This window comes from Momordica charantia (assembly GCF_013281855.1).
Source record: "Momordica charantia cultivar OHB3-1 chromosome 5 unlocalized genomic scaffold, Mcharantia_2.0 BLBB01000005.1, whole genome shotgun sequence".
Taxonomy (NCBI): domain Eukaryota; kingdom Viridiplantae; phylum Streptophyta; class Magnoliopsida; order Cucurbitales; family Cucurbitaceae; genus Momordica; species Momordica charantia.
The window spans coordinates 22050619-22120912 of record NW_028275163.1 but is presented as its reverse complement, the minus strand read 5'-3'; the positions used below and the strand labels follow the sequence as shown (position 1 = coordinate 22120912).

At 32.5% G+C, this 70294-nt stretch overlaps 9 protein-coding genes across 11 annotated transcripts; 6 read left to right on the top strand and 3 right to left on the bottom strand.

Annotated features, from left to right (window-relative positions):
• Positions 1-1225: 1225 nt before the first annotated feature.
• Positions 1226-2186, bottom strand: LOC148211542 (transcription repressor OFP6-like). The gene has a single exon (XM_088124315.1). It carries the CDS (start codon positions 2033-2035, stop codon positions 1511-1513), a length of 525 nt encoding a protein of 174 aa, XP_087980441.1. The 5' UTR covers positions 2036-2186; the 3' UTR covers positions 1226-1510.
• Positions 2187-11623: 9437 nt separating this feature from the next.
• On the top strand, positions 11624-13405 carry LOC111014354 (HVA22-like protein j). The gene is made up of 4 exons (XM_022289044.2): positions 11624-11797; positions 11894-12049; positions 12143-12206; positions 13079-13405. The coding sequence occupies exons 1-4, from the start codon at positions 11766-11768 to the stop codon at positions 13289-13291; spliced, it is 465 nt and encodes a 154-aa protein (XP_022144736.1). The 5' UTR covers positions 11624-11765; the 3' UTR covers positions 13292-13405.
• Positions 13406-16079: 2674 nt separating this feature from the next.
• On the top strand, positions 16080-18899 carry LOC111014306 (putative HVA22-like protein g). Its single transcript, XM_022288985.2, has 7 exons — positions 16080-16455; positions 16563-16635; positions 16707-16805; positions 17189-17245; positions 17364-17427; positions 18125-18343; positions 18539-18899. Exons 2-7 carry the CDS (start codon positions 16604-16606, stop codon positions 18845-18847), a joined length of 780 nt encoding a protein of 259 aa, XP_022144677.1. The 5' UTR covers positions 16080-16455; positions 16563-16603; the 3' UTR covers positions 18848-18899.
• LOC111014307 (uncharacterized) lies at positions 18896-19804 on the bottom strand. Its single transcript, XM_022288987.2, has one exon. It carries the CDS (start codon positions 19609-19611, stop codon positions 19105-19107), a length of 507 nt encoding a protein of 168 aa, XP_022144679.1. The 5' UTR covers positions 19612-19804; the 3' UTR covers positions 18896-19104.
• A 5358-nt stretch (positions 19805-25162) lies between these two features.
• LOC111014305 (2-Cys peroxiredoxin BAS1, chloroplastic) lies at positions 25163-27985 on the top strand. Its single transcript, XM_022288984.2, has 7 exons — positions 25163-25532; positions 25717-25791; positions 26046-26127; positions 26221-26300; positions 26449-26574; positions 27271-27384; positions 27473-27985. The coding sequence occupies exons 1-7, from the start codon at positions 25314-25316 to the stop codon at positions 27590-27592; spliced, it is 816 nt and encodes a 271-aa protein (XP_022144676.1). The 5' UTR covers positions 25163-25313; the 3' UTR covers positions 27593-27985.
• Positions 27986-28232: 247 nt separating this feature from the next.
• Positions 28233-31148, top strand: LOC111014231 (uncharacterized). Of its 3 annotated transcripts, XR_015790666.1 has the most exons (4): positions 28233-28687; positions 28768-28889; positions 29087-29176; positions 29362-29544. XR_015790666.1 is itself a non-coding variant. In XM_088123556.1 (3 exons), exons 1-3 carry the CDS (start codon positions 28384-28386, stop codon positions 30940-30942), a joined length of 444 nt encoding a protein of 147 aa, XP_087979682.1. In that variant the 5' UTR covers positions 28234-28383; the 3' UTR covers positions 30943-31148. The 3 variants fall into 3 exon arrangements, 2 of the variants coding, with proteins under 2 accessions (XP_087979682.1, XP_087979683.1); XM_088123556.1 differs by lacking the exons at positions 29087-29176; positions 29362-29544 and adding an exon at positions 30925-31148 and having other exon boundaries at positions 28234-28687; XM_088123557.1 differs by lacking the exon at positions 29087-29176 and having other exon boundaries at positions 28260-28687.
• On the bottom strand, positions 30416-33907 carry LOG7 (Putative lysine decarboxylase family protein). The gene is made up of 7 exons (XM_022288887.2): positions 33658-33907; positions 32816-32913; positions 32052-32082; positions 31877-31976; positions 31701-31771; positions 30896-31039; positions 30416-30612 (listed from the first exon to the last, which is right to left on the bottom strand). The coding sequence occupies exons 1-7, from the start codon at positions 33763-33765 to the stop codon at positions 30517-30519; spliced, it is 648 nt and encodes a 215-aa protein (XP_022144579.1). The 5' UTR covers positions 33766-33907; the 3' UTR covers positions 30416-30516.
• Positions 33908-46189: 12282 nt separating this feature from the next.
• On the top strand, positions 46190-47887 carry LOC148211541 (Eukaryotic aspartyl protease family protein). Its single transcript, XM_088124634.1, has one exon. It carries the CDS (start codon positions 46244-46246, stop codon positions 47627-47629), a length of 1386 nt encoding a protein of 461 aa, XP_087980760.1. The 5' UTR covers positions 46190-46243; the 3' UTR covers positions 47630-47887.
• Positions 47888-60315: 12428 nt separating this feature from the next.
• On the top strand, positions 60316-65156 carry LOC111014223 (Double Clp-N motif-containing P-loop nucleoside triphosphate hydrolases superfamily protein). The gene is made up of 4 exons (XM_022288877.2): positions 60316-61914; positions 62187-62448; positions 63095-63632; positions 64380-65156. Exons 1-4 carry the CDS (start codon positions 60701-60703, stop codon positions 64988-64990), a joined length of 2625 nt encoding a protein of 874 aa, XP_022144569.1. The 5' UTR covers positions 60316-60700; the 3' UTR covers positions 64991-65156.
• The last annotated feature ends 5138 nt before the right edge of the window (positions 65157-70294 follow it).

The following is a 70294-nucleotide window of genomic DNA, read 5'->3' as shown; positions in this document are numbered from 1 at the left end:
GAAAAAAGTACTGAAGAAATTTGAAGGTTTGCAGAAACATATCTTGAAAGAAAAAAAGATCATCATCTAAAACAGCATTCATTCCTTTGGCTGACACTTCTCAGCCTTTTCTTTTCTTCCTTCTACCATTGTCCTCTTCTTCACTCAACTTTGTCTTCACCTTTTTTCCTTTTTCCAATAATCACCGATGCAATTTTATGCATTTATATGTCACCAATCCAACCATTTTTCATTGTCTTTGATTAATTTAATGACCTCACAAATTTTATTTTCAGTGAAACGATGTTCTAAATCCAACTTTATCGTTCCTTTAGTGATTAAAAATTAACGTTGTGCAACGAAGTGAAATGGCAAGAAGATAACTAAAATACTATTATGGTCTTTGTACTTTCAATTTTTTGTTCGTTTTTGTATATGTATACTTAAAATGTCTATTTTAGTTAATGAACTTTTAAAAATATATCATTTTGGTCTCTTCACGTAGTTTTTTGTCTCATTTTTTCCTATCACAATTACAACATAATACTTCTTTAGTATATTTGTTGAAAAGTAATCATAAGTTTCATAAATTTTTATTGTATAGAAAATTTATGTTAAATTTTTATAAACATGAACGAAAAAACAACTACTTTTTTAAAGTACAAAAACCAAAACAAATGTTTTGAAAATACAACGACTAAATATACCAAAATTAAAATTACATGACAAAAAGGTAGAAGGACGAAAATGAACAAAATCTGAAAATACATGTACCAAAATAATATTTTAACCAATAAAGAAATACATATGCATCAGTTAGCATCAGATTTTTTAATTAATAAATTTAGATTGGTTTAACTAAATATTAATTATTTTTAAAAATAGACATAAACCAACCCAATTCATAATGAGATTCCAACTTTTTTTTTTTTTAATACAAGTTTAAAATTCAACCAATTCAACCCATCTGAGTTAGAATTCATCAATTTTTTTTAGTTATCAAATTTAATTATTGAAATTTATGTGGCTTTTACTTCGAGTAATTTTAATTTAACTCTTTTCTTTAGTTTCCACTTTCTATACCGTCTACCGATTAGCCGCTAAAAAAACATACACAAACTTGGGAATGTAATTTCCTTCATTTTACTTTATTGCTAGTATCAATATTTTGATTTTGATTTTGATTTTTTTTTTTTTTTGTGCAAAGAAGCCTATGGATGCTATACTACCAAAAATAATAAGAAAATAAAAATAAAAAAGATACCATCATGTATTTGACAATTGGCTAAAAAACAGTTAACAATAATTACATCTTCCCACTTCACCAAGATCCCAAAAATGAACCTATCTTGGAAAAAAAGTAAAAGAAAAAAAAAATAGAAAAAGAAAAGAAAAAAAAAGAAGAGAGAGAAAGAGAGTAGAGAGAGAGAGAGAGAGAGAGAGAGAGAGAGAGAGAGCCAACTGATTCTGAAGAAACTGAAAGCAAAAAGCTAAACTGATCGTGAATTCACGCAAAAGGCATGCGCGGCGGTTAGAAGGCGCGTGATCTGACAGCGCGTCTCCGTTTAACAGGCGCCACCGTAGCAGCCGCCGCGGCTGCCGCCGTCGATCTCCCACAGAACACGCCGTCCCAGATCTCGGCAAAGGCTCGAATTATAATCCCATGGTTGCACGGCGAATTCAGTTGAAGGAAACAGCTCAGAAGCTCCCGAAGCCCTTCCTGAGTGTAAATTTCGTTCTCCAGAATCATCTGCAGCATCGACTGCCGGAAATCAACGTACGGATCGCTCGAATCCTTCTCCACCGCCACGCTCACGCCGCCGATCTTCCACAGCCCGTCGCCGGCGTCCACGTCTCTCAACTTGCTCTCGGAAAAGCTCGACGGAGATCGGTACAGGCGGCGGTCGTCGGCGTCGCCGGCGGGTTTCCGGGAGGTCCGGGCCCTGGATTTGGGACAGAAAATCTGAGAAAGTAAGGTTTTGGGCTTTCTGCAACTGCCGCAGCCAATGTCGACGGAGACGGTGTTGAGGAGAAGCTTTTTCCGGACGGCGGCCATTGTCGGCGGATGAGAAGGTGGCGATCGGATCTTATGGTGGAGCGGAAAATGGGGGAAGGGGAAGGGCTTGAGCTCTATAAATCCTGCACGTGAGCTACGACTGACCCTACGTGATATGATGACTTTGTCTGAGTTTTTTAAATAATCCAAAAATTATTATTATTTATTTTTTTCTTTTTTCTAATTAAGATACGAATACAAGTTGTTGTTACTACTCTTACTCTTAATTAATAATTGGTGGGTTCGATCAATAAATTAAACATTAAATTCGATCTATTCAATTTTTAGGGAAAAAAAACTAAGAAAGTTAAGATGAGAACGAAGTATCATGCTAAGTAAGTAGGCACACTCCACTCCGACTTGGAGAAGATATTAATTTACACGAAACTCATTTAATAATTCAAAGGAACGGTGATTTGTGTGAAAAAGATTTATTTCAATTTCCTGCAAAAGAAAAAGAAAATCTGTTGAATGACAAATACTATGATTGCAGGACTTGATTCCAACTTTCTCCTTTGTATGAAGGACGGAGTTTCACCTTCACGCAATCTCTTGTACTAAAATTTATTTTCAGACCACTTGTGCTTTCATTTATTTAATTAATTAGGGAGGTGTTTAAATATATATCCTGCAAACTTAATTAATATTTAGCATTGGGAAGGCACAAAGTCATGGTTTAGAAGTTAGGAAAATGATATTTAAATGAATTTTTAAAGGAATACAAGCTTCCAATTCAGAATTAATTCAAGTTTCAAACTTCCATGTGAAGAACCCTTATTTCAGACCAATAATAATATTTGATTCTTTTTATATTTTCAAAGCAATTAATAGATTTTTCACTCGAGACCTTCAAAGGCGTTGAATCTAATTATGACTCGTGGTCCATGTTAAACATTATTGATATGATTTTGTCACAACATAAGCCTACTAGTAATTATATTACAAGCTCCAACTCAACTTTCATGTAGACTAAAGTTAAGGGTTTTATTATTTGACCAATTATTTTGTGGAATATATATTTTTATTTTATTTTATAAAAGTACAAGGTAAACAAAAAAAAAAGCAATTTTTTAGCAATTTTTTTTTCAATTTTTTTTGTTCTTAAAAATTATAGTTCTGGTTGATATGATGCAGGGTTCTAGATGATATGACCTATTGGCTTCATATTTGAAGTGAGTGTCCTGTCAACTGAGGTAAGCTTGCATCGATTTCGTCTCCAACTACATACACTTGGAGGCTTAAGTTAGTACTTAATCCAAATTGTTGTAAGAATCCAGCTTAATTAAGTTTGTGTAGAAATTGCGTACCTTTAAAAGTACTGCACTCCACGTTTTAAGGAGAACTTTAAGAAACAATGGTTTTACCTGCATTGTTCAGGTTGGTACTCAATTGTGCTTTTGCTAGTCTGTTCAGAGGTGATTCTGTTTGTCCTATCTCGTCTTCGACCTTCCAAGCTGAGACTCGAATACATGTTTATAGACGAGTTGTCATCCACGTGGCTGGTTCTGATTCAATCTATAATACTTCTATATGTGTTTTTTTCTCCCATCTTGTGATCTACTCTCATAAATGGTCTCAGAATTCTAGTCAGCCTAAGGAAGCACATACTAAGGAAGGTCATGACACAATGGAAAATTTAAAATATAAGGAAATAAGTTAATATATAGTGTTTTAATAAATTATTACATGCTGAAGTATGCATGTATGCATAGTAGCCACATATGTTGATATGCTGATGTGAATATTATGTAAATAGATATCGAATAATAAATAATTAAATAATTAAATTTTTTTTTATTAGAATAATCTAAAGTATTGAGGAAAAAGGGATTCAGATAGTAATTAAATGAAATATTAATTAAGTCATGCATCCTATAGTAGAGTCTAAATTAATAACTTACCATTATTATTTTGTTCAGGTACATGCACCACGAGAATTTTTCACACGTATTCTTTATATTCTTTATGTCCATGTTGGATGTCAAATTTGGCAGATTGCATAGACAAAACTTTATTGTATTGGTCGAAATTTGATTCAGAATATAATGTGACGGAAAATAATGTTTGGTTGGATCTGTACGTTTGATAAAATAATTTTTTTAAAAGAATTAATATTTGTGGATATCAGAAATTAAAAAAAAAAAGGAAAAAATAAATATTATTGGCCCAAAGTTGTATGGTCCGTGAGGTTGTTTATTTATTTATTTATTAAATCCACGGCTGCAATCATTGTTAAACAAAGTCACGAGAGCGCCCCCCAATGTTTCACAAAATCCCAAAACCACACCTTAATTTCCACTATTTACATTATCCACTCCCTACTTTTAACGGTTTCTTAAACTTCATTGTTTTGTTACGTCTTGTATTAAAATAATTTCAATACTTCTGATCTTGTTTTTTTGCATAATTCCTATTAATTTTTTCTTTTTTTTTTTTTTGAAAAATAAGTTTGGTTCCTATTCTACGAGACATGTTTCATACATCATATATTCATAAAATTTTAGTATCATGTTTACAATAAATTTTGAACTTTCAGTTATTTATTTTATAGGTTCATAAATTCTAACAATATCTTATAAATTAAATTAGAAATGTGTTAAACATAAAATTGAAAATTCTTAAATATTTAATTTTTGGACTACGTAATAAGTTTTAAATTTTAGAAACTATTAGACACACTATGGAAAGGTTACAAATTTATTAAAGTTACTTTTGAAAAATAACTTATTGAAGTTTAAAATTTTATTTGGACTTTATTTTTAATGGGTTAGTTTCGTTATTCCATAAATATTTAAAATTCATCCATTTATATACTTATATAATTATATCATATTTAAAATCACAAAATCATTTTGCACTCTCATAATTTAAAGAGGGTAAATAAATTTTCTACTTGAATTAGAAACATGTTGAGAAAATGCATCAATAAAAAATTTTCTTTCTTAGCTCAATTTTTTCTTGTAATTATAAAATTGTTACATCTGTTAATTAAGATGTTTTTATGTTGAGCCACCATTAATTTTATGTTTTAGGTTTAATAATTATATATATAGTTTTGTATACAAGATGAAATTATTCTAGGAATGAAAATATCTCATCTTTTATGAAAGTATATGTATATTTAACTCTTTTAGACTTTCTAAACTTCTCCAAGTTTGATAAAGAACACATTTACAGCAATCCCTCATCTATTGAATTTATCACTCTTTTGTAGGTTTATTGTTTGATTTTTATTCTAAATGGCAGTATGATTTCATTTGTTAAACTATAAAAGAAATTAACAATTTTTTTTTCCAGAAATACGAGATGGATAGGAATGGCAAGGGGTGGGGCGAGACCGAGGGCCTATCTCCATCCACGCTCCGTTGGGGATTTTTTCACTATCCCTACCCCGTCCCTGAAATTTTGGAGACGGGAACGGGGCGAGGATTCCCGGGGAACCTATCCCCGTTAAAATATATATATTTTTTATTTTTTATTTTTTAAATTTTTAAATTTTTAGTTAAGAAAAAAATAGAAAAATTAAATTAAATATTAAATGGAATGAGGATGGGGTGTCACACCCCCTCCTTGTCGGGGACCCCGATTAGGATCCTCGATTTAACCGCATCCCCTCGGATCGAGTTCCTGCAGGAATCGAGTCTCGCGGGTTTTTTTTGCCATCCGTAGAGGTGGCTCAAATTTTTTTTTTTATCTTTTTATTGATTGAACTCCAAGCTATGGTTTAATGGGATGGACAAAATGGAAGAAATAAATACAAATATTATAAAGAATTGAAAGAGTATTTAAGAGTGATCGTGCATTAATAAACTATTGGATTGAACAGATAGTTAATTTGACCAAAACGAAAACCAAGCGGCTGCTTAACCTATTCCTCATACAGTTTTTACACACGTGACAGGCAACACCGATGTTCTCTTTAAAAAACCATAATCCTTTTTTTTTTTTTAAGAAAAATTTATAGGATTTTTGTCTTTTTGTTTATCTTTTAATTGGATATGATCAGTATTGTTTTCTTTTTTAAGGGAAAAAAATAGGATTTATTATCCGATACATATTTATATTTTATATTTTTCATAAAATTGGGCCATTAAATAAGCAATAAAAAGTAAAAGAAGCTGATCTAGAAGTTATCTTAGGTTTAAAAATAAATTTAGTTTCTGAATTTGAATATTTATGTAGCTAGTCGAAAGATTTAATTACTCTCCAAATATTTGTGATTAGATTAATAAGTGAGGATTTAGCACTAGGTTGGCCAACTACATAAAATAATGACAAATAAATAAATTTGATGGAAGCATGCTTGTGTAGTACATTTTTTTTTAATTTTGACAATTGTGTTGATGTGTGGATTTCGACCCTTCGATTCTCCTTCTCGCACACACCTAACTCGAACTTGATGATAAGAGAATTGATACCTGCAAAACCAAATCGATCTAAATCAGTGTGACCTTAGTCACACAGACCCCGATGCCTAAATTAGCAAGGAGAGTTGAGAAATAGTGAGTTTCTGGTATCTTACTTGCCTTTTTAGGATTAGGCTGCTATTTATAACTGTGAGGATGGTTCCAGAGTCTTCTTGTAGTTGAATCCTAATTCTTAGTTGCAAGGCCCAATGATTGTTAATCAACAGAAGAGGGTGGATGTTGGGTTCGGCCCCGAACAGGGGTGTTTAACCTCTTGACGTTAGATCCGAACGAAGGAAGTCGTGTTGTACCTTGGTCCAAAGGCCAAGGTGAGAAACCGACGCCTCGGTGCCGAGGAGGTCTCAGTGCTGAGGTGGGGTCGGCACCTCGACATCGGGTCGTCTTTTGGCATGGGTCGACCTTTTATGTCATGGGCCAATCTCCCCTTATCGATGATCTCGGGTTTCGATCTCTTGTCTCGTTTCGAGTCGTTTTTGTTCTCATAACAAATCGTGTAATACATTCTGACATAGTAGATAATAAATAAAAGTCATACGGCTTTTACATTAACATTCAAGAAATGAAGTTAATGATAATAATTAAATAGGCATAAAGGTAAATGTTTCCGGATTAAATTTGTAATTTAATAGTGAATTATCAAAAAAATCAACCTGACACTTGACATAATTCAACGGGTTAAGATATATATTCTCATCCGTGATTGGAATCGGGTTGAACTTAAAAAAAATCATAATAATAAAACTTTCAACCTATATTTGTAAAATCTCTTAAAATTTTAATTATTAATATTTTGGTCTATTTATGAACAAATCGTAAACTAACCCTTAAATTTGCCGGCCCAACTGGCTACAGAATTGGGCTCTTGGCCCATGGGAGCCAAGGGCTAGTTTAGTTACACAAATAATACTTTTTTCAAGCAAACTAATTTTACTTGTATATTTTTAATAGTTTAGAATTTTGATTTAGAGCATAGTTTACTGAAAGGTATTAATTTATTTATATATTTATAATAGTTATGGTGAAAATTTAAGAAGAAAAATAATGTATTTGTTCTGTAAAGATAACTATTTAAACGAAATAAAAATCGACATAATTCACATTATTATTTTTAGTCCATGGTTCATGATTGAATTCTTTTGTTTTGGTTATAAAATATACCGGGCTTAATTTAATTAAACAAGAGTTTAATCAAGATTTATTCAAAAGTAACAGTTTCATATTTCTCATTTAAAAAAATATAAGACCTGTTTAGTATGCAATAGTGTTAGAACGTAATTTGACATGGTTGGTTGAACTGGGTGGTCAGAATTGGACCTGATGTGTTGTGAATAGAAGAAAGACGGATTCTTGACTTAAACAGCTAAATCTAAGAGGATATGCACCAAGAAAAAGGTGAGCTAACGCCAGCGTAGTGCCGGCATACACTCCGATGCTTAAGTTAATATGAAAACTGAAGAAAGAGACTGCTTGAGAAGAAAAATTGAGTATAGTGAGAGCAGAGTGATTTCGAATACAAATTCTATATTTTTTTTAGATTTACAAAATCAAATAAATTATATTGGGTAGATTTTTTTTTTATTGTTTTCGAATTTTGTGATCCAAATATTGAAAATTATGAAAACAACATTTTTATGTTTTCAGATTTTCAATTTGAAACTTTAATTATTAACTACACTTAGTTCACAAATATGTTACTGGACATTTTAAATAGTTTTTTAAATTGAAGTTCAATTTTAGATCTGTCGTCAAACACATATCCGAAAACACTATAAACATAAAACAACTATGTTTTTATTGAATCTTTTTAGGTTTCTGTTTATCACTAACAAAACGCATCCTAAACAATTTGAAAATAATTTTAAAAATGAAAAAGTACATGGTAATTATCCAAATTATATTTCTAAACAATTAGAAAGAATAACAAAATTTTGTTATTAAACACAATGCCTTACGTTTGGAATCCAAATTTCTCTATCTTCTACTACTTTTACCAAATGTAAAAGAATGAAATGAAGAGACGTAGATTTGAATATTATAAATTTAAATTAATAGTTTCAAATCTATATTTTATTTATATTCATTCATTTTTTTCAATGCATAATTTTGGCTCATGTTATTATCATCAACGATGCAATTATGCTAAATTCAACTAATTTTTTAGGCATAAAAAGAAAGAATTAGAGAAAAAAAAAAAACAAGAAAGAAGTTTTGATTGAATACTCTTTAGTTTATGGTAGGCCAAATTAATTGCATTTAAATGTGGCTGGCCACGTCGTCTCTCTAGCTCTCTGACCGAATTTCTACTATTTTTGCAAACTTAGCATAATTCAACTATTATAACATATATCATCATTAAAAAAAAATTGAAGTTTCGAATCTGGATGTAAATGTTTAGCTAAAAAAGCTCTGAATAACATTTTCTCTTTTTCACTAAGAAAAACCATTTTCTCTTTTGAAAATTATAAATTTGTTTTTTGAATTTTACGATTTGCCTAATTACAAGTTTTAATTATTAATTAAGTTTATAAACTACATTTGAATTTTTTTTTATAAACTATAAATTTACCTGACATATTTTAGTTGGACAAGTTAATAATAAAGTACATTTATTTGCGACTCATTTTATCTAAATTTTTTGAGAATTCAGATCATTAAAATTTATAAAGTTTAGATATTAAAATAAAATCTTGAACTTATAAGTTCAAAAACAAGCTTGGAATTTGGATTACGTGAAACGGAGAGAGAGGATACTTGGAAGTTAGGTCCATCAGACAACGGTTTTTTGTTTCTTTAAAAATTATGAATTTCTTTAATATATTTTTCATAATTTTTATGAACACCCACGGATTCGTTGCTAAATTTAAAAAAACAAAAAGTAAATATTTAAAAATTAATATTTTTTTTTTAGTTTTTTAAATTTGTAAACGTTTTAAAATTTGAGTTCGAAGCTATATGTACAGTAATATATGTCTATTTAATAAATATAGTTGCTTTATTATGTACTATTCAATGTTCAATTGGGTGAAACTAAACTTAAATCATATGCTAAAGTTTCCATTATACATAACATTCATGTTTGAAAGAGGACAGGTAAATTGTGAGATAATAATTCTTTTATCAATATTTAAAGAAAAGTTTGCTAAAAAAAAAAAAGAACATTATCTTTTTATTTCTAAAATTTATATTCAAATTTAGGAACTTTTTAAACCATGAAAAAACAAAGGAAAAAGAGTAGAACAACTATAAAAGGAATGTATTTCTAAAAAAATATAAAAGAATTATCACGCAATGTCAAATTTCTATTGTTTAGAAAATTTTTATTAGAAGATCATTTGTTAACAAAAACTAAAGACAAAGTAAAAAGCTAGAAATTTGATGTATTTTAGTTTTAGTATTAAAAAACATCCTAATTGCTTGCATTATTTCAACGGTTAATAAATTTGTACCTCAATGTTATAATTGTTTTCACGAACAAAAAAATGTGGAAATGAGAGATTGAACGTCCAACCTCAAGAGAAAGAACAATATGCCTTATCTGTTAGAATTATATTAATATGTTGCCCTCTATGTTATAATTAAGTTGCGGAAGACTGGGAAAAGATGGTCAACTTAATGTGACTATTTTTTAATTTAGACAAATTATTTGGTTTGGACTATGAGTTCAAGTCTTTTAATATTCTCATTTACTTTTCTTTTTGGTCCCACTTTAAGTCTCTATGAACTATACGATAAATCAATTTATTTCATGTTAGTGATGGGCATACATATTGAAATTTAAAATAAACTCGTATGACTAATTCAATTTTCTTATGTGGGGATATTGGAAAAAATAATTACAAATTGTTGTTTGATATTAATTTTTTTTCATGCTTATTTTATTTTCTTAGTCATTATTCAATGGATTATTAAGATGAAAGAGGGATACATCAAAAGTGACAATAAAATTGGCCAAATTTTTCAATAACAGAATTGGAAGAATTGAACACAAAGTTCAATTGGTCAACTATCAGTGTTGAATATTCTCCATCATATTTGTAAGGTAATATTTTAAATAAGAAGAATAATAACAATAATAATAGGTAGGAGTGAAAATTACATATAAGCGAAACCAAACCAGGTCAATATTTATATATATTTTTTAATATCATTAATGGGTTGAGAAAAAAAAATGTTATTATTATTTTTATATACAACTTGAAGGGCTGAGATGTACAAAATGACCAAATACTCCTCCCGGTAACTCCCACATATGAACAAAACTACTTCCGAAGAATTCCAAGAAAATCCCCTCATTAATGAGGTTATTGGATATGGTTGAAACCACACTTATAACTATCCTTCGACATTTACGTCGACATTTCAATCTTTTCATAAGTTTGACATCGATATTAGAAATAAATCGACATTTCTGTCATAAAAATATGAAAAATATCAATAAAATACCACTAATTTATACATAATATTAATATTAATTAATTTTTAACTTATTTAAAAAGTATGAAAATATTTATTTGTTAATTTAAATATTTTTTACAATTTTTTAATTTCTATAACTTTTACCTGAAATATCCATTGACATCGACATTTTATCAATATTTTCATGAAATTGAGACTTTGACATTTAAAACCTAGGTTGAAACAACATATTTGAAAATTTTACACCATTAAATTTAGATTTAAATATTATTTTAGTCGTTGGTACTCTCAATTTTTATTTATTTAATGTTGTATTCTCAAATGGTACTTTCAAAATGTATAAAACCCTTATACAAAACTATGACTACATTAAAAAAGAATTACTGAGTGTGTATATATATATATATATATATATATATATATATATATTTTTCTTTTTTGAAAATTAAAATGACTGAATAAAATAAAAAACTGAAATGTCACCTTTTAGAAGGAGTAGTTATATACGGGTGGACCAAACTTTGAGATAATTCAGAATTACCAACTAAATAACAAATAAACTAACTATTCCATTATATACATATAATAAAATTAACGTTGTTTTGAAAATATAGAGACTAAAATAAATAAAATTTAAAATTATAAGATCAAAATGATATTTAACTTTGAATTTACAGAAGGTAAATAAAAAATGTATATATGAAGTGTACCTAACTTATTAAGAATAGTCACCTCTAGACAGCTCCATTTAAATTAATAATATTTTCCTCGGCCAGAGAAGGAAGACGAAGTCGCTGCTGCAAGAAAAAAACGCTCTTTTCTAAACTTCTTTCTTCAGCTGATCGATCTGTTAGAACAATTGTGTTTCTTCAAGCGAAGATTCAAAAATGTTGGGAGACTTGATGGCTAGATTCCTCCTGTAATTCAAATTCCTTCTGTATCTGGGTTTTTTTTTTCGTTTTTTGTGGGTGTGAGTTTTGTAATGAATTTGAATATGGTGACTTATTGGGTGCAGGTTGGTGATTGGGTATGCATATCCAGCGTTTCAGTGCTACAAATCGGTGGTGAAGACCCAAATTGAGGTTCAAGAGCTTCAATATTGGTGTAAATTTTGGATCATTGTGGCTATTTTGACAGTGTTTGAGAGGATTGCTGACACTTTTATAGGATGGTAAATAGTAATAATATATATCTCTACCTTTCTTTCTTCCTATTTCATCATCATTTTCACCTAATTTATGCTCAAAATTCTGTTGCCAATTAGGGTGCCCATGTATGGAGAATTGAAGCTGGCTCTCTTTATCGCCTTATGGTATCCACAGGACAAGGTAACAAAATCACACATAATTCATCTCATAATTTGAACCTTAATTACTCAGGTATTATATTGAAACTTGAAACACTCTACGGTTATCCAAGTGATCTGCGTTTGGATTAATTTTCTAAGTGACTTTGGAGGGTCATAGTATTTTTTTTTTCCAGAATCTGGAGTGTTTGACCACAAATGAAAATCATTTTTCAAATAATCAAATTGGGTTATAATCATTCCTTCCAGAATTACTTTTAGGCTGATTATCAAAGTCAAGTGCGATTGATTCGGTAATCACTAATTTAGTCACTTTTTGATAATTTAACTTTTGTAAATGTATGAATCACCCTTGGATATAGTACAATCAAACAAACTAGTAATTAAAATTACCTTTAAAAAGAACGTAACCAACACATAATATTTTAATCAAGAAAAATGTTTTGCGAAAAAATATATGTATAAAAAGGGGTTTAAATGAGAAAGTAGGTCAAATTCACTCTAAATATGCTAGATTTTAAAATCAGAAACTAAATAGGAATCCAATTCAAATTTGAGGATAAAAAGGTAGTTTGACTAAAATTATATGGGTAAGACTTGGGCCCATAAAATGAGCAATAAAATAAGTTAAGTGCAAGTTTTATGTGAAATAATTAATGTCCCTTAAAAAAAACTTTTAAACATGAGGGTTATCGGGATAAGATAATAGAAATTTAATAATCATTTTATTTTTTTCCCCTACTTTTTTTTTTTAAATCTAAAAGCTAAATTTTAAAAATCAAAAAGAAAAATTAGTTTCTAAAGTTTACTTAAAAGATTCAAATGTGTGGTTCCAGGCAATTAGAATTCTAAAATCAGAGAATTGAAAACTTAAATCGTTATGAAACAATTCAGGGATCAGAGTATGTGTTCGAGGTGTTGTTGCGGCCATTGGTAGATGGGCATGAAAAAGATATAGAACAGATGCTGGTGGACTTGAGAGCCAAGGCCTGGGATTTGGCCATTTTCTATTGGAACAATTGTACTGAGTTGAGCCAATCTGCAGCACTCCGACTCTTTAACTACGTTGCTGCTTCTCGATTATCTTCTAAATCGAAACATACTTAGATGTTTATTGGTCATCACATTGTCATTAAATTTGTGATAGGTAGGAAAAGGTAAATGGATAAAACGAGATATATTTTATATAATTTGAAGAAATAAAGAGCTGTCAAATTTTTAGTGGTGGTCACAATAGGAAGATGGGTGATAATCGCACCTTGGTATTGTTTCTCTAGGTTTACACTCCCACACACAAACAAGAATAGATAGTATTATTATATGCATGTATGTATGTTTTAGTAGCTTTTATGTTTGGGTGTTTTGTCTATTTAATCCCCGTTGTTTAAAGAGTTTTAATTTAGTGTTTTGTGTGTCAACTTTTCTTTTTATTATATATATCGTTTTTTTTAACGTTGAAATTGATTAATGATAAACTTACACGATACCAAGAAATTAGGCCACTTTAAAAGAAGAAAGTACATAAATTCTCTTATAAATACTTGGAGGGAGAACTATAAACTTTTATTTTCCTTTTTTTAATCATTGTAACATTAAAGTTTAGTGGGTAACAATTTAGATCTTAGCATAAAAAATTTCATCAAAATAAAGTGCTACTTTTTATTATGTAATGATTTAATCTTTGTTAATACATTTGTTTTTCAATGGCTTTGTTAAATACATTTGATCTTTAATAAATTTATTGATATGCACGTGTAAACAACTCCATTAAATCTTCACAAACATTTTACAAAATAAGAACAGATTGTCTAATTAAAATATATAGAGACTAAATCGTTACAAACTAAAATTTAATGATTAAGGCCCACTTGATAATCATTTTATTTTTTTGTTTGTTTTGGAAATTAAACTTATAAACACATTTTCACTATGGTATCTTTTGTACTCTACTTTTAAAATCTAAGCTAATGAGTAAGTTTTTCAAATTTTGTTTTTATTTTTGGAATTTGACTAAAAAATTCAAGTGTATTTTTAATATGTAAAAACATAACAAAAAAATTGAGATATAATTTTCAAGAAATAAAATAGTACAGAAACTATTATTTTAAGGTGGTTAGTTAAGGAAAACGAAAGATAGGGTCAAAACTCAAAAGCAAGAAATTTGATTGTCGCTGTCGAGTATTGATGGAAGTTTGGGGTTACTTTTCAGTAATAAAAAAACTTTCAACTGCTAATTTGTAATAATTGGAAGATTAGGGGAAAGTGGGAAGAAGATGGTCAACTAACTACAACAATTTCTTAAAAATAATTTAAAAAAAAAAAAAGAAATTTAAGCGTTATTTCCTAGGTGTTATTTAATTTCGAGTCTCCCAAGCTAGGGGCATGTTTGGAATTTGGAGATTGAGGTCTTTTTTTTATTTTCTTTTTGAACTCATCTTGCGTATCTCTAAATTTTATATGATAAATTCAATTTCTTCCTGGTTACGTTATGATGTTTTCAAATTTAAATTAAATACCCACAATGACTAATTCAAATAACTTACGCGTGAAAATTACAAAAAATAAAAATAAAGAATAATATATATATATACAAATACAAATTTTTATTTGACATGAGTCTATTTCCCACGTTATATTGTTTTTTTAGTAGCTTTATTTAAATAGATTATAAAGAAGAAATGACAAAAGTTTGTGAGGAGTGAAAACAATAAAGCAAAATTTTGTCAAATATGAATTAAGAATCAATATCAAAATTGTGAAAAGCTGAAGTGATTAGCCATCGATACTTCTCTTCCTAAATTATAAGTCTGAATTACTCTCTCACATATTCTAAAATAAAATAAAAAAATGTTGAAGTCACGTTAAGAAACGATCCATTTAAAGTTATATTACAAATTCAACGTAGATGCTGCTTGAAGACTAACATTTTCAGAACGGGTATTGGTGTGATTGGCATAAATGAAAGAGGCTAAATTTTCGCAACGGTGGCTTGGAGAGTTGATGATAGTGTCGTTTATGTATTTTTCAAAACTTAGACATTGACGATAACACAACTATCTATTTAGTAGATTAATGTGACTTACTCCAAACATAAGTGATTATACATGCGAAAAAATGATATATGAGGAAATGAATTGTAAATATTTTAAAATAGAAAATGTATGAAGCGTAGTATGATCCATTGAGCATTGAAACTCTTGCTCTACTAGAAGGCCTTCGAACAACAACCAGATTAAATCTTCAGTCTGTGTAATTTGAGTCTGATTCCCGTCAATTGATCAATCTTCTCCATAAGGAGTTTAGAACTTGTTGTGATTCTAGTGTTTGGGCAGAGGACTGCCAAAAGTTGGCCAGGAATTTCACTAACATTCAGTTCGTCCATGTGTTCGATGGTGTTCAAACAAAGCAACTCATAAAGTTGCTTCTTTTGCTTTTTGTTCAAATTATTTTATGGTGTGGCATTCCAATTTTGAACTTTAGATCCTATTTTACTTAGCTTCTACCGCCAATTCTATTAATACGACTTTAGAGTGCTCAATTGATTTGATTTTTAGTTTAAAATTCATCATAACTTCTCTTTTAATCTTGTTGACGCAATTGATAATCAAATAAAATTAATGAATGTTTTTCTATAATTTCTATTTGGCTCTAATATTTTTGATTCAGGTTAGTTCTAATTCAAACTTTAGAACATCAATTGAGATATAATCACATTTTAATAACAATAAATATTAAAAATGATAAAAGAAAAAGATAACAAAAAATAATATTTGGAAAAAAAAAAGGAAAAAGAATGAAAAGAGAGAAATTAATCCAATAAATGGAATGCCACAAGCAAAGCAAGGTCTGTCTTTTCCATATTCGAGAGCAGGGGAGAGCGAAATGACCAAATTAGCCTCCCAATAACTGCCGGAAGAAGAACCAAACTGCTTTTAAAGAATTCCAAAAAATCCCCTCCGCTCGCTCTGACTGAATCGCGTGCAAGAGAACGACGAAGGCGTCCGCCGCAAGAAACCCCTCTTTTAAAAACTCTCCTCTCTTTCTCTCTCTCCTCTTACTTTCTCTCTCTAACAACTCCATAACCATATTTCATCTCCCAAGCTTCTCCTTCTCTTCCTCTCCATCATTCATTTCTTCCACGCCATCTCAAATCCTTCAAACTCCATTCCCCCCGCTCTTCTTTCTTGTTCTTTCACAGTTCTGGACTCTGCCGCCGTTTCTGATGGGATAATACTCGCTGAATCGACTGGCCGTGTTTCTTCTCCGATAAGGTGAATTCATTTCTGTTGTGTTGTGCCTTCGGGACTATCCTGACTCGCTCTCCGCTTCATTCAGTTTTTGAATATGCTCTGTGCTTTGTTCTTCAACTCTGTTTCAGGTCCAATTTGGCGGAAATTGATTCTGTTCCAGCGATTCGCAATGTTGGGAGATCTTATGGTTCGATGCCTTCTGTAAGTTCTTCGAAAACAGATTCTCTGGTTTTTCTAATTCTATTTATATAAATGCTTGATGATCAATGCAGGATGCTGTTTGGCTACGCATATCCGGCGTTTCAGTGCTACAAAACGGTGGTGAAGAGCCGGATTGAGGTCCAGGAGCTTCGATTCTGGTGTCAATTTTGGTGAGAACGCATCCATTAATTTCCGCACTTCGATTTGATGGAATTGTTGGTAGTTCGTGCCCTAATCTGTAGCTGTTGACCCGATTATTTTATTGTTTCTCTTAATAAACAAGCGTTTGTTTATCGAATTACCTTATAGTCCTTCTGATTGTCACTTATTTACATGTGCAAGTTTGATGAATGATGGTGATCACCTTAGATTTTTGTATTTGGGAATAACAGTGGAAAGGGTTTTCTTGAAACTCTTTATTGCTTTGGCTTTGGCCTTTGCCTTTGTCTGCTTTGAACATGGATTTGAGTAGCTTTCACTCCACTTTGTTTTTTATTGCATTACTTTTTATTTTTGAATTGAATGCCTATTTATTTAATTTAATTTCTTGCAGGATCATTGTGGCCATTCTAACAGTAGTTGAGAGGATTGCTGACACTTTAGTCGCATGGTATGTGAAGCATTCTTTTCTCCTTTTTTTTTTTTTCTCGCTAAGGAATTTGTGTTGTGTTTGCATCTTTCATCATTTCACCTGTGCTTAAAATTTTATGGTCCGAAACTTTTGCAAGGTTGCCCATGTACGGAGAATTGAAGCTGGCTCTTTTTATCTACTTGTGGTATCCAAAGACCAAGGTAAGAAACTGATATAATGTAATATAATTGAACTTAACACGCTCTATGCTTTTTGATGATCTTGTAGAAATGGGAAATAAAATATACATGTTATCCAATTCTTAAATCACTACTTAACTGTCTTATGTCAAATTTTCTGGTAGGTTAATTAACGACTATTTACAATCATTTCCTTAACAATTTTGGGAACTAAAGTATTGATTTTGACATTCTGGAGATTTAATAGTAACTAAGTCCAAATTTTAAGGACAAAAGATATATTGTCATAACATCTTTTTGTTAGGCCAACAACAAAACAAATAAGGACTATTTATAATTATAATCACTTTCTCAACTACAACAACTAAAATGTTGATTTTAAAACTTGACTAAACATGAACTATGTGCAAGCGGAGGACTATTTGTAATTGATGGGATTTGAGGTTCCTATTTGAGATGAGCACTAAAAAAATTGACTTCAATTTCCTAAGAACATTTTTTGTTTTTTAGTATATAAAACTTGTTGGATAATGAATACTCAACAAGTTTTTGGTTGAATTCTTATGACACTAGTTTAAGAACAAGAAGAAATAAAACAGGACATATGTATTGCACAAAATCTATGAATAGTACGTAACAGTTTTCATTCAGAACACAACTTACATTCAGAGCACAACTGGTCCTGATCTGTTTGTTAATGGGGGATAAAATAATGCAGGGATCAGGCTATGTGTTCGAAATGTTGCTACGGCCATTTGTAGATAAGCATGAAACAGATATTGAACAGAAGCTGGTGGATTGGAGAGTCAAGGCCTGGGATTTGGCCATCTTCTACTGGAAAAACTGTACTGAGCTGAGCCAATCTGCATTCCTCCAAGTTATAAACTACATGGCTTCTCAGTCCTCTAGGCCTGCAGCCGCCGCCCCACAAGCCAGGGTAGCCTTCTAATACTTCTTTCTGAAGGGTTTGGGAATCATCCCCATTTAGTTTTAGTAGCAAATAAGAACCAAAAACACTTATTTTCCATTGCCTTGAGACCATTTACAGAAACCTTTACTAGGACTACAAGTCTAGAACCTAGTTATAGCATTGATTATCCATTTAATTAGAGATAAAATTGACATTTTGCAGAGGAACGAGCATCATCCACGTCCAAGCGCGCCCCCACAGCCGCCTCCGCCGCCGCCACCGCCGCCGCCTAATGACCTTCCCTCGTTCTTCCACAAGCCTCCAAGGCAGACCAGAGACTCGAGCAAGAGTAAGGCCAAGAAGTGGTTTCTTCCAAGTGCCCCTGCTCTGCTCGGCTCCAGCAATAGGCGTTCCTCAACCACGGCGGAGGAATTCGATGCGCAATTTCCCCTCCATGACCAAACGAACTATATTTATGAAGGTCAAAACCACAACCAAGCTCGATTCAGAGGATCGAAACAAAACCACTAGAAGTTGCTAAAGAAACTGTACAAAAAAAAAAAAAAATCCCCAACCAAAGGAAGAAACAAAAAGGATAGATTTCTTTTTGGAAAATTTCTTCAAACATTTACATCCCAATTTTTTTGTTTGTTTCTTCTCCTTCTTTGACTCTGCTCATAGGGGTTGTATATAATTTATTAATACACAGAATAGAATAGAAAACAGATGATTTCATTCAGTCAAAGAGAAGCTGATCAGTTGTGTTCCTTCCAGTTCCGACCACCATTTTAACTGACAAAACTGACTCCAACAACGTGAAATATCCGATCAAAAGCGTGGGTTATGTTGGAAATGATCCGCAGATTGAGGAAGCTGAGACAGGCGGAGAATCGGAGCCAGAGACGGCGGAGGAGGTGGGGTCCTGAGGAGCCCGGAGAGGAGGACATGGGCTGAAGATAGGCCCACGCCGCCTGCTTCACGAGGCGGTTGCGGATCGAGATCTCGTAGCCGGAATTTGCTGCAGAGGCGGCGGTGGGCGAGTTGATGGCGGTGGCGGAGGGCAAAATGTCTCTCAGAGAAGTGTAGACAAGGGAAGGATAGGAGGAGGATTTGAGGGGGACGAGCTCGAAAGCCAGCGGTAACGGCGGCGAATGCGTTGATTTCGTGCCGGCGGCGGCGGCGAAAAGGTTCAGTTTAGATGGCACGACGACGGGCACCGTGATGGAGTTTCTACGGCGGGGATTTGACGACGGCGGCGGCGGGGGGTCTGGGTTTAGACCGGAGCTCTCGTCCATGGCGGCAGAGAGACAGAGAGTTAGAGAGAGAAAATTGGCGAGGAGAGGAGAGAGAGTGGGGGAGTTCAGCTAAAAAATGAAACGAAGAGAAGAGAACAAAAACAAAACCAAAACGGCGCCGTATGTGGGTGGCACGTAATCGCATTATAAAAGCAATTATTGCACTAAAAAAATAGTCTCCATTGGCGCTCCCAACTTTTTCTTTTAAATGTCAAAAAAGGGCAAATAGAAATTGATAAACTAATATTATTATTCAAATTCCGAAGAAACTTTGAATATTTAATTGTTTTCTTCCACTACAGAAAATTGTATTTTTATCTTTAGGTGCTCGAAGCATATTTTCTTCCTGTTCGAAGATACGATTTAAAATATGATTACCAAATTTAATTAATCTTGGTAATGACCAACAAGGAGCTCTTCTTGATTTAATTTTACAGTCTGGTCTCTTTCAACATTGAATCAAATAAATGTTGTTTTCAAGGAAATATTTTTGTGGTTCAACTTGATTGTGTTATAATATATGGTGACATGAAGGCTGAAGACATATATCATATTAAATGCAATATTTGATTAAAAAAAAAGTTTTGTGACTTGGTAAAATTATATATATGATCTAACAAACCCATTTAATTGCATGGTTGAATGTTCGGTTTAAGAATTATTTGCAATTATTTTTTATTCACAGTGATTTCCAAATACTGGAACAAATATGATCTAATTTCTAAAGTTTCATATCAACCAAACTACAAGAAAGAAAAATCAATATCGATGATCAATTTTTAGGAAGAGAATTTCTTGGTAAGAGTGAGTTTGATAATGTGACAATTCATGTGATGTCATGATATGATTTTGTTGTCGTCAGTGTTTGGATTTTGGTCTTCTCGATCCTCTCCAAAATGTGCACTAAACTCGATAATCAAGAGATTGAATACCTACAAAATCGAGTAACACTAAACCGGCGTGACTATTGTCACGGATTCCGATACCTAAGTCAGCTATGGTTGAATAATCAAGCAAGTAAGAGTACTTGGCGTGTGTGTTTGCTTACCTTCAATGGGTGGCTCCCCTCTTATTTATGGTGGATCCTCCCCCTAGGGTTTCACGAATTCCCAACTCTAGGTTATCTCACGATCGTCAGACTCACTGGGTTATGATACGTGTGGGCCTACGGGCTGGAACGTATCCAACAACAGAGAGGGCTTGACGCTGAGCAGGGATCGGAATCGAGCCCTGCTCGGCCTAGCTTGGCCTTCGCGGATGTCCCCTTGATTTTGTTTCATCCTTTATCTGTCATTTCCTATCTCATAACAGTTGTTATTAGATTTTTTGTCTCTAGCTTTTTAAGACATTAAAATTATTTTTTCTATTATTTTTTCCTCAATTTAACAATTGACCACAGAAAAAGGAAACGGCTGGAATTTGATGGGTTTAAAGAAAAAAGAAATTAAAAAACAACTTTAAAACTTAAAGATAATTTAAGTGTAATTACTCACATATCCAATTTACATACATATATGACTTTTTGAAATTTACATTTGAAAAATTCAAATACCGCTGAAAATATCACTAATATACCAAAATATTCTGCTAATATTACCTTTTGGTTGTACAGTAAAAGTATGAAAAGATCAATTATTAATACTCGAAAGTTGAAACTAGTATTTTTAAGACAAAAGAGATAGACTGACAATTTATTTATTTCAATTAATATGATTTATCTTCCTATATATGCAACTTTTTTTAAAAAAATTATCCTTTTTCTGTTAGAATTTATGGTGGTAGTATGGTAAAAACTATGTGCTCAGAAATGCTCCATGGGCTGGTCTTACTGTCTCATGACTTGGGGTAGGCAAAAAGTCTATGGAAAATAATATTAAGAGGGAGGATGGGCCATGAAAATAATACAAGTAATGTGACCTCTCGATTGATTGTGAAACAATTATCAAGTTGAGCTCTAAAATGGAGAGGCAACCAAATATAATAGAGATCACAAAACGAAAAATTTAATTAAAGTCAATTCTAGACATAACTCATCGCCATCTCTCGAATGAAATTGATAGTCAAATGTGACAACTCAAAATTGAATTTTTAAGAATCTGTTTGGTAACATTTCTATTTTTTATTTCTGGTTTTTCACTTTTTGTTTTTTATTTCTGGTTTCAGCTTTTTCCATCAAGAAAAAAACATTTCTTCTTTTGTTCTTTTGTTTTTATTGAAAAAAATATAAACATGTTTGATAATCATTTTTTGTCAAAGTTTTATATGAAATTTAAATTTTCAATATTTTTATGTTATATTTATTTTTTGATTCTATTATGCATTTTAAAAATAAAAATGTTAAAATAATGTTTTTATCTATATATTTTGGAAAAAAAAAATCTTGAAACATGAACAAGAAACAAAAAATTTGTTTTTGTTTTTTCTAAAATTTTACACGAGGTTAGAAACGTTTCTTAAAAATGAGGAACGGTTTTTAAGAAACGAGAAACAAAAACAATGTTTCTCAAAAATTAAAAACGAAAAACAATAAACAATAAACTAAGAAAAATATACTTGCCTCCTAGTCCTCAACTATGAGGAGGAACTTTGTTCTCTTCACCGTTACATATTTGACAACTAAGAGAGAGAAATGTGGTTAACAACGTCACATGATGAAAAAGAAAACCAAACGTGGTTGGTGTGGAGAAAATAAGCGGGTTGGCAATTGGCAATGTGTCACTGTGGAATCAAAGCCAAAGGCATTTTATCATTCATCATCAATCTCTATCTATGCCCATCCATTTTCCACCTGCTTTCTTTAATTTTGGGGTTCTTTTGTTTGTGGCTTTAAGAATGCCACATAATGCAATGCTTCCTTCTCTTACTCATCCTTCCAATCCAATTGCCCATTCCCATCCCCAATAATACTTTTAGTGATGAAATTATTTCATTGTGGAAAGATAAAATAAACCATAATCGTTCTTGAAAGCATGTCGCTGAAACTCTTTTGCGACGAAGTACGACTTTTCGTCAATAGCGTGCGTCGAATAATATTTTAAACACGACTTTCAGACTCGAATCTCATTTGAGTTTATGCAACGTATATGTTTAGATGAGTAAGAAAATCTTAAGTTTGTATAACATATCGAAAAATAATTATTTAGATACTTTGAATCACCACATTGTGAGTCAAGTAGCAGTGAGAAGAAATTGGAATTGAAAATGAGCAGGGCTGTGACCCTACGAACATGAGAAATTTCGTTGTGATTCAACGCTATGAGTAGCAGCATCTCAATAAATACGAAGGACACACTCCGTCTATTAGGGTAGAGGCGGTCTATACACTTGACGACGTATGAGTAAAAAATTATTGGTTTTGCAAAGGAAAAAAAAAGTAGGGTTAATGTTTGCACATGGGCTAAAAGAATGGAAGATATTACTTATGGTTGAGGCGAGTTTGAAATACAAGCCTGAGAGATTTATGCTCTGTTTGATTTCTCGGATTTTGAAGGAATTTAAAATCCGGATAGATTTCAAATGAATTCGATTGTTTGCGACTTTGAAATACAAGCCAGAGAGATTTATGCTCGGTTTAATTCCTCGGATTTTAAAGGAATTAAAAATCCGGATAGATTTCAAATGAATTCGATTGTTTGGTACCACATGATTTTGAATTATTTGAAATCTTACTCGACTTCAAATCCTATTTCTAGTTAAAAAAATTTCCAGATTAAAATGGTAGGATTTTTTTTGGATTTGATAGACTTCTCAAGTAAATTACCTATTCAACATTGTCATATTTTAATTTCTAATTAATAAATTTAGACTAATTAGTAAAAATTGTATTTTCTTTTCATTTTCAGTGAATATCCAAACAAAGAAATCTAATTTGGGTCTTTTCAAATCATTCTCGTTCAAAATAAGATAAACAATTTTAAATCATTTCTTGAATTTCAAATCACAAACACAGGTTAAGCTTAACAACATTTTCTAAGTTCCTGTTAAGTATCAATGATTTTTTACAAACCACTTTCAAGCTCAAAACTTATTTGAAAAGTATTTGTAAATTGTAGCTAGCTAAACATAAATATTTTAGGTAAGATGTTTTTTTAACACGATTTTTTTAAAAATGGTCAAAAGTTAAAAGAAAATGGAAATAGTAAAAATTAAAAGATGAAAATAACAACAAATTGAAGGACTACCAACGATTCTCCTTTGTTCTATTTCTTTATTCTCTGAGTTTTGTCCATCTTCTTTATTCTCTTTGTTCGTCTTATTATTTAGTATTATTATTCCCAACATACTTATCCTCCTTTTTCTTGCACTTCTTGATGTTTGTTATTTTAGACACCAACATTTGTTCAAGCTTTTAACTCCGACAGAGTACTACTTCCATCGTTTTGTTTTTTGTAAAACATTTAGAGCCCGTTTGGTAACGTTCCCGTTTCCAATTTTTTAAAGAAATCTAAACATTTTGCAACTAATTTTGTTTCTTGTTTCTTCGTATTTTGAAACATTATCACAATTGTATAGAAATTTTGGAAACAACTCAAACAAGTTTCTTCTCTCTGGTTCTAATTTCCAATTTGTTCCAAAACATAAATAAAAATTTTGGTTCATCATACTTGAATTCATAAATGTTAGAGTCATGTAATTAGTTTTTCTTCATTAAAAAATGAAGAAACAAAAACAAGAAATAGGAATATTACCAAACCGATCATTCACTTCAATTTTCTTTATTTAATAAATTTTCAATGTATCTTTTCTCATCTTGGATTATTACTCTCTTACCTAAAAAATTCAGCCTAACCAAATATTGTATATACACTTAACCAACATGTAAATATTTAAAGTGAAAGTGAAATAAGAAAAAATCATAATTAAAAAAAAATCCATTATTTAGTATAATATTTATAATATCTCAAGAAAAATTCTTGCGGCTACCATCTTAGGATCCTCCATACATGAAGAGAAAATTGAGTAGATTCCACCACTGCACTTGTAAATAATAAATAATAGGCGCACAAAGTAGCAAATATTTTATATCAAAATGTATTTTAAAGTCTTTGGAATATTTATTAAATAGTTTGGGTTTTACTGATTCACGTTTTTTTTTTTATTTCTGAAGATATATTTTTATTTTTATGTAAGCGACGTTCAGAATAAAAAGAAAAAAGTTTGAATTTTATTTTGGTGTTCTTATATTTTTAATACTACCCCATTTTTGTTTTTTTGAATTTTAACAATATTTGTCAAAGCGGATTGTGAGTTGGATCTTCTATCTCCACATGTCGTACTAAAAAAACTTTAACAAAACATTTAATTGAAATGAATATACTAATAAAAATAGATTAAAATTATATAGTTTTTCAAATTACAAAAAAATATTTGCAAAAACAGAAAATAGTTGGAGACGTGGAGTAGTGAAATGGATGGCACTGAAGAAATGGGCCATCGGCCCGAGATCTACCAACTTGTCAATGGGCTAAGCCCAAATGCAGACGAGAAATTACTATACTACCCCTCGTGTTCCGTTTTCTGTAAAAGGTAGAAAAATGGATATTCCCAGCGATTGCCCTCGAAAGTGTGTGAGTGGAGGGTAGCGCGAGGCAGTTATCCAGTCTGCAAACCAAGCGCTTCCCTCTCTCTACTTATCCTCTCGTCGCCATTTCTGCGCCTCAGACTTCTGCTGCAGAATCCAGATTCCAGCTTCTTCCTCTCCTATGGCTTGCTCCGCCGCCTCCACCGCTCTCATCTCCTCCAACCCCTCCGCTTTCCCCGCCAAGTCCACCCCTCCCATTGCTTCCGCTCCCTTCTCTCGAACCCTAGCGCTCCCCAAATCCTTCGTCGGCCTCCGCAGCTCCTTCCTCCCTTCTGCTCCTCGTTCCCTCTCCTCCTCCCGTGGAACTCCTCCCAGACGGAGCTTTGCCGTCCGCGCTTCTGTAAGTGATTCTGCTCACTTCGATTCTTTTACTCCACTCTACTTTGAGGCTGTGAGATAATGCGATGAATTCGTTGTATAAGTTATCAATATTTGAATATTTGCGGGAGAGGAACAATTAGGGCGTTGATTTGTGAAGTTCTTATTCGAGGATTCCACTTCTTACAGTCTCTTCACTTGTACAGAGCGAACTTCCTTTGGTTGGAAATCAAGCACCTGATTTTGAGGCCGAGGCAGTTTTTGACCAGGAATTTATCAAGGTAGTTCATGATGAATTTGTTTTGCATATTGAGGAATCTGAAAGGAATGTGTACTTAAATGGATAATCTACAACCTGGCAGCCGCACTTCTCATCTATTTTGTCAAGTTTCTAAGGCGGTAGTTGATTTATCGATCAAAAAGCCAATAAAGCATTTTCTTCCGAGATGCAATGCTTTTGTTCAGGAGTTATATTGTTCCATGTTTACTTGCTGCCCTGCATCTTCACAAATTATCTAATGTGCCATGGTTTCAGGTTAAACTTTCCGAGTACATTGGGAAGAAATATGTGATTCTCTTTTTCTACCCGTTGGACTTTACATTTGTTTGTCCCACAGGTTTGTTGGCACTAAACTACTCCAAATCGAAGTTCAGCAAATAGTGATTAGAATTGCTTTGAACTTAAGTTTCTTATATCTCTTATTTTGTAGAAATTACTGCCTTCAGTGACCGGTATGAAGAGTTTAAGCAGCTTAACACTGAAGTTTTGGGTGTGTCTATTGATAGTGTTGTAAGTTGGCTACTTGCGACTCATTTTCAATAATGAGATCCTTTTGCAAAGAAGTTTTGTTTGGGTGGAATTCTGCTTCTATTACTTAAAATTAGATGGTTTGCTTCAGTTGTGAATTGTGGTGATATTAATGGAATCCTTTTTGCAGTTCTCACATCTTGCTTGGGTCCAAACTGATAGAAAGTCTGGTGGCCTTGGTGATCTTCAGTATCCACTGGTTTCTGATGTCACCAAGTCTATTTCAAAATCTTATGGTGTGCTGATCCCGGATCAGGTATGAAAATGTCCTAATGTTTTGTCTTCTGGAGCCTGTAGCATTTAAGACTAGTTAATCCCATATACATTACATTTACATGATTTACCTATTAGTAATGATTCTAATATTGCACATTTCCCACGTTTCTATTGTTACCATAAAACCATTTCCCCCCCCCCCCCCCCCCCCCCCCCCCTCTCCCTTATTTGTATGTATTTAGACCTCTACCATAAAGCCGTTTTTCAAATTTCTACAATTCAGCACGATGAATTGTTGAGGGGGAAAAAAAAAAAACTGGAACGATAAGATTCTTGGAACAAGAACAACTGCAATGTTTGTCACAGATTTGGTTCAGTGGTCCAAGTCTCTTGGACTCGAGACCTTGTGGACCCAAATACCTGGAGCTGAAACATTTCATGAGTTTCTGGTTTATCAATTTGATGTAATTCTTTAATGCTAGTGGATTCTTGCCTGAGTTGATGTAATCTAGAAGTGGATTGACGTTACTGTGAGAAAATCAAAGTACAAGCTGTGTGATTCGTTCAAAGCTGTTGATTTCATGTAAATAATCATTGTTGCATGTTGTATTCTGATAAATGTTGTGCGGATGCTTTATCATTATTCAACTTTCCCTGTCTGCTATCGATTATACAGAAGTGGCATCTATGTAATTTCTTTACCTAACCTTTACCCGACAACATTTCAATGTGCTAGGGCATTGCATTGAGGGGCCTTTTCATAATTGACAAGGAAGGAATTATCCAACACTCCACAATAAACAATCTTGCCATTGGTCGAAGTGTAGATGAGACAAAGAGAACTCTCCAAGTAATTGCATTAGCTAATGAAGAGATTATTTTTTATTGATATCAAGGCCTCTTGATCTCACTTCCTACTCTCTCATGTTTTGTTCCAGGCCTTGCAATATGTGCAGGAGAACCCCGACGAAGTTTGCCCAGCTGGATGGAAACCCGGGGAGAAGTCGATGAAGCCAGACCCCAAGGGTAGCAAAGAGTACTTCTCTGCTATTGCTTAAATGTGTGAGGCGATCTAAAAAGTTCGAGTTTGGTGCGATGCCCATTGCCATTTCAGTTGTTTAAATTTTGATTGTGCCGCTTGTGGAACAAATCGGTTAAAGAGGCTCGAGCCATTGGATATAGAGTGTTCAATTTCTCATCTTTAGATGAACGAAGCAGCAATAAATCGATAGGCTGTAGGCAAATAGTTTGTTTTGTAGAATTACAATCCGGATTTGCAATGTCATTAACGGTTTCAGGCCCTTGAATTTCTACTTGCATCTAGCTCTGTTGACGAACTCTAAAATGTACTGAATCTTCCGTTTCAATTATCCTCGGATTAACTCTGCAAGATTCATTCTTGTGATGTGATGAACTGTTCTGGTTATTAAAGTCTGGACGTAATTCTGATACTCTTCAGGCCAAAATGAAGATGGATTTGAATCAATCACCATGTTGGAAGTATTGAAAGTGAAATGAATTTATCGCTTGTAGCTGGATTGATTTGATATCGATGCTAAAATTCTTTCTACCCAAAATCCAAATCAATCGAATTGATAGTGTGAAAAAATTATGTTAACGACTGATCATGATAATCGATACGTTTATGTAAATCGATCGATCGTGATAACTGAATATCAATTGATTTATACTGGGAAAGAATTTGCTAATTTTACTTCCTTTTTTAAAAAACAGTGAAAAGAAAAGTCGGATTGTGGAATGTGAGCCACACGTTGCAGAAGAAATCGAGCCCTCCCTCATCTTCTCATTTCGCATTAGGAAACGAGCGAAAAGGAGAAGAAGAATCAGGATGCGGTCGGCGGCGCCATTTCCCGGCCACCACAACATCGCATCATCTCCGCCTCCGCCTCCGACGCCGACGCCGACGCCGGTCGCCGTCGCCGCCTTCTTGACGCCTCCATCGAGATCGAATTTGAGACCGCTTCCGGCGGCACATTCGCGGCTGGAATCGAGGAGATCGAAACTCAGCGTTTGGGCAGCGGCAGTTCCAAATCAACGGCCTCTGGATCTGACGGAGGAGAACGTGAGAGAGGCACTGGTGGAGGCTCGGTTGGAGCTGGCGCAGATCTTCGACGCCTCCGTCGGCATTACAGGTTTGCGAGTTTCTCCTCTGCCTCTACGAAATTCCATATTTGTAGTCGGATTGAGAAATTGAGAGGAGAAAGCGATTCAGGAGTGGTAGAACTGGCAGAACTGGACGGACCTTTTGTGAAGATTAGTCTGAGAGGCCGATTTTGGCACAAACGCTCCACTGTTGTGGCTCGTGTGGGCAACTATCTGAAGAACAGAATACCTGTAAGTCTCTCCCCTCACTCTCGTATGCTTTGAAAATTTTTGGTTCTTGTATTTTTTTAAAAGTCAAGTGAAGCGTCCTAAAATTATGATTGAACAAAAAAAAAAAAAAATGAAATACATTTGATCAAAACTCATATCTTTGACATACCTCCAAATAGTAAGGTGCATCTAAAGTATCTTTTTATTTTTTTTGCTAGTACTTTGGTGGCTTTATCATGTGTTAAAAGTGCCTTGCCATTTGCCAAGGGCATCCTAATATGATGAATCTCCCTCATCATTCATTTGATGTATGTGAATTTTTCCTTTTTCTATTCCTAGAATTGCCTAATTCATTATCTCAAATATGGCAATAATTTTTAAAAAAGTAATTAGAAGAATATGTGAGTTGATATAAACTTGAGATATATCTTGTGTTCAAAATTTGATTGGTTTTGGTTTGATAGGACGATAGTTTAAGTAGTTGTTGATGCAGGAAATTTTGGAGGTGGAAATAGAAGAGGAGAGCCAACTGGATGATAGCCCTGCAAGCTTTTAGTTAAAACCATTTCAAATGTAGAAAAATTAAGATAAAACATTCCAATGTTCTTTGTGAGCTGCGTAGAACCTTTCTCCTTGTTTGAAATTTGAATCTATATAATATAAAATTCCTATCATAGGATCAAGATAGTCAAAACTTATAAATTTGGGGTAAAATTCAACCCATTTTAGGTAAAAGGAGTCCACTATAAACAAATAAGATTACATATGGAATTTTTATGCTTGATTTTGGGGGAAAGCATATTATCTTTTGTTTTTTGAGTCTTCACCCAAAACTGAAGATAGAGAAAGAATTTGGACAAGTTACACTTGGTTTGATTGCTTAACACACAATCTATCATGGAATTAATACAAAGTTATATGCTTTATTATTGGGACATTAATGATTAAACATGTGCCTCACATGCCCACACCCACCACCACCATTCATTACTTCAAAGTCAAATTACTATGATGCAATTTTTCATTTTATTCCCTATAGTGTTTTTTTCCCACTTTTTTTAAAGTCATGAGAAATACATCCATCATCTTAAAAAGTAAAAGAAAATATTTATTTTATATTTGATTTAAATAAGAGAATTTTATGACTAACGAATCCCTTGTAGAAAGTATAGATTCTTATGAAAAGAAAAAAAAAAAGCTTCATATTTTGCCAGTAGTTTTATAATAGTCAAAAAGAAGAGAGAAAAAAAATCCACTATGACAAAATTTTCCTCATCTCCTTCAAAAATAATTACATTTCTCTTGTCGTAATTCAACGAGTACATAAAATACTATAAAATTAATTAGAGCTTCGATTCAATGATCCACACTATGTGTAAATTATATTCCAAAAAAACATTTCAAAAAAGAAGAAAAAGTTTCCTTTCTATTTCCATTTTTCTTTTTTCTGAACTTCCAACACGTATACATAAAATGACCAAAATACCCACACAAAAAAAGGAAAAGAAAAAGAAGGATAGTTCCCAGTGTTGGAAGTTGCTGCCCTATGCAAAGATCACATGCTTTGCTGATAAATATATATAAAAATATTATATACCCATGTAACGACAAAACACCCCCACAAAGACTTTGACCAAGCTTCCATTCATTACGTGGCGATCTCTGATTCGGCCACGTAACTTCTCCTGTCAACATCTTCCCACACCAACTGTGACGTTATCTCGTCGTACTCCGGTACGTATTCCTGTCGTAATTACCACAAAAAAACACACTTAAATTAAATTAAATTAATCCCCAACCACAAATTCCCCATTCTCTAGGGGCCACTTTCTAATTATTAAATTATTCAGTCCCACCCAATGTAATTACACCATAACCAAAGCCTCAAAAACCAAATTAAAACCCTCTCCGTAGAAATTGGAAACTGTAGCCGTAGGGGTACCCCAAACACTTAAAAATATATATAAATAATTTAAAAAGTAATTAATTAGAACAGAAAATATAAATAACAAAATAATAATTAATACCTCAAGTTGTCTGACTAAAAGCTTGGCAGTTGGGGCAGACACGATAATACGACGTGCAGTTGGCGAGACAAAGCCTTCATCAACTGCCTTATCGATGAAACACAGCAGAGAATTGTAATATCCATCCACATTTAACAGTCCCACCTGCAATTTATTTAATCATTACTTTAATTAATTAATTATGTTCTTAATCACTGTTTACACAAATCATATTTCTTTGTTTGACCACCAATTTAATTTCCCTATTTCATAATTGTGTTATGATTATTGGGGGACTTTGGAAATCTTTCCCATGTGAGTTGGAATTGAGAATCACATGTTTTGATTCTAAAAATCCCAAGGGTTAGTAGTTTGGTTGGCCCTTTATCCATATATCGAACTTCTTGACCAAACCCAACCCGGTCGAGACTGCGTCGGTCGGCTGGGATTTATGATCCATTTTAACAAAAAGGGTGTTGAGAAAAATTGGATGTTCTCTCCAAAAGACATGGGAAATCATAGGGCTAATAATCATGGAATTATAAAATGGAGGCCCAAGCAAGAAGAACATGGATTATCATGTGAAAGGGCTAATGATGATTTCAAAAGTTTTCAACACAGACAATGGGGAGTTTTATATCATTATTATGGCTTGAACACGACATGTCGTCTATGGCTGAGACCAAATGTTTCGATTGTCTGCCATTTGAGTGAAAAGTTGTTGAATTTTAATGTGGCTAAGGCAAAGTATGTTCACTTTTTGTTCACACAAAAATGGATAAATTTGAAAAGGAAACTGCAAAGTGAGGATCTTTTTGGTACTCACTGGCTTTCGATGGATTCCGAGTTGTGCCCATGTAATCACTTCGAGAAGCTCTTCGAGCGTGCCGTATCCTCCTGTAATTTGGATTTGTATGCACAAAAAAGTCGTTAAATTTACTGAATTCAGATCGAAAGAACTCAAAGAACGTCGACATATAATGTCCATTGATCAATGAGTACCGGGTAGAGCGATGAAAGCATCCGCTTGTCGTGCCATCTCGGCCTTTCTTTGGTGCATATCCGACACCGGTTTCACTTCTCCTACCGTCTCTCCAGTTATCTAAACGCATATCAAAATATTTAGACACCTAATGGGAAATTGAATGTAATAATTCTGAAAGTTTGATTAAAGTACCTCCACAGGCATTAGGGTTCTTGGAATTACTCTGCAAAACAATCCAAGTCACAAAGATTAGCGACCGTATTTAAGACAAATGTTTGATAAATTTCCTAGAAATGTTTAACAGATGGAGTAGATATTTAGCTCAAAAGCCATAATTATCTTAAGTTCTCAACAAATTAAACAATAATGAAATTAAAAAAAAAAAGGTCGACTTCCATGTTCCACAAAAAAACAAAACAAAAAAAAAGGAATGAATTTCCACAGCAAAAAAACATGAGCTTTTTTGTCCCCAACAAATGGAGTGGACAACATAAAATCCACAAGACACACCTCGTGATTAATTCAAAAACCCAACATTCGAACCCCAAATGTTTGCCTTTTCGAGTGGATTCGTGAAAAGCTCCATCTCTTTCCAGACAAGAACTTGGCTGTAAATTAATTGTATGAAAGAGAGAGATTAATGACACTTGCCTCGTTTTAATCATTTTTTAAAAATATACATAGAGACGTGATACCTTAATTAGTTAAGCTAAACTTTTAAAAAAATCTAAAACCCAAGTTGAAAGTAGGATACTTTTGGACAAAAGATGAAACAACATATGTTATAAACAAACGCAAAGCAAATTAAGTTTGTTTGAGACGCAAAGTATACGAAAAAAACAGACCAAAAAGGATCAATATACCCAAAAAGAAGAAACTAAAGTTGCATCAAAATGATGTCTTGTCTTTAGGACATGAAATAATCAAGAAATTTAGAGAGAGAGAGAGAAACAAACCCTAGAACATGGCGCCCGCCATCATGAACAGCCTGAGAAACAAGACCCATCAATCCCACGCTCCCACCTCCATAAACAAGATCAATTCTTCTCTCCACCTTCCAAAAAAAAAACATCGTAAATCCAAAAACACATTAACACGTGTCGCACTGTCAAATCATTAAACCCCCAAACAAACAAATTCCATCAGAAAAATCGAAAGGTTTTTCATTTCCAATAATATAATCATGGGAATTGGGAAATGAAATGAAGGAATTATAAGGAAAAATGAGCATAGAAGAGAGTGAAGAAAACAAACTGTCATCATATCAAAGCCAGCACGTTTTTGGGTTTAATCTCCCCAAGTTGAAATATTAATGCAACTCCTAAATTTATTAATTCCATTTCCCCATTTAAAAAAAATTAAAACTTTAAAACTTCTTCTTCAGATCATGCAATAAGGCTGCTCAACTGACAGGCAGGTTACAGCTAGAACCTCACTGTCCCCTCTCTCTCATAAACATAAACCATATTCTCCAACTCCCCGAGCGAGCTTAAGCCGCCGATGGATTACGGTAAATTTGATTCGAAAAAACATTTCAAAAAGACTTTGATTAAAGAAACACAATGGAATCTCTTTTGTCAAAATGGCTAAAGTTGGTTCTCAAGGTCAATACACGATCTACTTAATTATGCAACAAAATCCAAAATTGGAACTTTCTTTATCAAAAAGATGGAATTTTTACGAGTGGGTTTTGAAGAAAATGCGAAACCCATAAAGAATTTATAAAAATAAATGAACATGCAAGAAAAATCCAGAGGCTTTGGATCTTAAAACCCAGAATTTTAGAGAGAGAAAGTACCAGTTCTTGGCCAAGTTCAACAGCAGCAGATTGATAGCTAGCTTTCTTCCCAGAACTGCTTCCACAAAAAACACAGATCCTCTTGAATCTGGACTTTGTCTCTTCCATTTTTTTCTCTCTCTAACAGTTTTTTGTGTTCTCTCTCTCTCTCTCTCTCTAGAACTTTGTTTAAGAATTTTAAAGAGTGATCTCCTTGAAGAAGGGAGGTTTGAGAATGAAAACAAAGTGAAGGATTTGTTTATATAAACACGAAACAGAACCTCTCTCTCCTCAAACCCACGTTCACTTGGGCGTGTAGAGAGAAAATAAAAGCACTATTAAAATTTTATTTTATTTATTTTATTAGAAAAAAGGAGAAATAAACGGCTTTTGTTTTTTTTTCTGAGTGGGCTTAAAATGGTTTATTTTCTTTTCTTTTTAAGAAAGAGGAAAATTTGGAGAAAAACTCTTTTTTTTTTCTTTTAATTATAATTTTTCATTTGGGCTTTTGATTACGAATGTGTCTACGTAATCTACTACGCGGGTGGACCCATAAATCTTGGTGAATTGAGATTTGACGCGTGGATTGGGGTCACTTTTATATTGATTACTAATTAAGATTTTGTTTTAAATTTCATTTATTTATAAACAACTTTCTACATTTTCATTTATTAATTAGAAATAAGTGTCCATTGTTACCGAGTTTAAAGTTATTGGCTTTTATTTTATTACTATCTAGTATCTTTTAAAATAGAAATAATTTTTAAAGATTTTTTTTGTGTGCTAGAAAAAAAGATTTTTTGTTTATAAAAATTGGTTAAGACTTCAACAATATTTTTTTATAAATATAAAATAAATAAAAATACTGTTGGCATACGTGTTCAATTTTTAAAAATTAATTAAATTAAACATTATTATTCGAATAGTATCCAATATATATCCTTTAGTATCTAATATATGTATTCTGTGCAAACCTGTCAGATTTTTAAAGGAAAAAAAATATATATATATTTTCCTTTTTTTTTAATAGAAAATTTCAAAATTTTAATTACATTTTAAATCATCAAATTAATCAATAATTAAAAAACTCCAACATCTCTCTATAGAAAAATCAGATTAACTCAGATTATATATATATATATATATATATATATATATATATATATATTGGAATAATAGTTAATCAAATTTTTTTTAGTACAGTAAGTGAGGTGGAGAGATTGGAACTTATAATCTCTTAGTCAAAGACAGATGTAAATTTACAGCTAAGTTAAGCTCAAGTTGAAATTTTTTAATCAAATATTGCTCAATCTAGCTACTTGAACTTTTGGTGATTTAATAATATAATTGAGATTAGACAGTAACAATATATTTCATGGTTTTTTCCAAAATAAAAAAACAAAATAATAATAATAATATATCACTCAACTAATTGATATTTTCATTCTTAATGATTTTATAATGAAAAACTTTTTTAGTACAACAAAAAATTTAAATTAATTAAACTTTACCAATTATAATGTTTGTTCATCAAAAGGGTTGACATCTCTAGTTTGAAGATATAGGCTATCTCTCTCGTGGCCAATATTAAATATTTGTCTAAACAAGACTTTGTTGTTAACATAAATAGATAAATTAATTACTTTATCATAATTAAATATATATGTCGTTAACCATAGGTTTTATTTGACCGTTCCGTGTTGCCAACGTGTGAACAAAGTTGCTTTCCACAGCTCCCTCCCATGAAAAATACCCCACAAATTTTTTTTTATTAAAAAAAAGTTGTTTTTTGCACTTTTTATAATTATAAAAAAGAACAAACCAGTTCATGCTTCCAAAATCTCCATCAATCTCTCCTAATTAAGTCTTATTTTTTGTCAACCAATGAAATTTTGATTTTGATAATTTATTTTACTGGTTTAATTGAGTTTTATATGATTATACTTTTTTGGTATCTTTGAATATGGAGATTATAAAATAGATTTAAAGTTTGATTTCATGTGTATAATGTCATTTTTTTTAGAATTCCATATTTTGATAGGGAAATAAGAGCAATAATGTGATTTCGGTGAGTTTTTCATATAGTGACTAATTTGCTGTGTTATATATGAAAATATATGCTCTTATATTAATATTATACAATATATATTCATGTGTCATTGGTAATTGATGCATATTTCTTTTTTAATTGGTGTAGTGTTTGGTGTGATGAATACAAATAGATATTGATTATTATTCTCATGGGTTGGTGTAGAATTGAAGTGGATGTTTGTCTAATAAGACTTGGTTGGAAAGTCTAAGTATTCAATAAATTAAGATATTATGGCAGGACGATTCTATAAAATTTCTCTTGAAACGTTAGATAAAATCAGTGATAAAGTATGTTAATTTGGAGAGAAATAATTCGATGGATTATACTCCAATAAATTAGACATTGATTACTATTTTCAGATTGTTTCTTCTCTCAAGCTTTTAGTCCAAAGTTCAGCTTCGACTTAGGTGAGTTTGGGTGCTTCACAATCTTGATAGTAAATTTTTGTAGCATAAAGTTTGAAACCTTAGAATTGTCGTATTTGGATGGTATAGGAAAATTTAGTTATAGAAACTTGATTAATGTAATTTGTGTTTGATATGTGAGTTTATAATATTTGTAAAAGAAAATTATAAATTTATAAACTAGCAAGTAGGATTTCAATATCTAATTTAATACAATTTTTGTTAGATTAACAAATCCAGAGTCTAGAACAAATAAACTCACCCACCAAATGTAAACTCAAGTTTGCACAACTTCACTATATATATATATAAACCAACTTGTGATCAAATAGAAAATACAGTGTAAGACTATAATTATAAAATTTAGAAACTTATTTAATCTTCATTTTCAATATATATAATTATATTTTTTTCCTTTTTTTTTTCTTAGTGAAATTTATAAATTTAACCTATTGAAATGTGTGAATTTTTTAATAATTATTTTGGTTTGGGGTTAGTAAGTCAGAGGAAATCGCCATCATTATACTTTGTGCTTGAATTCCGCTGTTTGATTGATTGATGTGTTCTAAATAAACTCTTAACAAAAAGAAATTCAAAAATTGAAAAAAAGAAATTGCTTCACCATACCTTTGCGTGTATCAAGGGCTGTGATTTCTCCGACACTTTCTGAGGAGATGAGAATTAAGATAAGATATGCGGCTGTTGAATTTGGTAAATCCAATCCCATCTCATTCCTCTTATAAATTTTATCGATCTGGTTCGGTTTTTCCATTTTGGATTTTTGTTTATAAATATAATAATTTTTTTTTCTCTGCGTACTCGCTTCATCACCCGCTAATCAAATCAAGTAGATCGATCAAGAAAGGACACACCATAGCTCACATCACTCTAACATTGTCGAGTTACTAAAGTGGCTATTCAGTATGGTAGGTAACAAAATAGCCATATGATTTTTCTTGCTACTAACTTCACCAGCTTAATATGATGATTTGTGTGAGTGTCGATTATAAACGCTACAGATGTGGGAGCGATCCAAGTCAAGGAAGGCTAAGAAGGTTAGAATGATAGCTACCGTAGAATTTAGAATCACACATAAGTAGTTCGTCTTCCAAAAAAAGAACGGTTGGACACAGTGAATTGTAATTGTGAAAAGGTAGGAAGATTTGGCTAGCAAATACCTCCTCTTTCTGTCTACTCTTCCCAAAGTAAGCGAATTGCATGTAGAGATCCGTAGGGGATTAAAATGGGAGAATTTCGAATTCCGATCCATACAATAACATCGTTTCGAATACATTCAATTTGAATTGGCATTTTCTCCATCATAATTAGCAATTAACATCTCCAACACTGTATACATAGTTTTACTTGAACAAGCAACTTCTATTAAACACATTAGTTGTCGAACCAGTTGGTTTCTTCGTCACTCTAGCTAAGCCAAGTAGTCAACCTCCTCGTCACTTCCAAGCTCCCATCTCTTCATCACTAGACCATTTCAGCTTAGTTAACAAGCTTTCACCAACACACACACAAAGTCAACTTGCTAATTTGGATAGTGTCGGGTTGTCAAAACTAAGCAACAAATTGTAAGCTCGAGAAGTCCAATATGTTACACACGTGTGGCCCTCCTGGTTGTGACAAAGTCACATAATTAATTAATCATTTGTTGTCTTTCAATTAGGTAATAATCCAATATGTCTACAAATTGTTAACCATTTAAATAACAAGTCATCAACTCAAACCAACCATCTTTAATTTACTTTTACTTTTATTTGTTTTATTTAATAAAAACTAACAAAATATTTATAAATCATACCTTCATATCGGTTAGTACATGTGTTTACATGTTTCAACTATGTTTAAAGTTAGCGGTAATTAAAGTCTAATGAAGTAAAATAATTATTCGATTGTTTAAACTATATGGCCGGCCATGTTAACATCAAAGAAATATTATTTCATAAAACTCAGATGATTAAATTTTCAACTTTTTGAAAATAATTCACATAACTGTTGGGTTTATGAGGGAATGCAAACAAAGGTTCACGTTGGTCAGGGAAGATCATGATTCATGATATAAAGATAAGTAATAATTATCTCCATTGGTATGAGGTCTTTTGGGTGAAACAAAAAACAAAACATTGTGAAGATACATAGATATCATTGTCCTTAACAATAATAACCATGAGTGAAATAGAAGTAACACAAGTTCGGGAAACATTTTTAAAGTAGAATACTATGATTTATTAGATTAGTAAACTACAAGAATGAGATTGCGGGATTATATTTAATTTGACATGAAAGAAATAAATGGCATATCTAAGGAATGGGCCCATGTCAAATTTGTCTTCGTGCAAACTCTTTTTTTAGATCTCGTCTTCGTGCAAACTTGACCATATAAAATCAACACAATAACCATAGAAACAATGAATGTGGTGTAAAGACATGAAAAAAGTGGTCAATGTCAATTATCTCACGATGTGATATGTAATTGAGATTTGATCAATTAAGACATGTGATCTGTTCAAAAAAAGAGAATTTAACTTGAATAAGAGCTCGCTCTTGATTTACACAAAAGTAAACAAAAACACAACTATTTTAAAGAAGATCATATGTTTTTTTTTCTAATTTGAGAATAAAATTATCAAGAATGGAACTATTCTCTCACACCAATTGGAAATGGAGAATATGTTGATTATCTAACAACATGATATATGATTGAGTTCTATAAAAAAAAAGGAAAAAAAAACAAAAGCGATGTGCTATAAAGAAAAATAGAGTCAACTTGGATAAAAGTAAGTTCTCGTTGCACCCAAAAATAGATAGCTAAGTGAGTGATTTTTCCGGAAGATACTTTATATTCCTTTTGAGGGGAGAATCGTGAATATTTGTTTGTTAAAAGGGAAGATTGTTAGGATGCAGATATAGTTTCATATATCAATTAAAGGGGAAATAAGATGTTCAATACATGAGTAAAAACTAATACATATTTTCTTGAAATTAATGCAGTCTTTTTGACAAAATTAGGTTAAATTACACATATGATATTAAATTTAGTCCCTATCTTGGGTATAATCTCAATTTTGATTTCTATGTAGGTTAAAGATTTAAATTGACAACATGTTTTAAGGGGCAATGAATTTTAACTTTTTAGGTGTATTAGTAATATTCATGAGATTCTATCTAAAAACTAAATTGTCAGAGTAGCTCAAATCTATTATAAACTCTTATTAGATCCTTTATTTTTTCAATATGAGATTCTTAACTTGCATCAGGACAATTTAACAAAATAATGTCCAAATTAGATATCTTCCATAATTGAAACTTGAAATCTGTAAGCAACATTATTAGAAAATCTCAATGTCTAGTAGCTCTAATTTAGTTACTTCTATTAGCTGTTTTTCTGTTTTTATTCTATTTTGATTTTTTTTTTCTTCTAACAGTTTTGTGATTTACTCTTTTATGTATTTAAAGAAGAGATGTATTTCATTTAAGACAATGAAGAATTATGAGTTCTTCATCTAATTTATATTCAAATATGGTATCACGTAGGAGGTCTCCTATATTCAAACTCATGCAGTGTTATTTATTTTCTGTTTAGAATGATTTCTACTTCTTGGACCTCATACAAATAAGTGGGGAGAGTTGTTAGAATCCATAAAAATTTATCGTCAATCAGCTTAAACTTTTGGATTGAGTGGTTGTTTATTCATCCTTAAAATTGTATTAGAGTAGAAAGTCCTGTGTTCGGATTGTTCCTGACTTTGGCATTAGATTGTTATTTGTTTTGTAGATCACCTGTCCAATCTGCTGAGCTCATCCGCCTAGTCGTCTTGACTTCCACGTCGAGGTTCACAAGTGTTGGTGATTTTGCTTATGAAACAACAGAAATAATTAAATGAAAAGAGAAGAGAGGGATGTTAATGAAACCTAATGAAAATGAATGGAGCTATAAGGATAGACCCTGTAAAGAAGTTGTTGTAGGTTTAAGAGCTTTGTTTTTGGATGATGGGAAGTCCAAAATGGATGCTGGCCATACCCCGAGGCATGAATAGTAATGAATAATGAAAAATGAACATTCTTCTCAAAACCCACGCCCACTGAGTGAATCCCAATATTATCCCTCATTCTTCTTCTCCTCTTCCTCTTCTTCTTCGTCGGCCACAGCAGAAGCACAAGGAAAAGTTTGGGCCTTGTGAGTGTGACATACACAGACACACGTGGGCGTGGCAGCAGACAGGCCGCCGGCAGGCAGGCGACTGAGACAGCTCCCATCACTGTAGGCCATACAAGGAATTGGGAATTGGGAATTGGGAATTGGGAATTGAGAACTGGGTCTCTCTCCAAATTATTATCACATCCAGATCTGGACTGCTTTCTGCTTCTCTATTGACGGTTAGTTTAGTTGGATTTTATTTTTCTTTTTTCTTTGAGTGCCCAGCCGAAAGTGTAGTTGTTTTGTTTGGATTCGTGGAAAATAAGGGAGAACAAGAATCCTGTCTAATTTCTTTACCTTTCCTTGTCATATCTTTCTTCGTATCAACGACCTTTATCACTATGTCTATGTCTATTGTCGGACTCTATGTAAAAAAATTAAAATACACACATGTTCTTCGGCCTCATATTTCACTTGTGCTTTTAATAGCTAGCTTTAGATCTATCAAGTTTTACAACTTATGCTATTTGTATTTGGAATATTGTGCCAAACATACAAGTTATAAATGTTTAGAATTTCACGATCTCGACATTTTGTATTGTAAAATATTGTTCTCTTGTGTTTATATAATCTATTACTAATATTGTTTATACAATTTCGTAGATTGGTAAACATTTAGGGCTATTTTAGTCCTTTCTTATGAGTGCGTTTGAACTGAGTTTTATTTTATTTTATTTTTGTGTGTGTAATATTTGCAAAATCAAAACGTTATTGACTTATTGTTATATTTGCTTTTTGCCGTTGATTCGGCGTTTTTTTTTCTTGCCAAGCGCACATCGAAAAGGTAGGATGTACTCAAAGTGCTATCAAAGAGACTCATGCCTTCTAGTTAACTGAGCGTGATATTTTGATTTGAGAGAGTGTTTTGTATAATTGAGGTCGGAGAAAGAAATATGTGTGATTGTACAATCACAGTTATTTTAGACTTTTTTGGTGGGGCGTGGATTCGAACCTCTAAGTTGAGCTATGTTCGGATTGAAAATTTTGAGGATATTAATTTATCGGCTGGTTAAACAAATTAGCTTAATAAAGTATAAAATTAAACCAAAAGCTTATCTTACAAATAAAGAAAAATTGGTAAACTGATTGACATCAGAGGTACCGTGTATATATAAGTGACTGATAAATTTAGATATAATCAATCTAATTGATTGGTGTGTAATAATCTAAATCAACAAAAATCTAGCATAATTTTAAATCAATGTGAAAAATACCATATTTTTAATTATCGGTCAGGGTATAAAAAAGTTTGTTATTGGGCCAAGCCTATTGGATTTTGGATTAGAGGCCCCAGCCGGTAAGAGTCCATATTTAAATAGAAACTGTAGTAAATGAAAGCCTATTGGGCCTACCAGCTATACAGTCCACATACATAATTCTGGACTTGGGTCGCAATTATTTCCAAGCCCAAGCCCAATCTTGCCTATTTAATTATTTATTAAGAATAATAAGGTTGCGGATCTCTTTTGTTAAAATACCAATTCGGTCAATATAATTTGGGCTCAACTTTAATTTAGTCACCGTTATTTTAAGTTTCAATTTAATTTTATCTCTATAGTTTAATTACAATCGTGCCTAAACAGTAATAAAAAAAAAATCATGCCTAAACAATTCGTTATCCACTTTAGGATACTTGGACATACTTGTACACTAAAGACAATTTATAAAATTTAATAAGAACGTCATCAAATTGAAAATTTTGAAATCATAGTAACCAAGTTGATATTTCTAAAAATTAGGGACAAAATTGAATAAGGTTAAGCTATAGAAACTAGATTGGGACATTTGACGTAACAAAATTTCTTTCACACCAATGCATCGTACATATGTTCATGTTTGGTTTGGATTTGAAATAAATTAGGTTGTTGGGCACAAATTTCCAAAATGATACAGTAAACCATAAATTAATGAATCAACTACTAAAAGGCAGTTGAAATGCAAGACATAATAGAAAGGGAAGTTGATGTTTACTGTTTGTTTTAGCATTTCAATAAACAAATGCAGAGGCTCTCGTTTAATCTGTTGTCTCTTTTTTAGACAACATTGAGTGAAACATTAATTACTTATGTCTTCAAAACTCATCATATTATATCTATTTCTTTTAAAATTCATTTTCTTTCCCTCTTTTAACTAAATGTTGTTGAGGATAATGACACGACAACCTAAAGACCTCATATCAAAGAGATAATTATCCTCTCTTATATATCTATGATCATTCATTTCCTTAATCAATGTGGGACTTTGTTTGCACTCTTTAAAAATTCAACAAATATATTTATTTTACTTTAAACTCTCGATTTCAAAGATTTAAACTTTGAAATTGATTAAATGTTGCAACAATATTTAATTTGAAAACTGCACACAAACAAATTGATAAATCATATAAAATCAACGAACAAAACACTCAAAATCATGACATAGAAATGCCCATACCCAATTAGAGAAATACTCGAACCTAGGAGCATATTAAAAAAAAGGCCGAAACCCTAGCAACAAAATGGTCAAACCAATTTAACTAAAAGCATCCAACATAATTAACTAGAAGGTCTAATACCTACAAATTATATAATTTCACATCCAATTATAAATACGTATTCATAGCTAGTCAACTGATTTAGGATATTAATGGTACAATTTTTTCAACTTTATGATTTGAATGGATGAAATTAAAAGTTTGGGTTATAACTGCATCCACCTCAGCTTAGAAGTAAAAATGGTTATTTCTCATACTTTTTAAAATATATTGAGAATATAAATAAAAGGAAAAAACTTGACTAGGAAGGACTACTAACCTCTTGATTATGACGTGACCCAATATAAAATTGACATTCGTTGATTTCAGAAATTTTTCTATTATTTTATTAAAATTCAAATCTCGTGTATATCTCCTCAATATCTCCTCAATATCTCTTTTACTTTTTTTGTTCAACGTTTCTCCTCCCTCTTCTCCCTCCCTAAAATCTCTCACCTCCCACTTTTTCCACTATTCTGCATCTCCTTCACTCTTGCTGAAGTAATTTACTGCATGAAAATTTAAAAGGTACACAATTTGATTTGCTTTTTATTTTTTTTTTATGGTTTTTTCTCATCTTTAAAATGAAATGATAGCGATTTGATTACATTGGGAGGTCCATAGCAACAACATAGAAACACATCAACAAGTTCAAATAAGTGAGAATAAAGAATAACTAATTTTGAACAAGTGAGTTAGTTTTTTAGGAGACCGTTAAAGCAAAACTAACCACATCAGAAAAAATCAAACGATATTTGGAAAAAAAAAGTTTCAAATAAAAGTATAAAGTGGAATGAGTAATTTTACTAATTTCACTCTTGATTTTGAAATAATTTAATTTGTGCAAATGATAAAATAATGAGTTCCTGGGACATGAAATGACTCAAATTTCTTAAACCAACAAATCATATTTACAATATTTGTGAATCTACCAGCTTAATTATATTTATTTTTGTAGAAAACTGGTCAAATAAAAATGGAAGTGAGAGATTCAGTGAGAGAGAAAAAATGGAGGGTATGCAGAAAAAAAAAAAGGTGAGAGATTTTAGGAAGGGAGAGGAGGGAGAAGAAACGCCAAATACGTTTTGAAAAAAAGAAGAAGTAAAAGAGATATTGAGGAGATATATATGAGATTTGAATTTTAATAAAATAATAGAAAAATATTAAAGCAACAGATGTCAATTTTTGATTGGGCCATGTCATAATAAGGGGATGAAGGATAGTGGTCGTGAACTTTCAAGAGGCAAATTTTTTCCTAAATAAAATGTGTCTATCTAATTAAAAACGCTATTTACTTGTTGTACATCCTGATATTTTCAATAATAATCTAGCTTCACTAGTCAACACAACAATTCCTAATAGCTCCAAAAATGAACTCAACTTTCTTCTGAGTCATTACTAGCTAGGAAGTGTTGAATGTACATTTGCTACTCTATTTACTTTTACTAGGGATGATATAATATTTCACACAAGCTCTAAAATTTTGGATTAAAATATATATAGTTAAAAAAATTTATTAATTTCATGTGAAAGTCAAACTTAGGATAGAAATAAATAGAAAATTTGTTTTAGTACTTAGTACCTAATATATATATTATCCTAAACCCAACGGTCTCATTTTTTTTTAAATGAAAAAATGATTTTTAAAAAGTTAAGATATCATCCTTGGTTTCGAAGCATGGAACTTATTCATCCTCTCCTACATTTAAAGACAAAAAAAGAAGCCTTTTATGAATAGGGAAAAAAAGAAATGTGAATATGAGAGTAGGAAAATGTTGGAAAAGACAGGGGGATAGAACTATATTTAAAGGTAAAGAGAAAAGAATATTGTGTTTTATGAAAAAAGAAAAGAGATAAAAATATAAAATGGGTAAATACAAAAATAGAGATGTTTGATTGGATGAAAACTTCATTAGCTAATTAAATGTGGACAAATAATAATGTTTATGTTGATTATAAATTGCTAAAGGTTCTTGGGAGTTAAAAAGTCACACTTTATATTCCCCATATCAAAGTGGTGGTTTTTTCTTTTCTATCACAACACTTTCTGATAAGAGTAAAGAATAACCTTCCCAATGAAGGATTCCTTCCTTTGGGATGAAGATAGAGAGATGGGGAAAAATTGGGCAAAAGAAGGAAAAGAGAGACTTGAATTTGTAATGGGAATGTTCTTTCTTTTGAATGGCTGCATTAGTTATAATTAACTTGTATTTAGTCATGTGGAAGAGTCGAATTCGCACTAACTTTAGAGTTTTTAGGATTGAGTTAGAGGTATAGTTTATTAGTATAGGTAGGAATTTTCAATTCTTTTAAGTTTTTTTTTTAACCATGCTTCTATGGTCTCACGATCTCTCTCATCCCTCATCTCTACTCGGGTACATATATTTTAACCCATGTCTTTGTTATTGGTGAAATACAAACCTTAATTCGATTAAGCTACAGGAAAGCTCGATAGGCCAGTCTAGACTAATTAAAGTCCATGAGATTTTTCTAAAAAGTTGAATCCTCGAACATGTATATGAGCCACACATATCAAGACTCACGAGGATGCATATATATCAATGGATCTAACGTCGAAGAGTCAAGAGTCTCCTGAACGGGCCCCGAAGACTAAAGCTCATGGACCGACTAATTATTGGGCCAAGATCCAACGAGTGGCCCTAAGCTTGACGACTCTATTTTAAAGACTAATCGAACTGTTAAATTCAAAACTCTAACATCTAAGGAATTCAAAAGATTGAAGAAGATTTCGAACATGAGGTTTCCTTTATATAAAATAAGGAAAGAGATTTGTTAATCAAAATATGCTACAAAGCCTTAATTATACGAGCCAACCTTAATTATACGTGCGCTTCATACCGACTTATTCTAACTCAACAATCAGTGTACTACTACACCACCATGGATCAAATCTTTTTATTCAAGAAAATTTGCATCTAAATACCTTTTTAACTACTAAAACATTCTGAATACGTAGGATGGATTTTGTTTTGCTTTTGAGGCAGAAATTAAAAACAGTAAATACAACTTCAAGATATAATAATAATACTAATCCCACGGAAAAACTGCGTTGCACGGACCACTCCTTTTCAGCCGAGTGAAGAAGCACACCACGTTCCTGTTCCCCAGCTCCAACGGCCGAGTTATCTCGTGACCGTGACCGTGACCGTGAACGTTTTTCTGGGAGCTGAGGTGTTTTCCACGTGGCTGACGTTCATTTGACAGTACTTTCTCTCCTTCACCCGAAACTGCTACGCTGCTTCCAGCTCACCCTGCTTGTCCCTTCTCCCACTCCCCTTTTATACTCAAATTCAGATAACAAATCGAACCAAAGCCATAGAAATTTTACAAATCGCGGCGAAGAAGCAAACCAAGCTCAAGCTTCTTCAATGGCGGTTTCCTCCGCTCTCTGTTTCTTCTGCATTCTTCTCTTTTCCTCTGTTTTCGCCATTGTCAACAGCGATATCATCACCCTCCCTCTAACTTCCTTTCCCCACCATTCATCTCCAGATCCCTTGCAGACTCTCAATTTCCTCGCCTCTGCTTCCCAAAACAGAGCCCATCAAATCAAAACCCCCAAATCCAAATCCAAATCCATCTCCAAATCTCCCCTCTCCCCCCATAGCTATGGAGCTTATTCCGCTCCCCTCAGCTTCGGCACCCCACCACAAACCCTGCATTTGATCTTCGATACCGGCAGCAGCCTCGTTTGGTTCCCCTGCACTTCCCGATATCTCTGCTCCGATTGCTCTTTCCCAAAAATAGATCCCGCCGGGATCCCCAGATTTGTCCCCAAATTGTCCTCCTCTTCCAAGCTTGTCGGCTGCCACAATCCCAAATGTGAATGGATTTTTGGCCCCGATGTGAAATCTCAGTGCCGGAGCTGTAATCCCACAACTCAGAACTGTACCCAAACTTGCCCTGCTTATGTGGTTCAGTACGGTTCCGGCTCCACCGCCGGACTTTTGCTCTCCGAGACGCTCGATTTGCCGGAAAAGAAAATCCCCAATTTCGTCGCCGGGTGTTCGTTTTTGTCGATTCATCAACCCTCTGGAATCGCCGGGTTCGGCCGAGGATCCGAATCTCTGCCCTCGCAATTGGGTCTCAAGAAATTCTCCTACTGCCTCACCTCTCGTCGATTCGACGACACGCCGCACTCCGGCGAGCTCGTTCTGGATCTCGGAGCCGATTCCGGCGGCGCCAAGACCGGCGACCTCAGCTACACGCCGTTCCGGCCGAACCCCTCTGTTTCCAACCAAGCTTACAAGGAATACTATTACTTAACCATCCGAAGAATCATCGTCGGAAACCAAGCCGTGAAAGTGCCGTACAAGTTTCTGGTACCGGGACCCGACGGCAACGGCGGATCTATCATCGATTCCGGCTCCACCTTCACATTTCTCGAGAAACCGGTGTTCGAAGCGGTGGCTCAGGAGTTCGAGAAACAGTTGGCGAATTTGACGAGAGCCGCCGATGTGGAATCTCTGACCGGATTACGGCCGTGTTTCGATATTTCGAAGGACAAATCGGTGGAGTTTCCGGAGTTGATTTTCCAGTTTAAAGGCGGAGCCAAATTGGCGCTGCCGTTGAATAACTACTTCGCTCTCGTCAGTAGCTCCGGCGTGGCGTGTTTGACGATCGTGACGCATAAGGAGGCGGCGGCGGCGGGCGGCGGGCCGGCTATGATTTTGGGCGCTTTTCAGCAGCAGAATTTCTATGTGGAGTACGATTTGGTGAACCAAAGATTAGGATTTCAACAACGGACTTGCAGTTAGAAACGATGTCGTTTCGTCTGTACGTTATTATGTTTTATCTAACATTCGGTATTTGGGGTGGTCGGCGGTCAACTCACCGGTCGGAGCTACGGTGGTCCGATTTGGCAGCGGCGGCGCTTAGAAGAATTCAAAATCATTTTTTGCCCTTTCTTGTAATAATTATTTGATGTTGTAATGATATATCTCATATTTAATAATTGATTCAAAAGAGCAAAAGCGGGGTTAAAATAAAACTTAAAAGTTAAAAGTTATAGTAAATCATTATCTCGAAAGCAAATTTATTTGCCATTTTCCTTGAGAAAGTATACATTTACAATTTGACTTCATCATTCGGAAGAGAACTAGCCGTTACTTTCTTCCATTCCCTCTCATTATCTTCTTACTTTTCTTATTTTCAATTTTGATGATGGATTGGTTTCAACCCATATCTATTTTCATAATAGTAAGTTCGAGTTCTCACTATATACTGTAATATATATTGTCTTTCTTTTTTTAAAATTTGAATTTTTGACAAATTTTAACAATAAAAAACGAGACGTGTTATTCTCAAAATAAAGAACAAATCTAAGTTGATGTAGAAACGATAGAAACAAGTAGTATAATCAAAGCATGATTTAGTACTCATTCTCTTTCAATTAATTTAATTCAGTGCGGAGAAGACAATGTTATACCAAAGAAGGGGAAAAGGTTGAATGATGAAAGGAAAAAGGGATGGGTTTTGGTGTATTAAATAAAAAGGGAGAAAGTGGGGTGGTTGATAATGAAGTTTGGAGGAGGAAGACACATGTGACTATGAAATTGAATGCCAACATAGAAAATTGAGTCACACCCACATGGTTGTGGGTTAACAGAAACTCTTGTCTCCTTTTTAAAATTCCTTTTGAAGTTAGTTTGTTAGGCCTTCAATATTATTGAGTTGTGCATTCATTTGTGGGTGTGTATCCACAAAGTTCTCTCTTTTACAAAAATGCAAAAGGTTATTATTCACGTTAACAATGCCATCAAAATTTCATATGGACTAAATAAGAGAAATATTAAAATCACGAGAGCTTATTCCTAAAGTAGACAATATATACTCTAAAATGTAAACCGTTGGTTTTCTTAACCATTCATATATATAAAAGTTGAATTTTTTTTTAACATAAAGTTGAATTCCTAAGATAGATACTTTAAATTAATCAGTACTTAGTATTGTCTACTTGAACTTTCATACCATATGTATACATTTTGTTACTAAACCTTCAAACATTAGGTTTTAGTCTTTTTATCTCTACATGTTAAATGATTTCAATTTAGTCATTATCATTAATTTTCAAAAAAATCATTTAATAAGATAGGTGGTGAGCTTTTAGAATTTTATTAAATGATTAAAAGAAAAATAAAAGGTAAGGATCTTGGAATTTTTAAAAAATAGAATTGACTTGATTCTACGAATAATTGGTCTATTATGTATAAATGTATAATTGAGAATGAAATTGTAGCTTTATTAGGAGGAAGACAATTGTCAATAAGGTATCATCAATCTCTAGGCCATGATGAGTTCTTTTTAGTTTGATATTTTAAATTTATCAACACATGAATTATAATTAATCTTTGTTTTATATATAATGATTCTTTTTGTCTGTGATTTGCAATATTTATTACCTAATTTTCCTATTAATCTTTGAAAAATAGTACATATATATCTTGTTTCATGCAACATTGTTCATCAAATATTAGATTTTTATAATTTTAGTCCCCAGATTTGATTGGCCTAATCTTTATTTTTTCTTTTGAGCTGAATCTTTCTTTTGTCACAAGTAAATGAAATAAAATTTCAAAATCTACAAATAAAAAAAATGTAAGAAAATAGGCAACTGCTTCATGAGCCCCACCCGCAACCAGAAAAGGGCAAAAAGGTCTATAAAAGATATTTTGTTAAAGGAGAAGAAGTGGTTCAAACCTACCCAAAAAAAAAAAGTTCACTAATAGAACTAGAATAAGATTTTTAATTTTTAGTTAAACTCAAATATTATATTTAATCAACCTAAGAAGGTCGAGAGATAAATGATTATCTAAATCTTAAGTTTTAATCAACTTGAAATTCTAATTTTAATTGGGTGGTTAGAAGGATTTAGAATGAAATAATTTATTTACCCGGCTAAAGAATATGTAATTTATTTTCTTATTTTCTTATTTTTTATTTGTATTTTATCTGATCGAATCAAAACTTTCTGAGTCGATTTGTGATGATAGAGTTTATTATTATTTTCGAGTTCAAGTTATGCACGTGTATCTCAAATAGTTACTATTTTTGTAAACAATAATAATAGAAATACACATTTTTAATATTCTAATATTTTCTAACTCGATTCAAATTTAATTGAAAAAGAATTACATCCGAGAAGAAAAATAATAAAAGTAATTTCAAATATTGTTGTTTGGTGGATTGAGAATTTGAGATGAATAAATGGAGATATTAAAGAATTGTTGAAAGTAAAGTTATAAAGAGAATGAACATCATTTGACAATCATATAAAAAATAGTACCTTTATACCTTCCTTTATGAGAGGGAAAAAGTGGTTCCAGCGATAATATCAATGCAAATTTTTGTTATTATAAAGGAAAAACAAAGAAAAAAATGGAAGAAGAAAAAGAAAAAGAAATAAATGCTCTTATTTTGTGGGGGGTTTTGGATGATTCTTCCATGATCTTACCGCGGTAAATTGATCACTTAGATTCATAATTTATACACTCCCATATTGAAAAAGGTATATTAATTCATCCATTTTAATCTAACTCACTCATATCATATGTTTAAATTCTCAATAAACTATACTTAAATTGGTATAAATTTATTTTTTTCTTACTAATTTTTTTTTGAAAATTTGAATTGGTATGATAGAGTAGAACGTAGTGGTCCACTATCCCACAAATATCTCAATATGTTAGGATTGTAATTATAAAATTCTTTTAAGTAAGTTTGTTTTAGAGAAAATTAGGGTATCTAGTATAATAACATAAGTTTGTATTTTTTCATCAAGACATGAATTAAAGTATTTACGAGATCCTCTCCTCCATAAATTTGATCTTCAAACTTGAACTTGAAGTAATAATTTTTTTAACAAAATGGTAGGAACTTTATTAAACCTTTGAAGGGAGTACAACTTTAGTGGCATTAGGAGAAAAAAAAAATGATTTCTTTTAGTTCTACAAATCAATAATGTAAGGAAGAGTTGGGATTTTGAGAATTTTGTGTAAAGTGTTGTAGTGGAAACACATATGCCCTTCCTATACATTGCACTGTAATATATCCATTACTATTTGCTCCAACAAAAGTAGTGGATTCTCTCCCTTTTTCCTTTTTTGGGAATTGGATTCTTTGGGTTAACCACGAGGACTTCCATTCTTTGGTATAAAGTTTAAATTTTTAATATGGATTTTTTGTTTGGTATACAATGATATGTATGGAGATGAGAATTCGAACTCGCTATTTTCTATGGGATAAAAATAGCTATGTATTTATTTATTTTTTTTAATTTCAAGACTCTTCTCTTTTTAATTAAAATAAAAGAAATCTTAGGCGACTTTCATGTCAACATATCAGTTAGACAAATGGACAAAAATCATTAGGTGTTGTATCATTCACTATTATATCAGGCCAAGTACCAAACAAAACATGAGGATGTTTGGACCACTTAATATGATTCTTTGATTTAAGGTTAATTAACGAGCATGTATTTGGTACGTGAGTTTGATACTATCATTTTTTAAGTACAAATACTCTCATCTTATATTATAAGTTTACTAATTTTACTGGTTACATAAGCACGTGTTATATAAACTCGAACTTTCTAACTTCATATTTCATAACTCAAGCTTAATTAAACTTTTTTCCCCTCATTTTTCATAAAAGGGGGTTTTTTTTCAAGTGGAATTTATTTATTAAAACAAAATTGTTAAAATAAAATCAATCTAAATACAATAAATTTAAAACATATTCAACATTGACTTTTAAAAAGATCATATACTTCACAGAAGACATTTTAATTAGCAAGATATAATTTATGTAGTTCATTTGAAAGGTATATTTAACATTAATACAGTAAGCGAAAGCGAGTATAATTAAATGATAATGGACAAATATCTCCAATTAAGAGGTGGTGAGTTCGATTCCTCACATCTACATGTTGTAAAAAAAAATATTAATACAATAAAATGAGATTATTCCAACCTAATTGAATTCTCACACGATGTATGTAGAATAGAATTGAAAGATTAAATAATATTAGAATTAGTCGAACGATCATGTCTAAATGATTTAGATACTTTTTTCCTCTTTAAAGAGTAATAATTTAATAAGATACGTGGAGTTATATTATGATACTTATTTGTTAAGAAAACAAAATTTCTCATCCCACGTTGGACCACCCAAATGGTCTTAAAAAGGCAAACTTTTATCACAGTAAAAGGAGAACTAATTTTTTAAAAAAGGGAAGCAAAAGGGAATGATAAAAATATCTCCATAAAGGTCGTTTTGCTGTAAAGAATAACATTGTAATTGGAAAAAGGTATTAAAGGGGGAAAAGATAAATGTTATTTAAAAAAAAAAAAGTAATTTTGCTATTGATAAAATATTCGAGACCTTTGAAAGAGGTTGAATAATGCACGAATCTAATGTTGATTTATAATATGACGAACATTACACTTTAAAAGTTGTTATTTACCTTAGGTTAAGTTAGTGTTTGATGGTATATATATATGTCGTTATGAATAAAATCTGACGAACATGCATGGACCGCATCCTAGACGCCATGATGAATTGGGCCCAACATGAATTTGGTGAGTCGAGGAGAAAGTTCACATGTCCTATGATGGGCAATTCAATCTCGTCCACTTATCTCAGGTAGAGTTCTTCCAGCGTTTATATCCATTGACAGTTAGTGAAAGTATTATCTTATGTGTTAGAATATACTTTAAAGTTGGTAAAGAATCCCCGTCTTGATAGAAGAACCTGAATTCATTAGAACATGTCTCCCCTGACTGCCCCTGTAAATAAATGAGTCAAACCTTTTGTAAAGGTAAACAATATCTTGCACCAAACTTCTTGCTCTCTTATTAGCTCTTCATAATCGAATTCTAACTTATGCTTCAAAGTGCATTTGGCAGAGTACCATACCAGTGTAGAGTTCAGTCTTGTAGGTAACTTACGCACTAGAAATTTTCACTTCATAGCCTGCTTGTCACGTCAATTTACCATAATTTGGCATCAACTTATGTCAAACTTCAAAAGAAAAAGGGAGAGGAAAGAAAGTGTTTGGTGGCCAATCCAAACATTACTCAAGCGAATAAGAAATTTATTGTATCCCTAAAATCAATGGTTTGATTCTCATCCCACAAACTAAAAACAATTACAAAAATTAGGGTTTGATGAGGTTTCACTTAAAATTTAACGTATTAAATGGTTAAACCTATGTACTTCAATTCTCCTTTTTGTATTGCAGGTTCAAACACTTATTTTATTTACAATTTAATATTCTAAAATATAAAATTTTGAAGTTATGAAATGGTTTGAAATAAACTTTTTAAATTCTCCGCTGAGAATCGATTTGATATTTTAAGGGGAAAAAAATTCGTATGGACATGACAATAATTAGTTAACTTTATAATATTTTTTTTAGGATGATGCTGCAAAAATAAATTTAAAGTATACAAACAATTAATGAAATACACATTTTTTTTTTATGTTGAAGAACTAAAAAGACAAATTAGTGTTTTTTTTTTCTGTTGAGAACGTAGTATTACAAATGGGTGACTTCAAACTTTAAACTATAAAAAAAATATGAACATCTTAATTGTTGAATTAATGTTAACATGAATTTAGTTCAGTTGATGAAGACACTTAGTTCACATGTAGGGTGAGAATTTGAACTCACAAAATACCTTAACCAATTGAATATACTCGATATTATGATTAGTAATACGGTATATTAATCCTTTGATATACTTGCTGAGAATACATTTTTTAGTCACTAAAAGCATGTTATTAATACTTACTAATCTTACTTAAAAAAAAAAAAAAAGAACTGTATAAATTTGTCAAGCATAAGACGTTGCTTTACTTTGGGCTCAATGGGCTTGTACCTAGAGAATTGGACCAGTTTGCTGTGTCCATTATCTTGCTTGGTTTAATTCTCTGGGCTTCAACCTGCGAATTGGACCAGTGTTACGGGCTCATAGTCTTGTTTGGTCCATTTGTCTACTTTGGGCCCATTGGGCTTCAATATGTCAATTTGACTGTAGACCCAAGGGTTAATTCTGGTATCCAGATCTCAGATCCCTCCCTTCACATCGCTCTTTCTTGCGCTTCAAGATTCAATCGTTTTGGTTTTTTGTGTTCTTCATTTCTTTACATCATCGTTATAGACTTATAGTTCAGAATCAGTAATTTTGGAATCTGGAGTCGCTGGATTTTTTTCCTTTGTTATATGTGTTACTCGAACCGACATTACTCTTTGAAATGACATAGTTTTATTGAAGTTTGTTGTAATGTTTTCTATTGTGAAAATTTTTACTTGTTAATAATTTTTTTTTGAAATATGACATTCGTCCTTGAGATTTAACCTTGTAACTTCTTTGTTATCTGAGATTTATATAGCAATAAGGACAATTAACATTGTGATTTGTTGTGATCTCTTGCTGTAAAATCTTTCTGTACATGTTTAATAATGTTAATGATCAATTGTACTGTACTATTGATTAGGAAAAGTGATGGATAAAACTTGGATAAAAAACCCGAATAGGTTAAGCAAAAAATATAGAGAAGTAATTAGGTTGTTGGTTGAATTGTCAAAGAATCATGTAGATGAGAGAGAGTGTTTAGACTTTGCTCATGCAAGAAATGTCAATATACTAAATGGAAACAATCGTGTGATGTCGAAGGTGATTTGTACTCATATGGAATATTTTAATTTTACAGTAGATGAATTTAGAGGAATTCTATATTTGTCTACTAATTATATGAAATGTAGTACAAACACCACCTAGAATGTAGAGAATAATGAAAATGAAATTAGTGAAATGTTGAATGATTTGACAAGAAGTGTATCATGGTTAAGATCACTCAAGCCTTTTGTAATGTTTCTAAACTTTCAAAATCTTCTTATGGGGCAAAGAATATGTTGCACGATTTGAGTTTAGGATATGAAAGTATACATGCTTGCATTCTATTTTGGAATGAAAATATGCAAGTAGATAGATGTTCACAATACAATTAGTTTCGTTACAAAACTAAGAACGATAAAGGAAAAAAAGTTTCACATAAAATACTGAGACATTTCCCATTGAAGCCAATATTGAAAAGATTATTTCAGTCAAAACATAAGGAGAAACAACATAGGAGTTCTAAGACATGGATCAGACATCGAAGCATGGAAACATTTTGATAGTCATTGTGCTTGGTTTGCAGAAGATCTAAGAAATGTAAGACTTTTTTGTTGGAATTGCGATGAAACTTAAACGTCGATACAACGACAATTTAATTTGCATCGTAATTGCAACGAAAAAATCATCGCTATAGCAACGAAAACATGTTTTGCCTCATAAGTTGCAGCAATATGCTTTTTCATCATTGAAATGCTATAACGACTGCATTTTGATGATGATTGATGCGACGAACGACTTTTCGTCGGTAAAAATTAACAGCGATGGCTTTTTTTTCATCGCCGAAAGCCCGAATTTTGTAGTGTGGAGTGATAGGATAAGAGCACCTAAAACGTTTAAATAAGATTGAAATAATTCAAAATGACGAGAACGACAATAATAATACATCACATCACATATGTCCTCAACAACAAGAATTATTTTTAAGGTGCCTCTTGTGTTAAGTTATTCTTCATGGCTGTCTTCGGAAATAGAAGGCTTTTAGGCATTATTCTGTGGCCCAAACTATTCAAATACATTTCACACTGGAAAAAAAAAAAAAGATAAGTACTCCCAAAAACTAAAGAAAGATTATGTAAATTGGAGGAAAAAACAAGCATAATATATATATTCCCAAAAAAATATAAATTCTTTATTTGGTGCATCCTCTATCGTGGCCTTAACACGAACTGATAAACTACATTTCAGGTATCAATCTTTAGCTATAAACGCCAGCAGGTGTGAAATGTTCTTATGAATCTCTAGATCATTTGTTTATGCACTGCCCCTACACGGTTAACCATCTTTTTGACATTTTCAACGTTTCTCATCCACTCCCGAAATATATTGAAGGTTTCATGAAAGAAGCACTCTCCGAGGATCCTTTGGAGCAATGCCATTGGATCTATTCTTTGGGATGTTTGGTCGGAATGCAACAACCACACATTTTCAAATGTTTCTCGATCTTTTGCTCATCTCTTGGATGATACTATGATCTTAGTCTCATCATGGTCATCCGAATCTACTCTCTTTTGTAACGATGATATTTCTACCATTTCCCTCAACTCGAGTGCTTTCCTATAGCCTCCTCCTTTTGTGTTCCTCACGTACTCACGGTAATGAAATGATATCCAAATCAATAAAAAAAAGTTTAAAATGAATAGATTGCCATAACCTTAATTGGTTGGGTACGATATCAAGCAATTAAAGAAGTGTTCTGAGATATAAATGATTAAAGTTGAAAATAACCACTTGGTTGGTTTATTAATAATGTTAGAGAGATTCTTAGGTGGCATTGGAAAGGGGAAGACAATTTTTTTTTGTGGGATTTGTAATTGTATAGGGATTTAAGCAAAGAATAGTTGAACTTTTGAAAAAAGGGAATGGGGTGGGGTGGTACGTATCACCTTTACATAAACTTAAGCCTGTCATTTCAAAATTGGACCAACTTTTTTCCTCATATCGTAAACTTTAAGCCTCTGCTCTTCCAGCACTTGCAACTATTTACTCTCTCTCTCTCTAAAACCATTGGTTTTGGTTTTGGTTTTGGTTTTTCTTTAACTCACATGGCCACGTAGAGGGACCAAGATATATGCTTATTTTGAAGCTCAAAAGCATAAAAATGAGCAGCCCTTTTGAGTAGATAATGCCATATTTTACTTTTAATATCACTTTTTTCTCACAGTGCTTTGCTTTGCCTTTAACTAAAAGACACCCAATTTCAAAACTAATTCTCTTCTTTAATTAATGCATGCCACTTCTAAATTCTAATAACCCTTCTTTTTATTACTTCATCTCCATGGTCCCATCATCTAATCTCTAATCTCTCTCTCTTTGAAGCATAAACTTTCAACACTGTTTTATGGGGGACTCGGCTTTTGTTACAGTTACTCTTTGAAAGTTAAAAATTTGGAGACAGAAAGACAAGAGAGTTGGGGTGCATATGAAGCAAATGAATATATTCTCTCCTTCTTCTTCTTCTTCTTCTTCTTCTTCTTCTACTTCTTTTTTTTCTTTCTTTCAATATTCAAACACTCCTTTTGGAGCATTTATATTTACCCCATAGGCATAAATGCTTTCTGTTGTTCAAATTATTGGGTGCTCTTTGTATGTCTTTTTAGGACAACAAAGATGGATACTATAACTTCACTTTTTGACTGAGAAGACACTGCTCAACCAAAAAGCATTTTTAAATATATATACAGTTCAGCAGAAGCCCCTTGGACTTGGACTTGGACTCATTTTGAAGGGGTTATTATTATTATTTTTTTTGGGGTCCCTACAAACAAAATGGATTCAAGTTTCTATAGTGCTATCCAATTATTCTAATGACTCCCAATCATCTCTTCACAAAGCTTATGAAGCTTTCTCCTTTAATGGAGCTTACCAACTTTTATTTTACCCTCCAAGACCCTAACCCTCAAGTTTCTTAAGATTTTTTATTTATTTCTTTTCGGTAAAAGATACCGCATGGCTATTTTCATTCAAAAGGATATGTGAGAAACATACTAGAGTGGAGAAAGCGTTTAAATTTAGAGAAATAGTAGAGATATCGTAGTTACAAAAGAGATTAGACTTTGTGGACCGATCAGTATTATTGTTTTTAATATTTCTTCCCTTCTGGGTTTATGGTAATATAATTTTAAAGGAAGGATTGAAAACTTAGAAGTCCTCCTGAACTAATACCATATATGGTAACCATATATTATTTAACATAAACAACTCCAAATCTAATTATTTTTTTAAAAAACACACAATTTATTTGTTTTCTTTATTACCTTTAAAATAACTTTGAATTCTTACCAAGTTTCAAAAGTAAAAGAAAAAGAAATAAATTTTTTGTTTTTGAAAAATACCTTTTTTTAGTTTTTAAAAATTAAATAAAATTTCAATTTCTTTTTAGAAAGAAGAATACAAAACAAAAGGACTTAGTGTAACTATACTTATCTTTAAAATATAAAACTAAAAACTTACTGAATTAGTATATTCAGCAACTATTTTGTTATACATTATTACAGTGTGTAATTTTATGAATTATGAGTTGAATGCTTTAATTGCTGAAAAGTGATACAATATGAATTTTAAAACAATTAGAAACCCTTTTTGAGAGAATGCACCTAGATGTGAAGCAAAGGAAAAAGCTTAAAGGGAAGTTTAAAATGTGAATTACACATTTTGGCATGTTACTTATGGGTGTTTTATTGATTAATTAATATCTTAATTAATTACCTAAGCCGTAAAGAAAGCAAATCGATCTCTCATGCATAGGTGACTGTGAAGTCTCTTTAGATCAGTACCATCTTTAATCTTTATTCCATGATTGTTTGAGCATTCTCTCTTTTTCTTTCTTTCATTTATAATGTAAACGACTTTTTCTTCTATCGAATAGCTCTTTGTATAAAAACAATGAAGAAGAAAGGAAAAAAAAAAAAAAACAGAAAAGAGAGTTGAAGATGATTGAAGAATGAAAAAAAACAGATCTCTCTCGTTTGATGTGTTGGAGAAATAATAATTACTATGGCGGATGGAAAAGAAAAAAATTTCTTTTCTTTTTTCTTTTTACTTTCCCTTTTTTCTTTTCTTAATTCAAAAAAAGAGGGAAAAAAAATCAAATATGATTTTTCTGATCTTATGATATGTGTTTAAGAAGGGTTATTGAAATCCATTATGATGTAATGTATTAGCTAATTTAGGGTTGGTATTATAGCTAGAATTTTCGTTTTTCCTCTTCATACTTGCTTGTATGGCATTTTTTTAATTAAAAAAAAATTGTAACATACGTTTAGAAGACTATATATAAGAAAGACATTACATCATTCTTAAAAAAGTATGTCAAAAATATTCAGGATGCTAGATAAAAGCACTTTAATTAAAGAGAGATGGTGAGAATGTCATAATTATAAAAAGAGGTCGATTTGAATAACAACCATGAGAAAGTAACAGTAGTTTTGATATCGTCTTAGAAGGTAGCTACTGTGGAGAAAATACGATTGTTTCTCCCCAACAAAATGAACCAAATAATGAATCAGAATGTATTGCACCAGAGAATATTTCTGCTATTTGAGAAGGAGGATTTGATACATTATGAGATAAAAATGTCAATTACTAAGGGGAGTGCAATGGAGATACTAAAACTGCTAAGCAATCAGGCCCATAGAGCTGTAGTAAATGGACAGTAAAGGAATAAATGGTCTAGAGATTCACTGTTTTGCAATACTTGCAGTGCAACACACTAAATAAATAAAACATAAATAGAAACCTAATTCAAATAAGAAGTTGTTTCTTTTGTTTTCTTTTTAAGAATATTAAGAGTGAAGGTTCTAATCTAAGACTTCTAAGAGACGATAGAGATATTTTAACTACCACAGTGTATACTCGAGTTAGCCGATGCTATGTTCAGACTTTCTTCATCTCTAACCGAAGTAGGACTATATCTGTATTATTTAATGTTAGGAGAGAGAAAAGAGGGAGGGAGTAAAGTAATCAGCTTTTTAGGAGAGAATAGAGAATGAAAGGAAGGGAATTTTGGGAATTCGTTCAATAAAAAAAAAGGCCAAAAATAGGGATTGGATTGCCATGCATTTGTGTTCAATTCAAAGCCCTCACTTCAACGTCTCTTTGATTCCCACATGAATATTGGACACACTTCCCCATTCCCCACTCTCTTTTCAGGCCATCGGTGTTTGTGGATAGTCTTAAAGCACTCTCTCTCTCTAAACAGATGATGGAGTTGAAAATTGAATATGTTGTTCTTTCCTAAAATAAAGATTCTCCTAATAAATTAAAAAGAATTGTTTTGGTTTCACAATTTGTTTGGAAAAAGTAAAAGTAGAGAAAAAAAAATTTACCCTTTATTTTGTTGGTATTCTCTTAAATTTAGCCGTTATTTTTAACTCAGTTGACACTCGTCGTTGTTGGCTATCTCGATTCATTTTACTTTCTTTAGCTAAACAAGTGAAATGGATTTAGGTTATCTTGTCTGTCCCATAATTGCAGCAAATTTCTTTTGGGAATTCTAATTCAATGCATGAATCCCACTTACCCTTCAAAAGAATATATACTTACCAAACCAAAAAAGAAAAAAAAAAGAGAAGAGTATATCCCCAATGCTTGCCTAGTCTTGTAAAATAGTGTGAAAGAGAGAGATCAGTACATAAAATAAAGATGTTAGAAAGATTTGTTGTCTACTTGGGAGAATGGGAGAGACTGTTTGATTTTGATGTTAGTGCCCTTACTATGAATATATAATACCTTAACAGAAAATTTTTCATAAAATAAAAAAAAGAGATCCACTCAAACAAAAACCCTAATATATATATATACACATATATTATCCTCTTTTTTGTATTTCTAGAGAGAGAAGAGAGTATAGGGCAAAGCTGAGTTGCCTTTGATACTGCTGCCAATTCCCTCCTTCCCCTACTTGTCAGCACATGCATTCCACTTTCCACTACAAAATCACCTTTGGCCCCCCAAAAATTTTTACCCTCACCCACAAGAAAAGCATACCATCTATTTCTCTCTCTCAAAAATCCCCACCATGATCATCTTCTAAAATTCCATTGTCCCAACCCCAAGATTTTATTTTGTTCATATAGTCTCAATTACCAACCCCATCTTACCAAATTTCCATCCCTTTCTTGTTCTGTTGTTCTTGTTGTTGTTCCAAGTATGAGAACTGGCGGTTGCACAGTGCAACAAGCCCTAACTCCTGAGGCTCTGGGTGTTGTAAAGCAAGCCGTGATCTTGGCCAAGCGCCGCGGTCACGCGCAGGTCACGCCGCTCCACGTTGCGAGCACGATGCTCGGTGCTGCCACTGGCCTCCTCCGCACTGCCTGCCTCCAGTCCCAGTTCCACTCCCACCCTCTCCAGTGCAAAGCCCTAGAGCTTTGCTTTAATGTCGCCCTCAACCGTCTACCGGCTAATTCCAACTCCAGCCCCATGTTAGGACCTCCATCCCAGCACCACAGCCACCACCCCTCCATCTCCAATGCCCTCGTCGCGGCCTTCAAGCGCGCCCAAGCCCACCAACGCCGTGGCTCGATTGAGAACCAGCAGCAGCCCCTCTTGGCCGTCAAAATAGAGTTGGAACAGCTCATAATCTCCATTTTGGATGATCCCAGCATCAGTCGGGTGATGAGAGAAGCTGGATTTTCAAGCACACAAGTGAAGAGTAAAGTGGAACAAGCCGTGTCAATCGAGCTTTGTAATAATAATTCCTCCCAAATTACCGCAACCACCAAGTCCAAAGAGAACAATAGTAATAGCAACAACAATAATCTTCAAGCTATAGAGAAGTCACCCGGGAAATCGGTATCAGATCGAGTCATCAGCGAGGACGACATCGCTGCAGTCATCAACGATTTAGCAGAGAGACGGAGGCGGAGCGTGGTGGTAGTTGGGGAGTGCGTCGGAAGCCTCGAGGGCGTGGTGGAGGCAGCCATTGGGAGGATTGAGAGAAAAGAAGTGCCGGAGTGTTTGAGGGAGGTGAAGTTCATAAACCTCTCAATTTCATCTTTCAAGAATAGGACAAGAATGGAGGTTGAGCAGAAGGTTATGGAACTCAAGAGCTGGATAAGGGGGTGTTTGGGGAAAGGGGTAATATTGTACGTGGGGGATATCAAATGGACCATAGATTATAGGGCTAGTTATTCAAGCAGCCAAACGAGGGCTTATTATTGTCCTGTGGAGCACATGATTATGGAGTTAGGGAAATTGGCATATGGGAATTATTATGTGGGAGATGTTTGGATAATGGGAATTGCCACTTTCCAAACTTACATGAGATGCAAATCTGGGAACCCTTCTCTTGAAACTCTATTGGCCATTCATCCTCTTACAATTCCAGCAGGCAGCTTGAGGCTGAGTCTCATCTCTGATGATCGGTAAGAATTCACTAGTTTTTGGTAAAGTTGATCATAGACCCCCTTTACTTTGAATTCAAGAAAAAAAAGAAAAGGGAATATTAGAATAAAAAGAAAGGTGAAAAACAATAAAGTTGGTTAATTTTATTTAGTTTTTCCTTTTGGGAATTTTATATTTGTTTTGTTTTGAGCACTTATTCCAAATTCCCAGAAGAGAGAAGAAAAAAAAGTCATCTTTGGATATGGGCCAAACTATTTCACATTTATATGAACTCCTTTTTTGTTTTTTGCAGTGAAATTCAAAGTCAGTCATCTGAAGAGAATAAGCAGCAGCAAATTACTGAAGTTGAAGATGAGGAGAATAATAACAATAATAATAATAATAATAAGCAGCAGCTGAGTTGTTGTGCTGAGTGTTCAGCAAAATTTGAGGCAGAAGCCAGAAGTTTACAAAGCTCAAATAATAGTGAGTCAACAAGCTCTTCCAATAGCCCTCTTCCTGCATGGCTTCAACAATACAAAAATGAGCAGAAAGCAATGGGAGAAAATGACCAGGTCCTTCCTTCTCTTTGTTTCTACATTTTGCTTCTTAAAAGTCATAATTGCACAATTTTTCAAAGCAAAAAAAAAAAGGCCCACATGAAAAAGAAGGGGAAAAAAAAAAAGAAGACATCATCTCTTTAATTATTTCTCTCTCTCTAAAAATCAATACTTGAGAACTATCAATAATGGGAACTCATGATAACTGGCTAAAATACTATATTCTCTCTCATAATATGTTTGTGTGTCAGTGGAAATAATAGTCATGGTATGATTTCTAAAGAGAAATCAAAATTAAAATGTGGAATTCCACTTTGGTCTCTCTTTAGTTTTATTTTAATAGAAACAATACTTTTCAACCAGCCAGAATTTCGTTATCAATAAATGAGAAACAAACCCTCTTGTAATTACTCATAAATTAACCCAAAAGAACAAAAAAATAGAGGAAATTTTTTACATATTCTTTGATATGGAATTATTCCATTACGGACCCCCCACTATGGCTAACTATGAACACGTTTTTTCTCTATATAATAAATGGAAATCAGACGTGGAAAAGATTTTAAGTGGCATGGAATATTATTTCATCCCTCTCAAAAAGTTAGGATTTTTTTTTTTTTTTTTTGACATGATCTCTTTGTTGTTTCTTATTTTGTAACAGAACTGTGTCGCAGTCGCAGAGCTTTACAGAAAGTGGAACTCCATTTGCAATTCAATTCACAAAAACCACTCCAATAATATTTCTTCTAATTCTGATGATCAGAAAAGTCTCTCATTTTTCTCTTGTATTCTTCCCAATTCTTCTTCGGCTTCTGGGTTTTCGTACGACCATCACAACCATTCCTACAATTTCTTTCACCATCCATATATCCACAAAGAGAAGCTTGATCAGCCGAAGCCACTCTTGGCGTCGAATAATAATAACAATAATAATATTAATAACGGGTCGACCCCTTCTTCGGGTTCATCGGGAAGCGACGTCGTAATGGAGGCCGGGGAGTATGTGAGTCGGTTCAAGGAGCTGAACTCGGAGAATTTCAAGAGCTTGTGCAGTGCTTTGGAGAAGAAGGTACCATGGCAGAAGAATGTGGTTGGGGATATTGCGAGTGCAATTCTTCAGTGCAGGTCCGGCATGGGGAAGAGGAAAGGGAAGATGGGCCATGCCGAGTTCAAGGAGGAAACTTGGTTGCTCTTTCAAGGTAATGTAATTAATTAACACTTTTATGGTTAATTTGTGTAGTGTAAAGTTACATCATTTTTGCTTTTTGTGTGTATCGATTGGTGTTTGCATATCTATCTATGTTTATGGGTTTGTTTTAAAGTTTTTATGTAGTTAATGAACAAGCTTAGTTCTTAAAACTAAAAAAAAAAAAAAAATCACCTTTTAAAGGTGGGTTATGTAGAGGATGTGATAAAAGTGAAAAAGGTTAGAGTTTATAAAGTTTGGTCAAGTTTATAATAGGTCTCAAATTTTATATGGTTGTGTCTCTCTACTTTAAAAAGCTTATAATAAATTTCTGAATTTTTCAATGGTGTCTAATAAATCTACAACGTCAACTTCATTAGTTTAACATTTCACCTGATACAATGATGCAGACTAAATTATTTAATTAAGAATTACAATTGAAATCAAGCTGTTACACGAATCTTTAATATGATTTCTATGGGGCAGTTCTTTCTATGGGGCAGTTCAGTGACAAGAACTTGGGATTTCTTAATTATACTGACAAGTTTGAACCTTCTGGTCGGTTTAATACAAAAAAATACTTGATATCTCTTAGGTCCAGGTCTTAGGTTTGTATGGGTATCCTTAGATATAGGAGAGCAAAACTTCTGACACCCAATTATTAAAAAAAACATAGTTAATGTGTGTTATGTAAGTATTAATCAAGTTAACGATAGATATCTATTAGATACAACTAATGAAAACATGTTTAATTTAGCAGGCAATGATGTAGCAGCGAAAGAGAAGGTGGCAGCAGAGCTAGGTAGGGTTATATTCGGGTCAGAAACATCGAACTTGGTGTCCATAACTCTGAGCAGCTTCTCCTCCACGAGGGCAGATTCCACAGAAGATTATTGCCGAAACAAGAGATCAAGAGACGACCAAAGTTGCAGCTACATCGAGAGATTCGCAGAAGCAGTGTCCACAAACCCTCACCGAGTGTTCTTAATAGAAGACGTTGAGCAAGCCGATTACTGCTCCCAAATGGGTTTCAAAAGAGCCATCCAAGGAGGAACAGTCATCAACTCCAAAGGCCAACAGGTTTCCTTAGCCGACGCCATCGTCGTTCTCAGCTGCGAGAGCTTCAGTGCCCGGTCTAGAGCCTGCTCGCCTCCGGCTCCCGCCAAAAACCCATCACAAAAAGATGATCAGAGCCAAGAGATTCAACAAGAAGAACGAGAACGAGAAGAAGAAACAGGACCTTCCTTGGCTTTGGATTTGAACATTTCTATTGATGATGATGATAGAGCTGAAGATCATCAGTCTATTGATGATGTTGGGCTTCTAGATTCTGTTGATAGAAGAATTATTTTTCAAATTCAGGAATTATGAGTAGAAAAAAATGTCAAAAGAGGAGGAAAAAAAGAGAGGTTGTTTTTGGTTTAGTTAATTTTTTTCCTTCTCTATATATATATAAATTTTTTGTTTTTGGCGACTACTTAACAACATTTCTTTAGATTTTGAGATATATTATATGATATGAGTGTATATTAGTTTCTCTTAATGTGTAACTAATGGAAATGGAATCAAATTCGAGCTTTTAAAGTGGTAAAACCACGGCTAAGATTTTGTTTTTTTGATTGAAATTAATAATATTCCATCTTTTCAACTTTTTTCAATATACATTTTTGTAAGGTTGTTCGAAACCCAATTTGATGTTAGATTCTTTTTACTTCAATTGGTAAGATATGGTTTTGCACATACGAATGATGGTGGAATATTAATCTTTGAATAGAAATTAATAATCACGTCCTTATCAACTAATTTAAATGGATGTTATATATGTAAAAATACACTATTAAGCATTGTCAGCCTAGCTAGCTATTCTTATAATCTCATGAAGAATTTAGGCTTTCTTGATAAGAATTCTTTTTGTTTATTTTTTTTTAAGTTAAACTTGTCAAAAGAAAAAATAATTTACACCTTTTTGAATTCTTAATTAGCCAAAGTATTGGGGTAAACCCTAACACGAAGATGTGGCCCTCCCCGTCGGAAGGGCCAATGTTCCTCGAACTAGGGCTCAACTAAGTTCAGACTTAAGGAAGATTCTGATTGGCAAGTAATTTGCAGATATTTAGTAGAAGGGTTAATTTTTCTCTTCCAACTACTGCCATAAAATATGAGAAATGATAGGTATGACTACTGTGATGACAGAGCTATGATTCATCATGCTCCCTTCATATAAAAGACAAAGTCTAACCGCCCGACACCAACTTTGACTTAATTTGATCTAACTTAACTTCGAAGTGTAGATTGCCAAACACTACCCCAGTGCAAGTTATATTTATATAGATAGTTCGGCAACTCAACAACCAGCATAAGAGTCCACTTTGTATTGCTTGGCCACCTTGGCTAGAACACAACATCAACCGTATATATACTTTAATTAGATTTAAATATTATTTTGGTCTCAATAGTGTCACCTTTGGCCAATAAACTTTCAAAATGTCTTCTTTTTGGTCATCCCTCTATTTTTAAAACATGACCATTTTGGTCTTTGTTTACAAAATTTTAACACAATTCTATAAACAATGAAAACCATTTAAATACAAAGTTATGACCATATTTCAAAATATTTATAAAATGTAGTATTATGTTAAAATTGTGTAATAAAGGAATAAGATTAAAAAAAATAAAGAGAACAAAACTATTTTTTTTAGAAATATTAAGATCAAAACAGAGTTTTTAAATGTACATGGACGTTTCAAATCCCCCCACATGATATTGTTACCATTTCTCTTAATTAGAGTGATTTTATTTAAAGCGTCTTTTCTTTTCCTTTTTTTTTTTTAATGTTTCTCACACTCTAATGAATGATACATCTTTTAAAAAAAAGAAAAAAAGTACAGGGACATAACTAAAAATATTTTGAAAGTATTATAAATAAAATCAACGAAAAGTAAAAAGTATAGGGATTAAAAAAGTATATTTAAACAATTATATCTCAAAACTTTAGCTTTTTCATCGTGGTTCTCTCATAAATTAGCTACCAAAGTTTTAAAATATTAAGACATTGAAATTCTAGAAAAAGTATAGAGACCGAACATAACATGAAATTGGTTAGTTGTTTTGTTTGGCAATCGTTAGATTTTTTATTTTACTTTTACTTTTCATCATTACAGTTAACTAAGGAACATAAAGAAATAGCTAATGATGTTTCTGATTCCTCGGTAATGAACTGATTACAATATTTTACATAATCATTTGACCGTTATCATAATCATTGATTTGTGCACGATTTCATCCACTTATTTGTCATTGTTTCATATGTTAAAAGTAATAATTCAATAATTTGGTGATTGAAAATTAATTATAATATGTTTACACCAAAGTTGAGAGATTATAATTATAGATGTCAAGTCCAAGCAATCACTCTTTGTCATTTACATTTAAATTTAATTTAGTTTCTATTTAGTCCTTGCATTTCAAAAGTGACATAGATATGAGGACGTACAAAGATAAAGAGGCTAAGTAAAAAAAAAATTAATTTAAAGAGACGGTGAATATGTCAGGTGAATATGTCATATATATATATATATATTTTAAGTCTAGAAATCAAATTCTAATCTCATGTATCAATTAAAAATTAAATTTAAACTTTAGGTACCAAATATGTCATTTTTAAAACTAAAAATACCAAATTCAAACTAAATTTAAATCTCAGAAACAAAAATTGATTGTTTTTTTCTAAACTCAATGACCAAATAGAAACTAAGTCCAAACTCCAGAGACCAAAAATATATTTTACACCATATACTACTACTGTATATCCTAGAAGCTCCATCCATACACTACCACTACATATACTTCGGTTTCTTTTTCTCACTTCAATAATCGTACCATGAACTTCTTCAATAAGACGGTAAAGAATTCTAATCGTCCCAAGTTTAAGATATACGTTAATTCAACTTATCACGAGTGGTTCATTGGTCCAAATGGGTTAAGGATGAATTGAGAGAATGAATTCAAACCCCATAATGATCACCTATTTAGGAATTAATTTTGATGTGTTTCCTAGCACCAAATTTTGTAAGGTCAGTTGACCCATGAAATTAGTCGAGGTACATTACACGTAAGCTGGCTCGGACACCTACAGTTATAACATATACGTATATACAGAGAATGAAAGGAAATTTGGATCCCCACTTTTTGGCAAGCAGTACACCAACACACATTTATTTTAAAAGTATATTATTCCTTATGCATCTACTTTTTCATTTTCATTTAGTTTGAACATTCAAATCTGAATATCTGAGTCATATTTTGGAGATGGGGCTGAGACATTTTCCAAAGCCATGCATGAAAATCATCGAATTCTAGGTTTGGTTTTTGTATGGTTGAAGGACAAATGTAGAAGATGAATGGATGAAGTTATTTTGATATCTGACCTGACTTGACCTCCTTCATATCCACTTAAATAAAGGGGCAGCTTCATGTGCTCAATCAATGGCGCTTCTTCCAAAAGAATCAAAAGCATTTTAATAAGATCGTCTGCAACCTCTCTTTGTCTGAATTTTTCTTAACATCACAAAGTGTTTGATATGGCTTTCCACTTTATTCTTGTGCTCTTTTTGTACCAAAAACTTAGTTTCATTCTTCAAATTTTGCCAGTTGTTCACTTCCTTTTTTTTTTTTCTTCTTTGTCTTAAAAGCAGCAATAATATTGTTTATGTGCAAACTTGCTTTAATTTCTTTCTTCTAAGTTCAATTTGTATTATTCATCCCTTTGCCTATGGGGGGATGGTTTGGTTGTCAGACACTCTTATGTTAAAGGCTAATTAGTAACACATTCATGCTTACACAACGAATAATCATCTAATTAAATATTAATTAGGGAGGAGTTAAGTGCAAGACACTTTTTGTAACTTTAATTTCTAGATGTTTTTCTTTCAAAGGGGTAATTCTTTCTGTCGGAGAGAAATCTCCTCAATTAGGATTTTTTCTCCTGTGTTTAATTTTTTAGTTCAACCATTGTGGGGATTATAATTTCATGAAGGATTTTCTCTAACTATTAACCATTTAAACACACTGATTATTGTGATAATCTATTATTGATAATTCTATATTTTTTTTTAAGTAAAGTGGGGGCCGGGATTTATATATTCTTAAAATAAAGACAGGTGTCAATTATCGCTCAACTAAACTCATGTTAGCTGATAATTCTAGTTCATCTAAAGTTACTACTCAAGGCAACAAATCTCTAGATCATTTATCCCTTTTATTGTCCATTTACTACAACTTGCGCTTTTATTATCTCCATTGCGCTCCTTGCAAGGACCTACGTTTTTATCTCAAAATATATCAAATCCTCCATCTCAAATAGCAGAAATAGTCTATGGTCCGATGAATTCTACTTCATTATTTGGTTCATTTGATTGGAAAGAAACAATCGTCTTTTCTCCAATATATATATACAACAGTTATACTTCATGATGATATACCTAAAATCGTTGTTTTCTCCTAGTAATTCAAATCAACTTTTTTTTTTAATTACGATATTTCCCCAATCTCTTTAAACTAGAGTAGTGCTTCTATCTAACCTCATCTCTATATGTTTCTCACATACTTTTTGAATAGATTGTATGATGTCTTTCTTTCAAAATAATAATAATAAAAAAGTTACTACTCAAAAGTTAATTAAGAACCTCCAACCTAATTTTTATTTTTTATCCAAAAAAAAAATCATCTCCATTATCAAATAAAAATTCAAAATAGTGATAGTAACAGATCGAGTAACATATATAGAGGTCTACAGAGATAATTTAACTGACAAAGATGAGTACTTAGTTCAAAATACCCATACTGAGTTATAAATATATATGATAATTAACCCATCATCGGCAAAATTTAACTTAATTATATGATCATTAAGTCGCACTTATTAATTTTCATTTTGACAGTATACTAAATTACACTTCTTATAGCAATAATTCTCCAACCATCAATCTCTAAAATAATTGTTGTACCAATAGGGTTTCAATCATGAACAGTAGATTGGAAATTTGCATAGCTCCAAATGCAGTCATGTCGTCCACAACAAATGTAGCAAAAAAAAAAAGGAAAAAAAAAACACAGAAAGTGACTAAAAAATTCTCATCGAATAATGAACGTGAAATCCGGTGGCTTTCCAATTATAATTATTCCTTGCAGGCAAAGTCAAGTAGATTTAATTTCGAAAAGGAAGGTGGAGTAATGGATGCATCAATAATACAGCTATTTTATGTACTTTTAAGGAACTTAATTTGATTCTAAATACATTTTATCGAGAAAAAGTAAACGTGGGTCTTAAAAGAAAAAAGATATTCTTTTTAAAACTTGTTTAAAAAACAATAAAATAAAATCCGACCATGGTTCAAGGACTAGTTAAAACATATATGTCCTCAAGTAAAATATTGGAGTTTCGAATTCATACGTACCCTTATGTATTGTTGAACTAAATAAAATAAAATAATAAAGAATGAATATAATTTTGAATATCATTGCTTAGATGAGCACTTGGATCTGAAGAAATATCTTACCCTAAGTATAGGGTCATAAAGGTCAAAGGACCTATATAATTTTGAATATCCAATCCAAGAGGTTATTTCAGATATTAAAATTAAGTGGACATAAAATATATAGTAGAATACGATTCCT

Coding starts and splice junctions, on each gene's coding strand:
- LOC148211542 (XM_088124315.1), bottom strand. CDS start 2,035: ATGGCCGCCGTCCGGAAAAAGCTTCTCCTCAACACCGTCTCCGTCGAC.
- LOC111014354 (XM_022289044.2), top strand. CDS start 11,766: ATGTTGGGAGACTTGATGGCTAGATTCCTCCT. Junction 11,798..11,893: donor TTGATGGCTAGATTCCTCCT/GTAATTCAAATT, acceptor TATTGGGTGCAG/GTTGGTGATTGGGTATGCAT. Junction 12,050..12,142: donor GCTGACACTTTTATAGGATG/GTAAATAGTAAT, acceptor GTTGCCAATTAG/GGTGCCCATGTATGGAGAAT.
- LOC111014306 (XM_022288985.2), top strand. CDS start 16,604: ATGTTGGGAGATCTTATGGTTCGATGCCTTCT. Junction 17,246..17,363: donor GCTGACACTTTAGTCGCATG/GTATGTGAAGCA, acceptor AACTTTTGCAAG/GTTGCCCATGTACGGAGAAT. Junction 17,428..18,124: donor TGTGGTATCCAAAGACCAAG/GTAAGAAACTGA, acceptor AAAATAATGCAG/GGATCAGGCTATGTGTTCGA.
- LOC111014307 (XM_022288987.2), bottom strand. CDS start 19,611: ATGGACGAGAGCTCCGGTCTAAACCCAGACCCCCCGCCGCCGCCGTCG.
- LOC111014305 (XM_022288984.2), top strand. CDS start 25,314: ATGGCTTGCTCCGCCGCCTCCACCGCTCTCATCTCCTCCAACCCCTCC. Junction 25,533..25,716: donor GCTTTGCCGTCCGCGCTTCT/GTAAGTGATTCT, acceptor TCACTTGTACAG/AGCGAACTTCCTTTGGTTGG. Junction 26,301..26,448: donor GTGTGTCTATTGATAGTGTT/GTAAGTTGGCTA, acceptor TCCTTTTTGCAG/TTCTCACATCTTGCTTGGGT.
- LOC111014231 (XM_088123557.1), top strand. CDS start 28,384: ATGCGGTCGGCGGCGCCATTTCCCGGCCACCACAACATCGCATCATCT. Junction 28,688..28,767: donor CGCCTCCGTCGGCATTACAG/GTTTGCGAGTTT, acceptor AAAGCGATTCAG/GAGTGGTAGAACTGGCAGAA. Junction 28,890..29,361: donor ATCTGAAGAACAGAATACCT/GTAAGTCTCTCC, acceptor TTGTTGATGCAG/GAAATTTTGGAGGTGGAAAT.
- LOG7 (XM_022288887.2), bottom strand. CDS start 33,765: ATGGAAGAGACAAAGTCCAGATTCAAGAGGATCTGTGTTTTTTGTGGA. Junction 32,914..33,657: donor TTGAACTTGGCCAAGAACTG/GTACTTTCTCTC, acceptor TTTTTTTGGAAG/GTGGAGAGAAGAATTGATCT. Junction 31,772..31,876: donor TGCTTTCATCGCTCTACCCG/GTACTCATTGAT, acceptor TCCAAATTACAG/GAGGATACGGCACGCTCGAA.
- LOC148211541 (XM_088124634.1), top strand. CDS start 46,244: ATGGCGGTTTCCTCCGCTCTCTGTTTCTTCTGCATTCTTCTCTTTTCC.
- LOC111014223 (XM_022288877.2), top strand. CDS start 60,701: ATGAGAACTGGCGGTTGCACAGTGCAACAAGCCCTAACTCCTGAGGCT. Junction 61,915..62,186: donor AGTCTCATCTCTGATGATCG/GTAAGAATTCAC, acceptor TGTTTTTTGCAG/TGAAATTCAAAGTCAGTCAT. Junction 63,633..64,379: donor AACTTGGTTGCTCTTTCAAG/GTAATGTAATTA, acceptor TTAATTTAGCAG/GCAATGATGTAGCAGCGAAA.